This window comes from Rattus norvegicus, chromosome 4, assembly GCF_036323735.1.
Source record: "Rattus norvegicus strain BN/NHsdMcwi chromosome 4, GRCr8, whole genome shotgun sequence".
NCBI lineage: Eukaryota > Metazoa > Chordata > Mammalia > Rodentia > Muridae > Rattus > Rattus norvegicus.
Genome location: NC_086022.1, coordinates 100,774,075 through 100,846,163, shown reverse-complemented (window position 1 = coordinate 100,846,163; position 72,089 = coordinate 100,774,075). Strand labels below are relative to the sequence as shown.

Genomic DNA, 72,089 nt, shown 5'->3' with positions numbered 1-72,089 from the left:
TTTGGGAAGGGTCCTCTCTTTCCATGCTTAACTATGTGGTAATTTATTATGTCTCCACTCCTAGGTGCCAGATGTGACATCCAGATGACCCAGTCTCCATCCTCCCTGCCTGCATCTCTGGGAGAGAGAGTCACCATCAGTTGCAGAGCAAGTCAGGGTATTAGCAATAATTTAAACTGGTATCAGCAGAAACCAGATGGAACGATTAAACCCCTGATCTACTACACATCCAATTTACAATCTGGTGTCCCATCAAGGTTCAGTGGCAGTGGGTCTGGGACAGATTATTCTCTCACCATCAGCAGCCTTGAGCCTGAAGATTTTGCAATGTATTACTGCCAACAGGATGCTAGTTTTCCTCCCACAGTGATATAAGTCATAACATAAACTCCATGAAAGCAGAACTGAGAGGTTTGGCTGGCCCAGATGTTCCTTATGGTGAGTCACCCACTGAAACTGTACCTCAGACATAACAGGAGATTTAGCTAAGCACATGAAGAGTCATTTGTTTTGGTAAGACAGACTAAACAGTCCTCTCTATACCTTTCTTCCTTCCTCTTCATTTTTAGCAATACAGAGCACCAATGTCTTTCCTGACTTAACTTAGGACACAGTTGCTTCTTTTGAGATGTCTGAGTTGTTGCATAAGTAACAGAGAATAGCCTTCTTGGGGAACCAGTGGAAGGGTAAGCCCTTGATCCTGCCAAGGTTGGACCCACAGGGGTAGGGGAAGATGGGGGCAGTAAGGGGAATATATGGGGGGAATATCCATATGGGGGAGGGGGAAGGAATAGGGACTTATGGACAGGAAACCGGAAATAATGGGAAATAACATTTGAAATGTCAGTAAAGAAATATATCTGAGTTGTATCAAAAATAAAGACTAAGGGGTTGGGGATTTAGCTCAGTGGTAGAGCGCTTGCCTAGCAAGCGCAAAGCCCTGGGTTCGGTCCCCAGCTCCAAAAAATAAATAAATAAATAAATAAATAAATAAATAAATAAATAAATAAATAAATACTAATAGAAAAGAACAGATGCTACTGTGAAAATTCCAGCACACATTATTTAGATGTAGAAAATTAGCCTAAAATACCAGAATTTAAAAGTCAGAGAAATATTAATGAGAAAATGGACAGTACATAGAATTCCTGGTTTTCTTACAAGATCTAGATCACATGTGTCTGAGAAAATGAAGGTGGCCTAAGAATAACTCTGCTATGTCTTGAAATTGTAGCAAAGGATTTTGATGCTTTCGCTGGTCTTCAACACTTCATATGGTATTCCCCTGGATTCAAATTCACTGTTCTGTTCATAAGAATAAAATTATACTAAACCACACTAATATAACTTTTTTTTTCTTTTTTGGTTCTTTTTTTTCGGAGCTTGGGACTGAACCCAGGGCCTTGCGCTTGCTAGGCAAGCGCTCTACCACTGAGCTAAATCCCCAACCCCCTAATATAACGTTTAATCCCACTCTGTGACATGGAATACAGATTTGAAGATATGAAATCATAGAAGACAAACACATGTTTACAAAATGCTTCCAGAAGAGATATTACTGAAAAATTCATATTTAAGAGCATAATTTTAGAAAAAAACAAAACGACAAAAGAACAAAAGTGATCTATACTTTATTCTCAATCTCTCTTTCCTTCTCTCCTCCACCTTCATTTTCTTTCTTAGAAAAAGTCTATTATGTGTGGATACATCGACTTTTTGTTTCTTCATCATGTCCCATTCACCTATTAGTTCAGTTGTGTACCTAGTATTCATATGAATTTAATTATTGGGGTTTTACACAAAGAAAACAATTAAATCAGAAGTTATAATACTTCATTTCTAAAATCTTAGTTATTCTATTAATTGATATACATTCTAGAATGAGTTTATCAATTTAGAAATTCCTTCAGGAATATTAGTTACATTACACTGAGTTCATGTACCCATATGGAAAACACATATTTAAAAGTGGTTCATTAAGATGGAGAGAATGGCTCCTGGATAAGAGCAATTGTTTAAGTTGAAGGGTTTTATTCTCATCATCCACACGATGAAGCAGTTATTTTTACCTTCAGTTCCAGAGGATCCAGCACCCTTCTGTGACTTCTGAGGGTTCTGTTCATGGACACAAGCAGGTAAGATTACACATTTCAAATATTATCTGCTTTGCTACTTCTCTATAACTGCTCCCCCTACTTCCATGAGGATGCTCCCACTCCCACCCACCCACTTTCACTCACTCACTTCCATCCAGCAACTCCCACCTCAACAACCTGGCATTCTCCTACATTGGGAAAAGGAACACTCACAGGACCAAGGGCTTTTCCTCCTATTGATAATAGAATCATCAGTATGATTCCTCTGGTACATATGTGGATGGAGCCATGGGTCACTCCACAAGTACTCATTGGTTGGTGGTTAAGTCCCTGGGAGCTAAGGTGGGTTCTGGTTGGTTGTTATTTTTGTTCTTCCTATGGGGTTGCAAACCCCTTCATCTTCTTCAGTTCTTTCTCTAACTCCTCCATTGAGGTCCCCTGTGCTCAGTCCAGTGGTTACCTTCAAGCATCCTCATCTGTATCATTAAGGCCCCGACAGAGCCTCTCAGGAGACATCTGTATCTGCTTCCTATGAGCAAGGCCTTCTTGGCATCAGCAACTGGGTTTAGTGGTTGCATATGGAATGGACCCCCAGGTGGAGCAATCTCAGGATGACCTTTCCTTAAGTCCCTCTCAATTCTTTGTGCCTGTATTTCCTCCTGAGAATATTTTGTTCTTCCTTTAAGAAGGACCGAAGCCTCCACATTTTGCTCTATTTTCTTCTTGAGCTTCATATGATCTAAGAATAGTTTCTTGAGTATTCCAAACTTTTGAGCTAATATCCACTTTATAGTGAGTAAATACACGTGTGATCTTTTGTGACTTGGTTACCTCACTCAAGATGATATTTTCAAGTTCCATCTATATGCCTGAGAATTTCATGTAGTCATTGTTTTTAACAGCTGTGCAGTACTTCATTGTGTAGATGTACCACATTTTATGTATCCATTTCTCTGTTGAAGGTCATCTAGGTTCTTTCCAGCTTCTGGCTATTATAAGTAAAGCTGCTATGAACATAGTGAAACAGGAGTCCTTGTTATGTGTTGGAGCATCTTTTGGGTGAATCCAGACTAACAGACTGGATAGGAAAACAGGACCCAGAATTTTGTTGCACACAAGAAACATACCTCATTGACAAAGACAGATACTACCAAAGAATAAAAGTCTGGAATTTTTTTTCTGAGCAAGTGATCCCCAGAAAAAAACTAGATGAGCCATTCTAATATTGAATAAAGTCAAATTTCAACTAAAACTTTTTGAAAAAGATAAGGATGGGCACTTCATACCCATCAATGAAAAATTAAGCAAGATGAATTTTCAATTCTGAACATTGTTCCAAATCCAAAGGCACCCACATTCATAAATGAAACTTTACTAAAGCTCAAAGCATACATTGCCCTTCATGCTATAATACCTCCCTCTCATCAATGGACAGATCATAGAAACAGTAACTAAATATAGACACAGTGAAACTAGCAGAAATTAACAGCTATCTATAGAACATTTCATCCTAAAACAAAATAATATGCCTTCTTCTCAGCACCTCATGGTAGCATTCCCCAAAATTGACCATATAAATGGTCACAAAACAGGCCTTAACAGATACAAGAAAATTGAAATAATCCCATGCATCCTATCAGATCACCACAGACTAAGGCCTGACTTCAATAACAATAAGAATAATGGAAATCCCACATATACATGGATCCGGAACAACATTCTACTCAATAAAAAATTTGTCAGGGAAGAAAAAAAGAAATTAGAGACTTTTTAGAATTAAATGAAAATGAAGGCACAACATACCCAAGTTTAATGAGATACAACGAATGAAATGCTAAAAGAAAAACTCATTGTTCTTAGTGCCCCCACAAAGAAACTAGAGCATATATTAACAGCTTGACAGCACAGCGGAAATCTCTAGAACAAAAAGAAGCAAATATACTAAAGAGAAGTAAAGGGCGGGAAATAATCAAACTCAGAGCTGAAATCAATAGAAACCAAAACAAATTGCAAAAAGAATGAACAAAATGGTGAGTTGTGTTAAGGGTCTAATTTCAGATCTATGTTGGCTTGTACCTGAAGTTAATGAACAGTGAAGACTTGGATTATAAGAAAAATTACCACAGAGATTTCTAATCATTAATAGAAAATGTAAAATGCTATTTTTAAAAATTGTTTTTAAAATACCTGAAGTCCAGACAATATAATATAAAGAACTATTTAATGATTTTATGTGACATTAAAATAACAATTTTTTTCTCAATCTATACTGATTTTTTCCATCTTTATGAAATTGGGTATTTCTTATTTACATTTCAAATGTTATTCACTTTCCTGGTTTCCATGCTAACATACCTCTAGCCCTACCCCTCCCCTTCTATATGGGGGTTCCCCTACCAACCCTCCACCCATTGCCGCCCTCCACCCAAGTATCCCGTTCACTGAGGGTCCAGCCTTGGCAGGACCAAGGATTTCCCCTTCCACTGGTGCACTTACTAGGCTATTCATTGCTACCAATGTAGTTGGAGCCCAGGGTCAGTCCACGTACATAGTCTTTGGGTACTGGCTTAGTCTCTGGGATTTCTGGTTGGTTGGCATTGTCATTCATACAGGTTCTCAGGCCCCTTCAGCTCTTTCAGTCCTTTCTCTGATTCCTTCAACGGAGGTCCCATTCTCAGTTCAGTAGTTTGCTGCTGGAATTCGCCTAAGTATTTGAAGAATTCTGGCTGTGTCTCTCAGGAGAGGTCTACATCCACTTCCTGTCAGCCTGCACTACTTTGTTTCATCCATCTTATCTAGTTTGGTGGCTGTATATGTATGGGCCACATGTGAGGCAGGCTCTGAATGTGCATTCCTTCAGACTCTAAATTATGCCTCCCTATCCCCTCCCAAGGGTATTTTAGTTCCCCTTTTAAAGAAGGAGTGAAACATTTGCATTTTGGTCATCCTTCCTGAGTTTCATGTATTCTGTACATCTAGGGTAATTTGAGCATTTGGGCTAATATCCACTTATCAATGAGTGCATACCACATGTGTTTTTTTGTAATTGGGTTACTCACTCAAGATGATATTTTCCAGTTCCATCCATTTGCCTATGAATTTCACAAAGTCATTGGTTTTGATAGCTGAGTAGTATTCCATTTTCTGTACCCATTCCTCTGTTGAAGGGCATCTGGGTTCTTTCCAGCTTCTGGCTATTATAAATAAGGCTGCGATGAACATAGCAGAGCATGTGTCTTTGTTATATGTTGTGGTATATCTTGGGTATATGCCCAAGAGAGGTATAGCTGGGTCCATAGGTAGTTCAATGTCCAATTCTCTGAGGAAACCCCAGACTGATTTCCAGAATGGTTGCACCAGTCTGTAATCCCACCAACAATGGAAGGGTGTTCCTCTTTCTCCACATCCTCGCCAGCATCTGCTGTCACCTGACTTTTTGATCTTGGCCATTCTCACTGGTGTGAGGTGAAATCTCAGGGTTATTTTGATTTGCACTTCCCTTATGACTAAAGATGTTGAACATTTCTTTAGGTGCTCCTCAGCCATTCAACATTTCTCAGCTGTGAATTCTTTGTTTAGCACTGAACCCCCTTTTATTTATAGGATTATTTGTCTCCTTGCAGTCTAAACTCGTCAGTTCTTTGTATATTTTGGATATAAGCCCTCTATCAGTTGTAGGATTGGTAAAGATCTGTTCCCAATATTTTGGTTGCTATTTTGTCCTAAAATCAATGTCCTTTGCCTTACAGAAGCTTTGTAGTTTTATGAGATCCCATTTGTCAATTCTTGATCTGAGAGCATAAGCCATTGGTGTTTTGTTCAGGAAATTTTCTGCAGTGACCATGTGTTCGAGATTCCTCCCCATTTTGCTGCTATTAGTTTGAGTGTATCTGGTTGGATGTGGAAGTCCTTGATCCACTTGACTTCAGCTTTGTACCAGGCGATTAGAATGGATCAATCTGCATTGTTTTACATGTTGTCCTCCAGTTGAACCAGCATCATTTGCTGAAAGGACTATCTTTTTTCCATTGGATGGTTTTGGATCCTTTGTCAAAAATCATATGACCGTAGGTGTGTGGGTTCATTTCTCAGTCTTCAATTCCATTGTACTGGTCTACCTGCCTGTCTCTGTAGCAATACCATACATATTTTTTATCACTATTGCTCTGTAATATTGCTTGAGTTCAGGGATAGTGATTCCCCAGAAGTCCTTTTATTATTGAGGATAGTTTCAGCTATCTTGGGTTTTTTGTCATTCCAGATGAATTTGCATTTTTTTTCTGTCTAACTCTCTGAAGAATTGAATTGGAATTATGGTGTGGATTGTATTGAATCTGTAGACACTTTTGTTAAAATGACCATTTTTACTATATTAATTCTGCTAATCCATGGGAGATCTTTCCATCTTCTGAGATCTTGTTTAATTTCTTTCGTGAGTGTCTTGAAGTTCTAATCATACAGATTTTTAACTGGTTGGTTAAAGTCACACCAAAGTATTTTATATTATTTAGGAGTATTATGAAGGGTGTCATTTCCCTAATTTATTTCTCAGCTTGTTTCTCTTTTGTGTACAGGAAGATTTATTGGAGTTAATTTTATACCCAGCTACTTTGCTGAAGGTGTTTATCAGGTTTAGTAGTTCACTGGTGGAACTTCTTTGATCACATAAATATACTATCATATCATCTGCAAATAGTGATATTTTGACTTCTTCCTTTCTATTCTTTTGTAATGACTTTGATCTCCACTCACTGATTACTCTGGCTAGGACATCAAGAACTATACTGAATAAGTAGGGAGATAGTGGGCAGCCTTGTGTAGTCCCTGATTTTAGTGGGATTGCTTCAAGTTTCTCTCCATTTTGTTTAATGTTAGTTTTGTTAATACTTGACTGCTATATATGGCTTTTACTATGTTTAGGTATGGACCTTGAATTCCTGTTCTTTCCGGGACTGTTATCATGAAGGGGTGTTGAATTTTGTCAAATGCTTTCTCAGCATCTAATGAAATAATGATGTGGTTTTTATCTTTCAGTTTGCTTATACAGAGGATTACGTTGATGGTTTTCCTTATATTAAACCATCCCAGCATACCTGGGATGAAGCCTACTTGATCATAATGGGTGATTATTTTGATGTTCTCTTGAATTTGGTTTTGTAAGAATTTTATTGAGTATTTTTCCGTTGATATTCATAAGGGAAATTGTTCTGAAGTTCTCTTTCTTTGTTGGGTCTGTGAGTAGTTGAGGTTTAAGAGTAATTGTGGCTTCGTAGAAGGAATTTGGTAGCACTCTGTCTGTTTAAATTTTGTGTAATAGTTTGGATAGTATTGGTATAAGATTTTCTTTGAAGGTCTGACAGAATTCTACACTGAACTCATCTGAACCTGGGCTCTTGTTGTTTGCGAGACTTAATAATGACTGCTTCTAGTTCTTTAGGAGTTATGGGGATGTTTGAATGGTTTATCTATTCCAGAATTAACTTTGGTGCCTGGTGTCTATGTAGGAAATTGTCCATTTCCTCCAGGTTTTCGAGTTTTGGTGAATATAAGTTTTTGTAATAGAATCTGATGATTTTTTTTAATTTTCTCTGATTCTGCTGTTATGTCTCCGTTTTCATATCTGATTTAGTTAATTTGTACACACTCTCTGTGTCTTCTGGTTAGTCTCATTAAGGGTTTATCTATCTTGTTGATTTCCTCAAAGAACCAGCTTTTGGTTCTTTTGATTCTTTGTACAGTCCTTTTTGTTTCTACTTGGTTGATTTTAGCTCTGAGTTTGACTATTTCCTGACTTCTACTCACCTTGGGTGTATTTGCTTTTTTTGTTCTAGAGCTGTTAGGTGTGCTGTCAAGCTGGTGACATATGCTCTCTCCTGTTTCTTCTGCAGGCACTCAAAGCCATGAGTTTTCCTCTTAGCACAGCTTTCATTGTGTCCCAAACTTTGGGTATGTTGTGCCTTCATTTTCATTAAATTCTAAGAAATCTTTAATTTCTTTCTTGACCAAGTTATCATTCAGTAGAGCATTGTTCAACTTCCATGTGTATGTGGACATTTTTTCCTTATTGTTATTAAAGAACAGCTTTAGCCTATGGTGGTCTGATAGGACACATGTGATTATTTCTATCTTTCTGTTGATGCCTGACCAGTCATATGGTCACTTTTGGAGAAAGTACCATGAGGTGGTGAGAAGAAGGTATATCCTTTTGTTTTAGGATAGAATGTTCTCTAAATATGTTAAGTCCATTTGGTTCATGACTTCTGTTAGTCTGTCTATGTCTCTGTTTAATTTCTGTTTCCATGATCTGTCTATTGATGAGAGTGGGGTGTTAACGTCTCCTATTATTATTATTGTGAGGTCCAATGTGTGCTTTGATATTTAGTAAGGTTTCTGTTATATATGTGGGTGCCCTTGTATTTGCAGCATAGATATTTAGGATGAGAGTTCATCTTGGTGGATTTTTCCTTTGGTGAATATGAAGTGTCCTTCCTTATCTTTTTTGATGACTTTTGGTTGAAAGTCGATTTTATTCCATATTAGAATGGCTACTCCAGCTTGCTTCTTCATACCATTTGCTTGGAAAGTTGTTTTCCAGCCTTTCACTCTGAGGTAATATCTGTCTTTGTCTTGGAGGTGTGTTTCTTCGAGACAGCAAAATGCTGGGTTCTCATTGCTCATCCAGTTTGTTAATCTGTGTCATTTTATTGGGGAATTGAGTGCATTGATGTTGAGAGATATTAAGGAATAGTGATCTTTGCTTCCTGTAATCTTCATATGTGGAGGGAAGATTATGTTTGTGTGCTATTCTCTTTGTTTTGTTGCAAAACGATTAGTTTCTTGCTTTATCTATGGTGTAGCTTGCCTCGTCGTTTTGGGTTTTACCATTTATTATCTTTGTAGGGCTGGCTTTCTAGAAAGATATTGTGTAAATTTGGTTTTGTCATGGAATACCTTGGTTTCTCCATGTATATTAATTGAGAATTTTGCTGGATATTGTAACCTGGGCTGACATTTTTTTTCTCTTAGGGTCTGTATGACATCTTTCCAGTAACTTCTGGCTTTCATAGTCTCTGGTGAGAAGTCTGGTGTAATTCTGATAGGTCTGACTTTATATGTCACTTGTACTTTTTCCCTTACTGCTTTTAATATTCTTTAATATTCTTTGTTTTGTGCATTTGATGTTTTGACTATTATATGATAGGAGGAGTTTCTTTTCTGGTCCAATATATTTGGAGTTCTGTCGGCTTCTTGTATGTTTATGGGCATCTCTTTCTTTAGGATAGGGAAGTTTTCTTCTATGATTTTGTTGAAGATATTTACTGGTCCTATGAGTTGGAAGTCTTCACTCTCTTCTATACCTATTATCCGTAGGTTTGGTCTTTTCATTGTGTCTTGGATTTCTTCTATGTTTTGGGCCAGTAACTCTCTCCATTTTACATTATTTTTGAGAGTTGTGTCCGTGATTTCTATGGAATCTTCTGCTTCTGAGATCCTCTCTTCTGTCTCTTGTATTCTGTTTGGTGATGCTCATATCTATGGATTCTTGTCTCTTCCTTTGGTTTTCTATATCCAGAATTGTCTCACTTTGTGTTTTCTTTATTGTTTCTATTTCCATTTTCATTTCCTTCACCTGTTTGATTCTGTTTTCCTGTAATTTGTTCATGGATTTTTTTGTTTCCTCTCTAAGGGCTTCTACATGTTTACTTGTGTTTTCCTGCATTTCTCTAAGGCAGTTCTTTATATCTTTCTTGAAGTCCTCCATCATCATGATCAAATGGGTTTTTAAATCTAGATCTTGGTTTTCTGGTGTGTTTGGATATTCGGTGTTTGTTTGTTGTGAGAAATGGGTTTCAATGGTGCCATGTAGTCTTGGTTTCTGTTGCTTGGGTTCCTGTGCTTGCCTCTTGCCATCACATTGTCTCTGGTGTTACCTTGTTCTGCTATTTCTGACAGTGGCTTGACTGTACTTTAGGTCTGTGTGTCAGGAGTGCTATAGACATGTTTTCCTGTTTTCTTTCAGCCAGTTATAGGAACAGAGTGTTCTGCTTTCAGGCATGTAGTCGTTCCTGTCTACTTGCTTTCAGCTGTTCCTGTGGTTGTGTGTCCTGAGTTCAACAGGCTTGTTACTTGGAGCAGAAAAGTTGGTCTTAATTCTGGTCTCTGGTCTGAATTTCTTCCTCGGGGCTAGGTTTCAGCTCTTTGTGAGGGCAGTAACCAGAAGCAAAATAACACTTTTAAGTCTTTATATCTAATCTACTTCATGACAGTTTCTGAGTACACTTTCCCTGAAATATTGAAGTCTGCAATGTATCATAAATTACTCATGATCCAAAATAATGATTTTTTTTATTTTCTAATATTGTATTTATACATAAAGTACCACAATCTTTATTCTGAAGATAGTCTTTTGCTTATTGAGTAATGGGCTGTGGTATGGCCAGGATAACACACTGATCCAGAGTTGCCTGTGCAAAAAGCTCATTGGACAATAAGTGTTTCAAAAAGTAGTGCAAGACTATGTACTTTCTGAGTAAAAGTAGGAAATAGCATTGACTCACCTGAAGGTAGAGATGTTCAAATTCTTCATTATATCCACCAAAGGGGAATTGTTAGGAGCAGATATGTCTCAACAAAAGATAAATAATTTTAAATTTCAAAATTTGTGGATTTCTGACATTTTTGAAAACCAACTATCTATATAAGGTAATTTTCACTGTTGTCTCCATATCCTAAATATTATCTTGAAAGTACTTGCACAAAGTCAGAGCCATGAATTTGCTATTTGGCCCTTAAATCACATGTGTAATCAACTCAGAAGTTGTAATAACATCAGTAGAAGTGTATCATATGTTTTATAAACTGTAGAATGGTAATAATTGTACTCAATTTATATATAAGTGAAAAGACCTTTTAACTGGACAAAAAGGGAGAGATGTTGTGGTTTGTCCTGGAGTTATCTGTATTTTGATCCTAATTTCACTGTCCCAAGGACAGCTGCCTAGTCACGTACTCAGGACTCAGGTGACTTCACCAGAACTTTCTCCCCATTGAATTTGTAAAATACAGTGAGGGGCAGGTACAGGATAGAGAGAGGCTTGTCTTTGGAGGACAAGGAAGGATGGGCAGGAGAAAAGTTTGAAGGAAGAGGAGGAGACTGGAAGAGAAAAAGGAAGAGACAGGAAGGAGAGAGAGAGAAGCCATGGCAGGTGATGTTAAGATTCCAATCTGTGTATTAACAGTTTGTTATTAATATTCTTAAGGGATGGATGGTACTAGGCTTAGTATTTTTAGGTGGGCTATTATATCTTACCAATTGGGTCAAAGAAAAAAAAACGTAGGAAATAGGAGTCTCTAGGATGTTTCTCTAATTTTGACCATGGCCAAGTGTGAAGATGAAGTCAAGCAGGAAACCTGCACTACAACTCTTCTATAATATCATATGCTGCTTAATTAGGGACTATCAAACTGTCAGGCTTCAATAATTTATACAATTTGGACACCTGGCTTAGATATGTATATCATCAAATAGAATCACATATTTAGTATACTGTACTGTAAACTCTATCAACTCATAACTTTCCAAAATAGTATGGCACAGAATATGACATGAGACACATTAAGGTTTATTCATACCCAAGGATATAGTCGATGTTCTTCCTTAAGAGAGGGTTTCCTAGGATGACGAAGTCAAACTGACCCCTTTCCAGAAATTCTTCAGGTTCAGGTTGATGGGAGAAGAATCCTAACTCAGGGGCATATAGAAGCTAAGTTGACAGCTTGATGCAGCAATTAATTTTGAAAACTGACATCACTATCTTGTTATAAACTACAGGTATTGTTTCGCTTTAATGTCATAAAATGTCATATGTTCTTCATGAATCTCAAAGAGAAGTTTTCACTCCATTTCTGTATATGTAGCTGTAATTTTTTTCTGAAGGAAAACTACAAAACAGTATTTTTCATTTCTAGATGCAGTAAATTCCCATGCAAGTTTTTGGCCATTCTGCACCTCTAGGGGATTATGACTGTTTTAATAATATATATTGGCTTCTATACAGGGAATATCAACGAACAAAAATTACATGGTGATAGTAAATGAAGGTCAAGAGGTTTGCAGGTATTTGAGCAGGTGTTTACTCGTCAATAATAACACTTCTGAGGACACAAATGAGCACTAACACCATCTTCCTACAGCTCCTCTTTACAGAGAAATGTTGAAAATGGCATACATATGTACACATACCTCTAACATCTTCAATAAAAGGATCAATTACAAAACATAGACAAGCAAAAACGTTTGAAGTATTAATAGTGCCAAGATAAATGTCTGTCAGTGAAAACTCAATAGTGTAATTTAATGTTAAAATGTTATTAAATGACAATGAACAAACATAAGTTACAATAAAACTTTAGATGACTACAATGTCAATGCACTGAGCACAATTATGAGTATCCAGAAGAAGTTATATTTTGAAACACTTTAAAGATTCAAACCAGCATTCAAAAGCCATTGGAGAAATAGCAGGGTTGATGAGGGCTTTGAGGAACCTTGCTTCTGGTAGCCTCCTGCAGAGAAGAGAGTTGTTCCTGTCATTCAGCTCCATGAAAAAGAACATTATACATCAGGTACCAAACAACTGCTCTCTGTGCCAGCAACTCTTTGTTTTGTTGCACATCTTCCCTTTTTCAGTTTCTCCAGTATTTATCTGTTCATGTATGTGGTAACTTTGAAATATGCAAGTGTATAGCAACCTGAAACTTAGCAACCTGAAACTCCACTTTGGTTTATGCACAAACATGAGTGCACTTAGTACTCTGAGAAACTTTCCTGAATATATCCCACACCAAAAAAATGCAACTAATGAACTGCTAGCAACCGGGTGCAATTGACTTCATATCCAATTATGAACAGTGAGATATATTTATTATTGACTTAATGACCTTCAAACTTGGAAATATTTATACAGTGCTGCTCTGAGTATGTCAGTAAGAGTTTGCTGCCTGAATTGTTTAGAAATGAAAGTATAATAAAAGAATCTGTGTCTAGGAATTAGTAAATGTTTTAATATTTTCCCTTGTATTTTTATCACTGGGATACACAATTACTTTACCTATGTTGAGTGAGATTCTTTGTACAAAGTCAACATCAAGACAGAGCTTGTTTTAGTAACTAAGGAATGGTATGTTGTTGCCATAAATTATTTAAATATGTTTGTTTCATTTCAAATAATTCTATGCTTCTAAATTACCAGCAATGGCAAGTAGAGAAGTTTAGAAAATGATTTTCTAGTAAAGTTGAGACAAATTAGGACATTAAGCAAAAAATGTATTAAAAGCTAAAAATTTCTAGTGAAAATTTTAGCTTAATTACAGAAATATGATCTGCGTATACTGAAACCTCACAGAATTTCAAGCCTTCGGCTATGGGTTAAAGACCTAGAATGAATTTAAAAGAAAGAAGTAATGTATTTAACTGTTCATAATGGATATGAAGTAAGTTCCATTCAGTTACTAGCAGTTCATTAGTTGCATTTTTCAGTTAAAAGTTTCAGTAGAAAGAATGCATTTTGCATAAACAGAAAACAAAAGGGAGCTGCATTTAACATTTATATTGCGTACACACTGTTTAAAACTGAAAAAGAGACCAATAAGGCCAACAAATAACAGCAAAAGAATGAATTTAATCAGGGCATATTTCTCAATTAGTTCACTATGCTGTTGAAAAACTTTGAGGATATGAGACACATTGGATTGGGCATGTGTGTCTGTGTCTTTCTCTTCATGTCTCCCAAACACAAAATACCCACCCACACTCCTCCTCATACACCCCTTTCCCCAACACACACAGAATACACAGGTTGGGAAGAGAGCGATAGAGAGATAGAGATAGAGATAGAGAGATAGAGAGATAGAGAGATAGAGATAGAGATAGAGAGAGAGAGAGAGAGAGAGAGAGAGAGAGAGATTGAGAAACTCCTCCTGGAGGACAGGAATTTCCGTTTACATGAGGAAAGACAACACTGGTGTCATCTCCGTCTCCATCCCACAAAAAGGAGAGACACCATGGCGTTCTTCTCAAAGCAGTTTATTCAGGAACCTTTCTTTCTGCATGCAAGCAGCAATCTCTTACCCCCAAGCACACTCCCTACTAAAAACACCCATAACCACGCCCCATGAGTCCAGTCTACATAGTCTCAGTTCATAGGTCCATGCCAAATGGCCTGATCTTGTGTCATGATGCGCCTGCGCAGCTCTCACGATGGGCGTGGCTTACTTTTGGATGTATGAGAAAGTCAGGTGCTAGTCATAAGACTTGGTAGCAATCTCGGGTGCCATCTTGGGATTGCCACCACACCTGCTCCCCACACACTGGTTTGCAGAGGAAATTAAGAATGTGAAATACTGACACTCAGCTATCTTCTCTGATAGCTGAAAGAATTGGTTTCACTATGAGTACAAAGTGAATATAATACTAGGAAGGGACATCCTATATATTTACCACAAGGGCATAAAAGTGAAAATTAAAACTCATGGTATAGCTAACCTGAATCTGATCAAAATTTGGAAGTGATGGAGAGGTATATTTTGTTTGGTGACAGGAATAATTCATGCTCAACAAGTGTCTTGTATTTGAAGTCATTATTCCTCAGTTAGTTTATTTTACTATCAATTTTTGACAGAGAAGAGGAGAAAAATATCTCCATATTAGAGAAAACAGTTCTGTGTAAATAAAAGAAGAAAGGGAAATTCTTTTATAACTCAGAATATGAACATGAAACACTATATAACTCTTTTGCAATTCAGTGAATATATTCACTGTTACAACACGATAAATAGTTCCAATTAGTAGGTATAATTTTTTAACTTTGTAGAATTTCACTTTTTTGCTGTTGATGATAACTTCTAATTTCATATTATTTGTAAAATTTTAATTTATGAATACTTTACTTATTTGACAACATACTACTATGTAAGTGTGTGCTTCTAATAAAGGTATTTGACTTTCATATAGATATTATATTACATTTTAATAAATATTAATGAAAATCAATAATTTGTGAGTATTACAAAGTAACACATTTGGGGACACTAATTAGCTATGCTCATCATTAACCAAGAAAAAATTCTGAAATGTCACATTGAGATGTGTGGCAGAGTAGACAAACTGAAAGATGAATAAAATAATGTATTGGTTATTATGTTATAGATCACTAGAATGGTGGGCTAATTAGTGAAGCCTAAACTATTACATAACCAGAGAAAACTATGTATGTTTAAGAATGCTAATGTATCTCTTTCAAATATGAAGGAAATATTATAATCTACTATTTTTTCAGGAAGTGAGAGATATTTAGGAAGCAGAATTGTCTTATCAAATTTTATAAGAAAATAGGCAAGAATTGGTCATTGGCTGTGACAGCAGGAAGAAATCTAGGTTTTCCAAAGCTAGGATAGAGGGTCATTAATAACAAGCTGATTGATTGTTAAGTTCTTTCCTTTCCTTCTGTCTTTCTTTTTTAGTTTACATAGACTGATTTTAAGGGTCAGAGTGTTATGTGTAAGAGAGCAATTAAAATACAACAATAGGACTGGAGAGATGGCTTAGCAGTTAAGAGCTCTGCCTGCTCTTCCAGAGGTCCTGAGGAGGTCCTGAGTTCAATTGCCAGCAACCACATGGTGGCTCACAACCACGTGTAAAGAGATCTGATGCCCTCTTCTGGTGTATCTGAAGACAGCTACAGTGTATTCCTATACAATAAATAAATAAATCTTTTAAAAAACACAAAAATATATCTAAATTGGACAAATAATGTATAACATGCTTACATACAAAAATATTGCTATAGGCCAAAAGGGAGACATTGTATATTGTGGGATTATCTTCCCACATAAAATTATTTCTGTGACTTCTCATTTTTTTCTTGTATTTCATTGAATGTTTTCTTCATTTACATTTCAAATGTTACCCCTTTTCCCAGTTACCCCTCTGGTAACCCCCCATCCCATACCCTTACCCTTGCCTCCATGAGGGTGCTCCCCCACCTACCCACCTGCTTCTCTCTGCCACCATACCCTGGCATTCCCCTACCCTGGGACATAGAGCCTTCACAGGAACAAGGGCCTCTCCTCCCATTGATGCTGCACAATATGCATCCTCTGCTATGTATGCTGCTGGAGTCCTGTACTCTTTGGTTGTGGTTTAGTCCCTGGGACCTCTGGGCTATCTGGTTGGTTGATATTGTTGTTCTTCAAATGGAAAGCCCTTCACCTCCATTAGTCCTTTCTTTAACTCCTCCATTGGATACTCTGTTCTCAGTCCAATGGATGGCTTCAAGAATCTGACTATGTATTTGTCAGGCTCTGGCAGAGTTTCGCAGGAGACAGCTACATCAGGTTCCTGTCAACATGCACCTCTTGGCAACCCCAATAGTGACTGGGTTTGGTGACTACATGTGGGATAGATCCCCATGTGGTATGGCCTTTCCTTCAGTCCCTGCTTCACACTTTGTTTTCATCTTTCACCCTTTGAGTCTTTTTCCCCCTTTAATGAAGTACTGAAGCATCCACAATTTTGTCTTTCTTCTTCTTGAGCTTCAGGTGGTATGTATATTGTATTTTGAGCTTTTGGGCTCATATCCACTTATCGGAGTGTACATATCATGTGTATTCTTTTCTTATTGGGTTACCTAACTCAGTATGATGTTTTCTAGTTCCATCTACTTGCATAAGAATTTCATGAAGTCATTTTTTAAAACATGAGTAATACTCTACTGTGTAAATGTACCACATTTTCTGTATCCATTCCTCTGTTGAAGGACATGTGGGTGCTTTCCAGCTTTTGACTATAATAAATAAGGCTGCTATGAACATAGTGGAGCATGTGCCCTCGTTATATGTTGCAGTATCTTTTGAATATATGCCCAGGAAGAGTATAGCTGGGTCATCAGGTAGAAGTATATCTAATTTTTTGAGGAATCTCTAGACTGATTTACAGAGTGATTGTACCTGCTTGCAACCCTACAGACAATGGAGGAGTGTTCCTATTTTTCCACATTCTGGTCAGCATCTGCTGTCATCTAAGTTTTTGATCTTAGCCATTCTAACTTGTGTGAAGGGGAATCTCAGGATTGTTTTGATTTGAATTTCCCAAATGAAGGAGGATGTTGAACATATCTTTAGGTGTTTCTTGGTCATTCCATATCCCTCAGTTGAGAATTCATGTTTTAGTTCTGTACCATATTTTTAATACGGTTATTTGATTCTCTAAATTCTAACTTCTTGACTTCTTTGTAAACATTGGATATTACCCTGCTATCTGATGTAGGATTGATAAAGATCTTCCAAGAACACATCAAAACTATCATCCATCATGACAAAATAGGCTTCATTGCAGGGATACAGTGATGGTTCAATATACGGAAATACACCAATATAATTCACTACATAAAAAAAAGACATGATCATCTTGGTAGATGCTGAGAAAGCATTTGACAAAATTAAACACTTTTCATGATAAAAATCTTGGATAGATCACAAATTCAAGGCCCATAACTAAACATAATAAGAGCAATATACAGCAAACCAGTAGCCATCATCAAACTAAATGTAGACAAACTTGAAACAATCCCACTAAAATCAGGGACTAGACAAGGCTGCCCACTCTCTCCCTATCTATTCAATATAGGACTCAAATTCCTAGCCAGAGCAATTGGAAAACAAAAGGAGGTCAAGGGGATACAAATTGGAAAGGAAGAAGTCAAAATATCACTATTTACAGATGATATGATACTATACTTAAGTGACCTCAAAAACTCAACCAGAGAACTCCTAAACCTAGTAAACAACTTCAGCAAAGTGACTGGATATAAATCTAACTCAAACAAATCAGTAGCCTTCCTCTAGTCAAAGGATAAACATGCTGAGAACGAAATTTTGGAAATGATGCCCTTCAAAATAGTCACAAACAATATAAAACACCTTGATGTGACTTTAACTAAGTGAAATATCTGTATGACAAGAACTTCAAGTCTCTGAAGAAAGAATTTGAAGATCTCAGAAGATGGAAAGACCTCCCATGTTCATGAATTGTCAGGATTGATATAGTAAAAATGGCTATTTTGCCAAAAGCAATCTACAGATTCAAAACAATACTCAATCCTCATCAAAATTCAAGCTTAATTATCCTTAGATTTAGAAAAAAGCAATTTGGAAATTCATTTGGGATAACAAAAAACCCAGGATAGCGAAAACTATCCACAACAATAAAAAATAAATTAAATTAAATAAATAAATAAATAAATAAATAAATAAATAAATAAATAAATAAACGAACAAACAAACAGAACCTCAGGTAGGAATCACCACCCCTCAGTGTAGGGAGCGGCACATATAGATAAGATGGCGCTGACATCTAGTGGTCGTTTGCAGTATACAACCATTAAAGCCGTGTCCTTGGCATTCCTCTGGCATCTACAAGGCCAGGGTGATATTCATGCTAATAAGGTATTTCATGCTCCACTAATCCCCAGAGGACAAGTTTACAGCCACAGGCTGTCTTGTATATAAGGCTGGTGCCTTTGTTCCTCAGGGTCCCCCGTATCAACAATGAGGTGTTCCTGCAATAAAGGCTGTTGAGAAGAATCCAACGGTGTTGCGTCTTCCTTGATGGTCGAGATGGGTGCTTCACCTCAGATCAAGCTGAATTATAGAGCAAGAGTGATTAAAACTATTTGGTATTAGTATAGAGGCAGCCAGGTAGATCAATAGACTAGAATTGAAGACCCAGAAATGAACCCATACACCTATGCTCACATGTTGTTTGACAAAGCAGCTAAAGCCAGCCAGTTGAAAAAAAGATAGCTTTTTCTATAAATGGTGCTGGTTCAACTGAAGAATAATGCAAATTAACCCATTCTTATCACCTTGTACAAAGCTCAAGTCCAAGTGGATCAAGGACCTCCACATAAAACCAGATACACTCAAACTAATAGACAACAAAATGGAAAAATGCCTCCAACACGTGGACAGAGTGAAAAACTTCCTGGACCAATGGCTTATGCTTAAGATCAAGAATTGACAAATGGGACCTCATAAAAAACTTGCAAAGTTTGTGCAAGGCAAAGGACTTTGTCAATTGGACAAAATGGCCACCAACAGATGTTGACTTCTCATCTTAGCTTAAATGATCCTGAGTTCATTTGTTTTAAATACTGCAATCTCAATCAATAGCCTGCCTCTTTTCTTCTCTAAGCTTATTTTAGACCCTCTGCTGGTCACTTGATAAAATATTAATGGTTAGTAGACATGGTGATGATTTCCATATACAGGATTGAGCAGTGTGAACAACATCAAGTAATTCTTTGATAAAGTTGCAGGTTTCTGAAAGCATGGTGTTTTATGTATCTTTTCTTGTTGTAGGGGTATGTGGAATTTCTTGATGTTTCTCACAATATGTGCCTATTATTCTTTCATACTCTGAGAATTCCATAAAGCATCCTATCATGTATCATGGTAGTGAAATTATGTATTTTAAAATGAAGTATTAAAATATTATATGTATTTTATGGTATATGTGTGTATTTACATGCGATTCAAAGACTAATTTCTCATTTTTACTACAAATAGAAGTCTCCAATTTAAAGGAGTATGAGCATATTCCAAATATGTAGAGCTAGAGCATGGCTAGCTGTTTTTCCATTTATTTGGCCTTTACACTGCACCCCTGAGCTTGGGCAGTTTTCCAGTTGAAAGTCCAACTGAAGTTGTCTAGGCTAGAATGAAGGAGGTTCTTCAGAGTCAGCTGACTACAAGCATGGGACAGTTCTGAGTAACAGATGTTCTGATGGAGGCACTCCCTCCTAGGCCATGCACTCTGATCGTTTGAGTATGTGATAAATGAGTAAATGCTGGGGGAAACAAATTTCAGCGAAACCAATGCCTGTTTGCTCTCACATTTCAAGGGCTTCTGAGTAAAATTGCCCTCTCCCGTGAAGACAGCACAGTGGTGAGCTGCATCAGGAAGGTGTGGCAGGGATCTGCAGATGCTTTTGACAATGACACTGAAGATAACTAACCAGCAGGAAAAGCTGCTCTTCTTACCCCAGATTGTACGGATGAACTCACGCGGTAAATCTAATTTTGTATTAAAATATTGTAAATTGAACTTTTATCTCCTCCAATTTGTCCACATAAGAAAAAACTAAGTAAGAAAAAAAATGAGATACTGACATTTCTAAGTAAAATTGAGAGGAGAGAATTCAGCACTTGTGGCCTAGAAATGTTTACATCCAGTGCAGTTCCAGCTTGAGGAAGTCATCTTTGAGGTTCCTTGGGCTCATGCTGTCACAGCACGTGTTATAAAAATACTCCTTACAACTCATGTCTCTTTCATACTCACTGTAGATTCCTGCTCTGCTGAAGTGACGTAAGTATTAACGATATAAATACTTTAGGAAAAAAAACACAAAAGAGCACAACTGCAAGTGTTGACTGTTGTAGGATAAAGGTGTGAAGGAAACTAATGTGGTTTTGGCTTTGGCCATGGGCACTGTCTCCTGTTCATACTCAATTTCCACATAGACACATTTTTTTTCCAAAAAGGTCCTTTCATGGGTGTTTGGTCTTAATAGCCTCTTCTTCATTGGAGGATTCATCATCTTGGTCTTCCTCATTGTCAGTGTTCAGTTTATCCATATCCTCAAAGTCACTCAGGTCACTCTCCTCTACATCATCATCTTCTGCAAACTCTTTTTCCCACATCCTCTTCCTCATCTTCCTTCTCATCTTCTTCTTCATCTTCAGAGTTACTTCCTGTTTTCTGTTTCTCTAGGACCTTGTTGAAGGTATGGACTGGGAAGTTGTAGATTGTCCCCGCCAGCAGGGACCCAGTTATTCAGGGTCCCGAAGAGGCTTTCTACCTGTGGGCCAAAATGGGGGTGAAGAGAAGAAGGAGACCAAGCAAAAGTTCTGTTGTCAAGGTCTCGTTTATTGGAGTGAAGGTTACAACTTTTAAGGCTTTCAGGTAGGGGGAGTGTCCTTTGTGAAACACACAGGAGGGGGAGATGAAGATATAGACAGTGATAGCTGGAGGCAAAGAGGTCAGGCGGTAGACAATGATGAGGTCAGGCGATGGAGACACCGGGTGTTGACTCAGGAGATAACTGGTATCTGCTCGAGCTGAGGCATCCCTTGAATGTTATCTTCCTGTGCCGTAAATTCATGGGAGAGGCTTTGTCCAACAATCTTAGGATTTATGGCAGTCATCTTAGGGGTGAATATCTGTGGCCAAACAGCCCAGAGTCACCTAGTCACTTTGAGCCATGCAGTCAAAAAGCGGCTAGGCCCAAATCCAATATGGCTCCTTACAGTAGATGTCGCCATACATATCTCCTTTCAATCTCTCCAGTAATTCCTTTCCAATAGCATTGTCCATCTCAGCAGCTATTAATGCTTTTTTCTTCTCTTCATTTTTTTTTCCCTTTCGCTCAACCTTCTTACTCAAGGAACAAGTTTCTTTCTTCACTTCAATGTAAGTTTTCTAATTAGAATCAGGTACTGGGTTATCTTGGTAAACCTCTACTTACATTTTTGCCAGATAAAGCAGGGCCAGTAAATCAAATTTGTCATTTGTTGTGCAAAGGCTTCCTCATAGTTTTTACTAAGTCAGACTGTGCCCAGAGACACTGAGGGAATGATGCTCGCTTTATGAGCTTCATGTGCAGGTAGCATTGTCCTTTCTCTTCTTTAATGGTAGCATACTGTCTATTTGCCAGGGGACAGGACAACTGATTGCACTGATCAGTCAGAATATATTCATTTCTGCAAAAGCCCTGAGTGTTGTTACTTATTTTAAAAAACAAAACTCTTTGTCATATCCCATCCAGGCAGAAGAAGTTCAGAGTCTGGATGGCAAAATGTCCTTTTATCTATTTCCAGATTTATATATATGTGTGTGTTGGTGTGCATGTAAGTATAATTATCATTTAACATATTATATATATGCATATTTGTAATAATATATAATATAGCATGTATAACAGTATATAAATACATGTATACATTACACATTTTGTATACAATGTACATAATATTATATAAATATATTATGAATGCATATATATGTATAAATTATATAATATAAATGTAATATATTATTATATGTAACATATAAATACATTATATTTATAATATATGATAATATATAATATAATATGTAATAAATATAATATAAATATATAATATATGTGTAACATACATTATATAGTATGCCACATAGTATGTCACCTAATTCTGCCTCAGTCTAAATCTGGAGCAGACAATTCAATAGTTTAGAAAAATTAGCTTTTCACTTGGAGCACTAACACATTTGTTAAACAAAGATAATATCTTAACTAAGTCTAGACTTTGTAAAATTCTGTAATCCAGTGTCAGAATACCAACAGTCACAAAAGAACACACATGGTATGCACTCAGGTATAAGTGGATATTAGCCCAAAAGCTCAGAATACCCAAGAAATTATTCATAGATCATATGACACTCAAGAAGAAGGAAGACCAAAATGTTGGTGCTTCACTCCTTCTTAGATAGGAGAGCAAAATATTCATGGGAGTAAATACAGGGACAAAGAGTGGAGGAGGGACTGAAGAAAAGTCATCCAGAAACTGCCCCACCTCGGGATCCATTCCATATACAGACACCAAACCCAGTCACTATTGCTAATGTCAAGATGTGCTTGCTGACAGGAGCCAGATGTGGATGTCTCATGAGAGACTCTGGCAGAGCCTTCTGATACAGATGAGGATGCTTTCAACTAAATGTTGGACAGAGCACAGGGTTCCCAGTGGAGGAATTAGAGAAAAGACTGAAGGATCTGAAGGGGATTGCAACCCCATAGGAAGAACAACAATACCACCAGAGCTCCCAGGGTTTATACCACCAATGAATGAGTATACATGGAGGGACCCATGGCTCCAGCTTCATATGTAGCACAGCATGGCATTCTCTAGCATCAATAGGAGGAAAAGCCCTTGGTCCTGTGAAGTCCTGGTTTCCCCAATGTAGGGGAATGCCAGAACATTGAGGTGGGATTGGGTGGGTAGAAATGGGAGCATCCTCATAGAAGCAAGTGGAGGAGAAGGGGGTATGGGAGAAGGGGAAAAGAGGATAACATTTGAAATGTAAATACATAAAATATCCAAGAAAAATAAAATTAAAAAAGAATCATCTAAATTGAATTGGTGCACAGAACACTGAATGGATTTTGTTCATTGGGCATTTAGGAGTGCACATATGTGCCTAAGCTGCCATCTAGATACAATCTCTGCCAAAACAAAAATAAATAACACAGCAAGGAAGTTGAAGATACATAAATGTAATGTAAGGTTAGATCACAAGAATGGATAGAGTATTAAAATTCTTTCTGATATATGTAAGGTCATTAAAAAGGAATGTCAAGACAAAAAATCTCGCAGAGTACATAATGGAGTGAAGCTGGATAAGAGAACAATTGAAAAAGAGTTGGAATGAGAGTGAAGGGAGAGACTAGCAAAGCTGTATACAAAAGCAGTAGATAGATCAAATATTGAATCCAGGCCTGGAAGCAAAGTAACTTGGATTCCTTCTGCCTGCATATAGAGAAAGAATAGCAGCAGAAGAAAGATGATTAACATTCAGGGAAATTAGGACAGGGATCTAAGTCACAAGTGCTAGCATTCCTTCTTGGTTGCACCCCACAGTTACCTGGCAATAGCCAGGTATGCCTGGCTTACTTAAAAGGGAATGTTTGCCCTTTCCCTTCTCTCTTACTCTCTGACTCTCTATGCCTTCTCTCCCTGACCTCTTTCTTCCCTTCCCACTATCACCTCTGTCAGTGTGTTCCTGTCCAGCCTCTCTCTCTTTCTCTCTTTCTCTCTCTCCTCCCTTCTCAATACCCCTCCCCTCCCAATGCCCAGGTAATTCAGAAGGAAGGGATGTCTCATCATGGGCTGACCCTAAGGCACCCCTCTCATTTCCCAATACCTGACTCTACCAACTTATCCTTCTTTTACATTTTTATAAAACACAAGAAAAAAATACAAAATAGGAGAGACACAGTTTAGGGAACCCCTTTTCATTTTCGACTGAACTAGAGAAAAGTTGCCACTCATTGTGGTTGTTATTGTACTTCTGCCCCATATGAAGTATTAAAGAAAACAGAATAAAAAAGGCAAACAGCTGTCAACAATTCTACCAAGCACCAATGAAAAGAACCTGTGAATTTCCCTTCACTTCTGAGATTGCTATGGTCGAGGACCCTGTTCTAAATGGGACACTATGAAGGGAAAGCATGCGCATTAAACCTGAATCTGGAGATAGTCAAAACACCAGTTACTACTCAGTTCCTTTCGTAGAAAAGTGTTCATCATCGTTCTAGCCTGGGATAACTGCAGATGCTGGTACAAGATGAACTGATGAGGTAAGTCACCCTCAGAGCTGTAACCATTCCTTACAAGCCGCTGGTGATTTATATGGACCAGAGCCCAGTCTTCAGCTGTAGGACTTGTTTATGGGCTGGTCACAGTCTGAGGAGTTCCTGCTGTTCTGTCTCCTTGTTCAATCACAAAAACATATGAATTTGTTTATTCATTACTGTTAAGGATGCCTGGTAGCTCAAATAATCTCTCACTTAACAAGTTTAATACTATGGATATTTGATTTATATCTTTAATGTCAGTTTACAGATGTGACATTCAGATATCCCACACACCAACCTTTTTGTCTATGAATCTAGGAAACAAACTAAGCATTTCTTGCTGTTCACTTTATATCAGAAAAAAAAAAAAACAAAAACAGGAAATTCTCCTAAGCTCCCAATATAGCACATTCAATTTGGAAGATTGGGCCTCATCAATGTTCACTACAAGTGGACAGGTTGCACTTCCACTACCCCAAAGCCTAGAGTCTGAATTAGTAACTTATGGTTGTCTGCACTATTGGAATAACCTCCATCAGTGGGGAAAGTCATAATATAAACTGTTCAGAGACATAGGAAAAAGCAGAACTGCTGCAGTTGCTCCTGGACTGCTTGCTGTAGCCTATACTGGTTGCAAACATTTTCAGATGCATCCTGGTTAAAGAGGAAACTCTAGGGTTTTAGCAAAAGCAACTTAACAACTCTGTGTCTTTTTCTTCTGCTTCAGTAGCACAGGGGTGTTAGTGGTAATTTTATAATCCTTACATCTATCCATGCATCTGCTTCAGCAGTTATTAATATTGTATTCTCCAATTTTTAATATCAAATCTCAATAATAGACAATAATTTATTGGTCAAAAGTAGTATATAAGTCAAAAGCTTTTAATATTTTAACCAGCTAGTTTCTTATAAATAGCATTTACCCTTTTCCTTCTAGATTATTTGAGTATATTTGCATAGTAAAGATGAAAATAAATTTAAAGTACTGCCATGGATTAATGGTCTCCTGGTCAGTATGCAACTTAATAAAGATCCTTGACTTGTTAAAAACACTCACCTATTCTCAACTCTCCTTTCTACTAGTACTTCCAATTTCCCCATACTCTGTTTTCTAAAACATTTTCAGTTTACAGACTAGCTGTGCAACATGAATGTGTTAAGCACTTGCATAAAGCTATGTGATAATAGTGTAGGAGCAGGAAATTTACAAGTATTTTTTTTTCAGGGCACAAGGAGTATCATGATCCTATCCTTATGTTTCCTTGACATGTCTGGAGCAGCATGATGTGGACTTATGTACTGTGGATGAGCACAAATAATTTTATAATTTAATAATTTAAATCACTCTGTTAATTCCATGGTGGGTTCAAAAGCATGATTTAGGGTATATACACAGAGATAATAAATATGCAAGGATAGCAGCTTCCAGCACTAAAATAGTCTTTCATGAATTATCTTTAGAGGTATCTTTATGCTGCATGAATCACAAGGATCTCACATCTAAGATTACTCAAACAGAAGAGACTGTTCTTAAGCAAAGTTTAGATGTTTTGTCATATCTGTGCTGTTGGGCAAAAGAGGAGAGTTAGAAGCAGAGAGGCCACATTTACTATTCTCCGCAAAAGTCACAGAGACCTTCAAAGTCCAGAGCAACTGAAAATAAAATATTAGTGGGTAAGATACTAGGAGGAGAAGCTGGTGCTACTCAGTCTTACTCCCTGAACCATGGAGAAGTTTTTGTTATGACTTGTATCACTATGTCAATAGCTATGATACTGCAGACAAAAGTAAATGGCAGTGTCTTCAGACTGCAGGTTGCTAATGGTGAGAGTAAAATCTGTCCCATATCCACTGCCACTAAATCTCAATGGGATTCCTGTTTGAAGGTTGGATGATTGATAGATCAATTATTTAGGAGCACTCCCTGGTTTCTGCTGGTACCAGGCTAACCAACCATTGATGTTCTGACTGGCGGGGCAAGTGACGGTGACTATCTCCCCAAGAGATGCAGACAGACTGGAAGGAGACTGGGTTATCTGGATATCACATTTCACACCTGAGGTTGGAAACACACAACAACCATACAGTGTTGAGCATAGTGTAAGATAACATCCATTAAAGCCAAGCAGCACTCACTACACTACTTATAAAGTTCTCTACTTCTCTTTCTTACCTGAAAACCAGAAGAGCAGTAGTCCCAGAAACTCAGGAAAAACTCTCATGTTGATGCTGTAACCTCACTGAGAGTGAATTCTACACATGATGTCAACACCCTCTGAAGATATTCTCAGAGCAGAGACCTATGCAAATTAGCAGAGGTGTGAAGAGTTGAGGTCAGTTGCAGAATTGGATGGATTTATCTCAGAGACTTCTCATAAACACCAGAGTCCCCGCATATTGAAGACAGGGATGTACTAGATATTTGTTTCAGAAAACATGTTCTTTTCTATGAGTCAAAGATCAGTAACAGAGTAGGAATGTGTAAGAGGTGACTTGTTTTTTTTTTTAATCATCCCCTGTACTTCTTCATGTCTTTCTGAGGTATTTGCTTTTAAGGATGTTGAACTTCTGAAATAATCCCAGAAGCTTAAAGGAACCATATTCATTCATTTTGTTTTGCTTTTTGAAAAAGAAAATTATAAACTTTTTAAGACAAATCTTTCAGATCAATAACAGCTTCAAAAACCAAAATTAACAGTTAAGGTGTAAGTCTGTACACATTAATGAAATTCTATACATATAGAATGGAAGCTGTGGGGCTTCACATCAAATTTTATACTTTCAAATGTATTTTATCCACTTTTTCATAGCTCAAACCAAATTATCCATGTCAAAATTAAAAAAAAAACAGTTCTAATTCCTCTTTCATAACCTCTAGGTCACTCATTTTATTTGTGGCTATTTATATGACTGATCAGAAAAATACTGTTTGCATTCAACCTTGATAACCTTTAACTGAACATAAAAGAACATTAAAATAATTGTTATGTCACACCTTTGTTAAGGGATACATCTTTCATCTCCTTGTAAGAAATCTTGTATTGCTCCATCTATCAGTGTTCTTGGATGTTCTTATTGGCTTTGTTTTGTTTTAGCACTGTTTGTTTGTTTGTTTATTTATTTATTCATTTGTTTACTTACTTTCCAAATATGGCCTCCCTCATGATCTCCCCCTCATAGATTCTCTCTCACCACTACCCTTTGTTTCTTTTCTGCGAGGGTGGGTCTCCCCTGAATACTCGCTAATCCTGGCACATCAAATCTCTGCATGCTTAGGGGCATCCTCTTCCACTGAGGCCAAACACAGAATCCTTGTTGGAGAAATGATATCACATTCAGGGTACAAATATAAGAACAGCTTCCTCTCCAGTCGTTGGAGAACCCACATGGAGACTGATCTGTACGTCTGCTACATATGTGCCAGGGGAATTGGTCAAGCCCATGTATTCTCTCTCATAGCCCAAACTCTGAAATCTTCCAGAGGTTCAGGTTAGTCAGCTCTGCTGATCCTCCTATGGGGTTCCCATCCTCTTCAGGGCCTTCAATCCTTCTCCAAACTCTTCCATAAGAGTCCCGGGTCTTCATCCAATACTTGGCTGGGGTAATTGCATCTGTTTTAGTCAGCTGCTAGGTAGAGCATCTCAGAAGACAGTTATGCAGGCTCCAGTCTGCAAGCATAACAGAATATCATTAATAAGGTCAGGGATTTGTTTTTGCCCATGGGATGGGTCACAAGTTTGGCCTGTTATTTGTTGGCCATTCCTTTGGTCTCTGCTCCATCTTTCTTCCTGAATTTTTTTAAGACAGAGGTTAAGTTTTGTGTGTTCTTTGGTGTCTTTATCCCTCCACGTGGATCCTGCCTGGCCACACAAGTTAGCCTCTTCAGTTCCATGTCCATACTGTTAGACATCTCGGCTAAGGTCACCTGTATTGACTTCTGAAAAGTTTCCCCATTCCAGTTCTCAGACTTCTTATGTTCTCCCCTTTAGCTGCACCCCACAGCAGCTGCAGATTTCTATTCATTCTCCAGTCCCTCTGGGCCTTTCTCCCTTCTTTCCCCACACCTGTTTCTGACTGCCCAGCCCCTCTTCTTCTCCACTCTTGCACTCAGTTCCCTCTCTCCTTCTGTCTTCTATGACAATTTTATTTCCCACTAGCTATGTTTGCATAAATCTGTGTCTGATCCTCACTGCATGCTCAGGTTACTGGTGTTCTTCTGCCTCATCCTTACTGTGCAGCTCTGCTCAGAAAGAAAGATCTTCTCCCTGCCATTGACTATTCTGCACCACACAATCTAGCATAGTAGCATTTTACATTTTATTTCTACTCTGATGATGTCATATATACGTCCAATGCATCTTGATCCTATATGCAATGTACCTTGGTCCTATTCACTTTAATTATAACCCCTCTGTGATTATTCTTTGGGCCAACTGTCATTAAGGTTTTTTGAAACTACTTCCTGCAAATCTTAGACTACATCATCCAAGACCCTTGTCTCAAAGAACATTCACTGCCTCCAAACACACAACAACTCCCTGTGCACTTAACGTGTCTTCTGCATTCACTCCATCCAGTTAGTGCTTCCTCCTAGAATGTTGGCTGATCTTGTTTGATTGGTCCTGTATAGATCATATACAGGTATCATGACTTATCTGAGTTCCAGAGTGCAACAGCCATGTCATATCAAGAATACAGCATTTCAATGTACTCTTCCCAGGCATCTGGCTTTACAGTAATTCGGTCCCCACCTCTGTAATAAATAGCTCTTAACTTGCAGATCCTATCATCACAAGTCTTACACATTTCTCAAGCCTTCAATAGCTGTCCTTAGAAGAGTGTATAAATATGTAGTTATTGTGGATGGAATTTTTCATTCAATCTAACTTTTCAATAGACTTGTGAAAGTTATTTTACATGATATTATAAGACAATACCAGAATACTCCTCTTTGCGGATTATGTGTTATATGATAAAAAGCAATGGACTTTATATGTTTTAAAGTTTATAATATTGAGTTATAAGTTGTGTACATAAGTTGTAAGTTTGCCTACTGTTCACAAACTTGTCCATATCACTTCACTGCAGATTCGAAATCCAGCAGAGGGAAGAGTACTAAGTAAGGAGAGAAAACACAAAGCTAAGTAAGGACTTTGATATTCCCAGACATATTTAGTAATAGAAATAATTGTGAAGATGTGATATTTTCCCCTAATTGGCTTAACTCTTAACTTTTTATTTGACTGTCACATTTTCCCTGAGTTCATTCCTTTTGACTTTCAGTGAAGTTTGCCAAATAAGCCCCAAGTTCACATTCCCTATAGATTTGTAGAATATAAGAAATTATTATTTATATTAGTTTTACAGCAGTTACTCATTTATTAATAACTATTCTCATTCCCTGTCATATGAAACAGAAAATGCTTGATACATTTAAGCTTAAAATGTGTATCTTGATGGCCACATTTTTTGCAAACAGATATACACTTTTTCTCAATTTCCTGTGAGACTTTTTACAATGGTTCAACTAAATTTTTTCTCTATAATTTCTCAATATCTGCAATCTTAATAGAAACCTTATTTCAATTTGTATTTGTTCATCACCTTTCTACCAAGCAGGAGCAGTGGCATTAATCCACAGCTCAGAGCACATTACTGTTGTGGATTGCCTTGGTGCTGTTTGTATTTTGATGCTGATCCTGCCCTTGATGAAGAGTGGATCACATACTCAAGTGATTCCATGTGAACCTGCTTCCCATTTTATATGGTCGAATAAAGGCTAGAGCCTTTGATTAGACAGTAAAAGAATAGGTGGCAAAGGAAATTTTAGAGAAAGAGAGAAAGAGAGAGAGAGTGTGTGTGAGAGAGAGAGAGAGAGAGAGAGAGAGAGAGATTGAGAGAGGTGGGGGAGGAGGGGGAGAGAGAGATTGAGAGAGAGAGGAGAAGGGAAGAGAAGAAGAGATTATAAAGGAAGAAGATTGAGGAAGAAGATGGAGCATAGCCATGTGTCCTGAAGGAGCTGCAAGGAGTTGGGATCTCATAGCTGGGGAACAGAGTGGTATAGTATTATATTTGCCCACTATAGGTATGCAGCTTATAAATATTATTCCGGAGCTGTTTGTTCTCTGCCTGGGCATATTGGGGTTGGAGATTTACTGATACAAATATGGCGGTATAAATATAAGTCTCTAGCGTTTTCCTTTTATGGGGCTAAAGGGTGCTAAGTCAGACCAGAATGGTCCTTGGCATTCTGCATACCAGCCACAAGGATATTTGTCCTGAGGAACTTGGGCAGTAGCTCCAGGTGTTTTCAGGAAAATATGGTTTGGTTGGCTTAGTAAACCAGCCTCGGGAAACAGGGCCAGCAGCAAGGGGAGAAAAGGAAAGCTACCCTGGGAGCAGAATGAGACCAGGGTAGATGCAGGTCCCAGAACCTAGCTGAACCAGGTATGGATTTTTCTTTTTTTAAAATTATATGCTACACAATACATTGTACTGTATATAATAAACTGCATGGGATATTTAATAATATGTTATTAAACTGATTTATATTAGATGATACCTTATCACTGTATATCACTGTAAAGGCCTATACTCATTTCAGTGTTTGGTAGGATATATGTGTCAAATGAAATTTTGATTTACAATATGTTTTTACATCATGTATTACCAGTGTAATATATAATACCTCTGAATAGGGACAGAATGTGTTTATGAGAATTCACATAACTTTCACACTTTTGCATGTATGTTTAATGCCTACTAATCAACATTTTCTTTGTACTTGTTTGAAAGATATGGGGTGTGTTTGTAAGTTTATACATTTATGGCTGACTGTATATACATAATTATTCAATTTTCTCTGACCAAGCATATTGACCTGTGGTTTGAATACAAAATGGCCCCCATAGATGCATATTTTATGCTTAAGGAATAGCATTAAGAGGAATTACCTCATTAAAAGAAGTGTGTTACTTGAGGTGTCCTTTGAGGTTTCAAATGTCCAGCTGGACCCTGTTGTGTTCTCTCTCTCTGTCTCTCTGTCTCTCTGTCTCTCTGTCTCTCTGTCTCTCTGTCTCTCTGTCTCTCTCTCTGTCTGTCTCTCTGTCTGTCTCTCTCTGTCTCTCTGTCTCTGTCTCTCCCTGTCTCTCTGTCTCCGTCTCTTTCTGTCTCTCTGTCTCTCTGTCTCTCTGTCTCTCTCTCTCTCTCTCTCTCTGTCTCTGTCTCTCCCTCTCCCTCTCCCTCTCCCTTTCCCTCTCTCCCTGCTGCCTGCCAGTACAGATGTAATACTCTCATCTACAGCTTCAGTACCATGTCCACACATATGCCACAAGGCTTCTTGCCACGATAATAATGGATTAGACCTCTAAACTGTAAACAAGACTCAATTAAAAGGTTTTTTTTCTTTTATAAAAGTTGTCATGGTCACAGTGTCTATATACCCCAACAGAATATTGACTACAACACCGAGAAACTCCTCAGGATTTTGTTTCCAATGAATATTTTCTCCTATGAACACCGGAATTTGCACTGATCACCATCCTTGCATGTTTTCTTTAAGTTCTGACTTGCCCTATTGCCCATATTTCCAGCAGGGGGCAATACTAATACACACTTTTTTTAAAATTTTTATTAGATATATTTCTTTACTTACATTTCAAATGTTATTCCCCTTCCCAGTTTCCAGTCCATAAGCCCCCATTCCCTTCCCTACCCCTCCCCCATCCAGGTATTCCCCCTATACATCCCCCTTATTTCCCACCACCCAATATTTCCCTGCACTGTGGGAGCAACCTTGGCAGGACCAAGGGCTTCCCCTTTCACTGGTGACCCAACAAGGCTATTCTCTGCTACATATGTAGTTGGAGCCCTGGGTTAGTCCATGTATACTCTTTCAGTACTGGCTTAGTTCCTGAAAACTCTGGTTGGTTGGCATTGTTATTTTTATGGGGATGCAAGCTCCTTAACTTCTTTCCATACTTCCTCTAATTACCCACAGGGGTCCTATTTTAAGTTCGGTGGTTTGCTGCTAGCAGTGACCTCTGTATTGGACATGCTCTGGATGTGTCTCTCAGGAGAGATTTATATCCGGTCCATTTCAGCATGCGTTTTTTAGCTTCTGAAATCTTATCTAGTTTTGATGGCTGTATATAAATGGGCCACATGTGGGGCAAGCTGTGAATGGCCATTCCTTGAGTACCTGTTCTAAAGTTTGCTTCCATATCCCCTCCTATGGATATTTCTTCCCCTTTTAAGAAGGAGTGGGAGCATCAATATTTTGGACATCCTTCTTCTTGAGCTTCCTGTGCTCTCTGGATTGCATCTTGTGTAATTAAAGCTTTTTGGCTAATATCCACTCATCAATGAGTCCATACCAAATGTGTTGATCTGTGATTGAATAACGTCACTCAGGATGATATTTTCCTTTTATTTTTTCTTTAGGGGCTCATTAAGAATCATTTATTATTTCAAAAGTAATTGTTGTATGCATAATTTAGATATAGGTAATGACATTTTTTTCCTTTTTTCCATCTTTATTAAATTCGGAATTTCTTATTCACATTCAAATGTTCTTCCCTTACCCGATTTCCAGGCCAACATCACCCTAGCCTCTCCCCCTTCCCTCCTATATACATGCCCCCCCATCCTCCCCATATTACCACGCTCCCTCCAACAATCACATTCACAGGGGTTCCAGCCTTGGCAGGACCAAGGGCTTCCCCTTCTACTGATGCCCTTACTAGGCTATTCATTGCTATCTATGCACTTGGAGCCCAGGGTCCGTCCATATGTAGTCTTTGGGTAGTTGCTTAGTCCCTGGAAGCTCTGGTTGTTTGGCATTGTTGTTCGCATGGGGTCTCAAGCCCCTTCAAGCTCTTTCAGTCCTTTCTCTGATTCCTTTTATGGGGCCCGTTCTCAGTAAAGTGGTTTTTACAGGCATTTGCCTATGTATTTGCCATATTCTGGCTGTGTCTCTCAAGAGAGATATATATCCGGTTACTGTCAGTCTGCATCTCTTTGCTTCATCCATTTATCTAGTTTGGTGGCTCTGTATGTATGGGAAACATGTGGGGCATGCTCTGAATGGTCGTCCCTACAGTCTCTTTTCTAAACTTTGACTCCCTATCCCCTCCTAAGGGTATTCTTGTTCCCCTTTTAAAGAAGGGGAAACATTTGCGTTTTGGTCATCCTTCTTGAGTTTGTGTTCTGTATATCTTGGTAATTTGAGCATTTGGGCTAATATCCACTTATCAATGGGTGCATACCATGTGTGTTTTTCTGTAATTGGGTTACTTCACTCAGGATGATATTTTCCAGTTCCATCCATTTGCCTATGAATTTCACAAAGTCATTGGTTTTGATAGCTGAGTAGTATTCCATTTATGTACATTTTCTGTACCCATTCCTCTGTTGAAGGGCATCTGGGTTCTTTCCAGCTTCTGGCTATTATAAATAAGGCTGATATGAACATAGGGGAGCATGTGTCTTTGTTATATGTTGGGGCATCTTTTGGGTATATGCCCAAGAGAAGTATAGCTGGGTCCTCAGGTAGTTCAATGTCCAATTTCTGAAGAACCACCAGAATGATTTCCAGAATGGTTGTACCAGTCTGAAATTCCACCAATAATGGAGGAGTGTTCCTCTTTCTCCATGTCCTTGCCAGCATCTGCTATCACAGGAGTTTCTGATCTTAGCCATTCTGACTGGTGTGAGGTGGAATCTCAGGGTTGTATTGATTTGCATTTCCCTTATGACTATAGATGTTGAACATTCTCAGCCCTACAACATTCCTTAGCTGTGAATTCTTTTTTTTTTATTAACTTGAGTATTTCTAATATACATTTCGAGTGTTATTCCCTTTCCTGGATTCCGGGCAAACATCCCCCTCCCCCCTCCCCTTCCTTATGGGTGTTCCCCTCCCCATCCTCCCCCCATTGCCGCCCTCCCCCCAACAGTCTAGTTCACTGGTGGTTCAGTCTTAGCAGAACCCATGTCTTCCCCTTCCACTGGTGCTCTTACTAGGATATTCATTGCTACCTATGAGGTCAGAGTCCAAGGTCAGTCCATGTATAGTCTTTAGGTAGTGACTTAGTCCCTGGAAGCTCTGGTTGCTTGGTATTGTTGTACATATGGGGTCTCGAGCCCCTTCAAGCTCTTCCAGTTCTTTCTCTGATTCCTTCTACGGGGGTCCTATTCTCAGTTCAGTGGTTTGCTGCTGGCATTCACCTCTGTATTTGCTGTATTCTGGCTGTGTCTCTCAGGAGCGATCTACATCCGGCTCCTGTAGGCCTGCACTTCTTTGCTTCATCCATCTTGTCTAATTGGGTGTCAGCTGTGAATTCTTTGTTTATCTCTGAACCCCATTTTTAATAGGGTTATTTGTCTCCTTGCCGTCTATCTTCATGATTTCTTTGTATATTTTGGATATGAGCCCTCTATCCCTTGAAGGAGTGGTAAAGATTTTTTTCCCAATCTGTTGGTTGCCGTTTTGTCCTAACCACAGTGTCCTATGCCTTACAGAAACATTTTTAGTTTTTTGGGACCCCATTTGTCAATTCCTGATCTTAGAGCTTAAGGCATTTGTGTTTTGTTCAGGAAATTTTCTCCAGTGCCTACGTGTTTGAGACACTTCCCCAATTTTTCTTCTATTAGTTTGAGTGTATCTAGTTTGATGTGAAGGTACTTGATCCACATGGACTTAAGCTTAGTAGAGGGTGATAAGAATGGATTGATCTGCATTCTTCTACATGCTGACCTCCAGTTGAACCAGCATCATTTGCTGAAAATTACCTAGACATAGTCAATTACTCTTAGTGCTGACAAGTACTGGGCCAGAAAGAATAAGAGAAAGAAGTTCTCTGGTAATTGATCCTCTTGGGATTCATAAATGCCTCCAGACCTTTGAACACTTCAGTTAGACTGGTTTATTTCATTGACACATCATTTGGAGGATGGTGACCAGAAAATGCACTGTTTTAGTGAGGGAAAACAGCTTCTCCCAGATGCTCACTTCTGTTTATAACAATAGCCATGGATCAGGAATGTTAGAAGCCCAAGGTCCTCTTAAAATGAGCGTGAGTCTGACTATTAGATTTATAATGGCAGTACAAAATTAATATCTACTTTCTCTTCTGTTTTACGAGTTTTACAATGTGCCATCAGTGAAAAAAAAAACCTTGAAAATACCTGAGTTCTAAATCAGATACTTGCACAATTATGTTCTCAGTCCATTGTGGATTCAAATGCCATTTGAATACACTGAGATTAATGAGCAAAGCCTTACCTGAGCAGTTACTAGATTTAGAGGAATATCTGGAAACTTAGGTGCTCAAATATTCATGCTACCTCTCCTTAGGTAAGGAATGAAAAAATAAGTCACACATGCATCAGAGGAGAACTTCTCTATGTAGGTCATAGTAAGGCTAGTTGAAAAAAAAAGGAGAAAGCAAAAACATGTACATTCCAAGAGGATACAACACTGTAGAAAACAAGAAAATAATAAGAAATTATTATTTATATTAGTTTTTACAGAAGTTACTCATTTATTAATAACGATTCTCATTCCCTATCATATGAAACAGAAAATGCTTGATACATTTTAACTTAAAATTTGCAACAACAAAACAAAACAACAACAAACAAACAAAACAACCTCAACCCGAGATTTGGGGTTTTATCAAATTAAATACTGTATGTATGTGAAATGGCCACATGTGTTTATGAGTTAAAAACATCATAGCCTATACTCTGTTCTTTGCATATTTACTCCTGAGGAAGCACAGATAACTCAGTCTTGCATTTAAGAGAATAAACTTAGAAAATATTTTTGTAGTCAGAGATAGATATCAGAAAACAACATGGGTTTGCTTGTGCAAACTGTTAATTTGCTGCTACAAAGTGTTGTGTCTGACAAAGAGGGGATGCTCCAAGCTCAAACCTAGCACCCTGTTCTTCAAAGATTCAACATGACTTCTAGAATGCCAGCTCTCCTCAGTGACAGTGAGTGGAAACTCTTAGACTCTTACAGTCAGCAGCTTGGATACTGAAGATGTGTTTTACTACTGTCAGCAGGCAAACAGAATTGCATTCACACAGTTCTACAAAACTGAACAAAAACACTTTGAGCTTCTCAGGACCTAGTTGTTTCACCTTCATGGTGTATGAAGTGGTCAAAAGTTTGATTGAAATGTGATAGAATCTCCCAATCTGTCTGCAATGAAAACAGGGCTGAATTTCACTCAAGCCCTTAAGGAGTCCCTTTCTGCAAAAACAACAGGATATTTGTAGATGGAAATAATAGAATAAGGGAAGTAGATGCTGTCTTTGTGTCATTCTGTGCATAGGAATATTTGAGAGATGTGACACTGATTTCCTGACTCAGGTATTGATCTTGAGGACAATGTCACTGGGAGTTTGAGAATATATTCCAGGATTTAGGAATTCACATTTTCATGAAAGTTTCCAAATTAGGGAGGAAAAGAACTGTGTTGCAAAATGGTTGTAATCAGAGACTCTCTGTGTCTCTGAAGGAGCAAGGAGTGACTAAACAATGAAAGTAGACTTCTCTGTCATATCTACTTGGAAAAGGGAATATTGAGAGAGTCTTAACTAAAAGCTATTAATAGAAGTGCGATTAAATTGTTTTTTATAGTTAGAAGGAAAGAATACAGATTTTGTTTGAGTTATGTTGGAAATTCTATCCACAGTTCAAAACTATTACAGAGAAAATTGCAATGGCTCCAAGCAGAGAGCATAATAGATTAAAAAGAAACTGCCTACTTCTTATAGACAGGTATTAGTAGAAGTTTACTCTAAAGATGGTATATTAGGGTCTACAGAAAGTTCATATTCTCTAATGTGGGTTCAATGGGAATCTTGGGTTGATTTCCTGGCATGATAGATTGGAGAAGCCTAAGAATAGGACCATACAATATTTTAGTTTAGATTTCATTTGCTTTTATATTGTTTCAATTTTCAAAATGGGTGTGGTTTTGAGTTTTGTGAAAATATTATTTCTCTGGGAAAGAATACAAGACACAAGCTTTTATGGTTGCCAACTAAAGGATATGCTGACTTGGGGAAAAGGTTTTATATTTGTGTTTTTAAAAAATGAGCCCTGGATCCAATCCTTAACACCATAAGAAAAACTACTTTGTTAAATGTCATTTAACCACAATTACTAAATATAAACTTAGTTTTTGAAATACAAAAGATAAAGAAAAAGAAAGGTGATTAGGATCTAGAGATCTCCCTGAGCTATATGGATTATATTTGATAGAGGGCTACTACTGGAATAACTAGATTCAAAGGAATAAAACAACAAAAAGAATTTAATCCTAACCAGTCTGAACACACTTTGCAGACTGATAAAATCCATACAGATAATCTTGATGATACTAAAATTTTGTTTTGAGATTCATATATTAGAGAATGTACAGCTTTGGTGAGTTTCATCATCAGACATGCTGAACTGACCTGCTTGAGCTCCAGATCTTAAAGACTTTCAGCCAGATTCAGTCAGGATAAACACAGAGACTACAGTGATCGGTGGTGTGGACTTCTTAAGGCCTGACCAGCTTCCTAATTTTTCCTACCCCTACCCGCCAAGATATCTCAATGTCCATACCCAGCCTGAAGAAGTTGTGAAGTGTTGTCAGCCCAATGTCCTTGACTTGAGGGTCTTGGGAGTGGTTGTTTTGAGTTTGTTATTCTGGGGAATTTAGAAATTGTCTTATTTTAACAGAGATAACTAATCTAGGAATGACTGTTTAGCCATAATGTCATTTGGTAGAAATCCTTTTATTTATTACTAAATCGAAGTTATAATCTCTGACATTGGTACAGAATTTATTTAATACAAATTTAAGGATTCCATTGATATTAATTTCATATTGATATAAAATTGTGATTTATATTGTTACTCTCATACAGACATTATGCCTATACAATATATTTAAATATACAAGACTTAGACCCTGTTCTATAACTGCTACTGTAAATTGTTTATAAATGATTAAGTAGTATGACTTAAGGGCCAGATATTAAATTCATGGCTCTGAGTTTACTCTTGGGGTATTTTCAAGATAATTTTTAGAAATGGCTAGGAGTAGTTAATGGATAACAATCTAGATTACTTTACATGAATAGATGGTTTACAGAAATGTCAGAAATTAATAAAATGTGACATTTAATGTTGTCTATTCTTTTGTTGTTGAGACATATCTGCTCCTAGAAACAGATCCCCTATTTGGATTTAAAAAAATGAGTGTCTCTACCCACAGGTGAGGTAATACATTGTGGCTAGGTAGCCAGTGGGCAGAAATTGCCTATTTCATCTGCAGACAAATTACTGTCCAAGAAATGACACACTACACAAAAGAGTTGACTGATAAACTCTGCCAAGCCAGAATAATCAGTCCTTCAAAATTCTGTTACAAAGGTCTGTCAGATGATCCTGGGCCAGAAGACTGAAGCCTGATGTTTGTATATTTTGCTAACAAGGGAATGGACAGGTTGGCCGTTGTCTCTTCAACTTGTCCCAGTTTGGTAAGCCGAGTTAAGCTTCCTTTATTTTCAGATAGTATTGGTCGTTCTTAGATTTCTGATGGGTTGAACACTAAATACACAAATTAATTCAACATTAGATAATTAGATAATTAATTAGATAATTTCAGATAGTATACAAGATAGCCAAGATATAACACATGGATTTGAAGCCTTTCTTAGGGAGAGTTAGGATAGGATAAATAGGTAGATTACCGAGTATTCCACTGAACTGACAAAAATGATGACTTGGGTATTAGATATCTTTTATACTTTATAAATCATAGAATGGTAATTGTTGTGCTCAGCTTACATCTGAGAGAAAAGTTCTTTTTTAAAATTATACAGAAAGGGTAAAATGTGGATTGGTGTCTACATGCAGGCGAAGGCAGGCACAAGATACAGCAATGGCTGTATTGGGTGGTGAAAAAGTAAGGTGGGCACACAATTTTGGAGAAAGGAGACAGGAGGGGAAGAAGAGAAGAACCAAGATGGAGGCAAAGAAGGACGACCCAGATCTGTGTGGCCTTAAAGTACCACAGTAGTTATGAATATTTCATAAGGGAGGGATTTTATAGGACAGTTTGTCTTATCTACATGCATAGTTTATATCAATATTAATTGGCTTTTAGTTTATTGTGTGGATATTTTGTAGAATGAGAATTTATTGATATAAATCTGATTGACAAATTACAATCTTATTGAGTTTTGATTTTAATGGGTTACTGAGAGTTGTGACAATAACTACATGGGCAGACGCTGAGAAAATGAGCAGACTCTACACCAAAAGATGCATGAGATAGTCAGTCTCAGTATGGAACTGGCATGGCATCGAGCGGTGGGAACTAGAGGGATGGTGAGATCGCTGCAGAGCCCAGAGAGTACCTGGCAGCAACAGGGAATGGAAATGGGGAACTTAATGAGTCCGGTGGAGACCTTTTCCTGTTTCAGATGAAAATACCCAGTAGACAACATGAGGCCCTACGGTGCCATCACCAGCGTGGGATGGTGTCTTGCTTTTTATTTATATTATTTAGTACTACATATAATTAAGATACAACCCAGAATAGTGTTTTCTTACTTCCTAGTATTAAGATGTGAACTGCTCAGGTGTGTGTTTCTCCACATATTTATCTATGATAGGCTATGCAGAATGTTCATTAAAGCTGCTGATCATTTTCAAGAAGAAACAGTCTCAAGTGTAACCCATCAGGTTTTTTTGTTTGCTTGCTTGTTTTTGGTTTTTTTGTTTTGTTTTGTTTTTTGCTTTTTGTTTTTTGCTTTATGTTTGGTTTTTTTTGTTTTGTTTTTTTTTTTTGCACATAATACAATTTGCCCTTAATCATTTTCTGCTTATTTCTTGAGTTCTTTTTGAACAAAGATCCAACTCTACCATAATTTTAATAATCTTTCCAGCAGTGGGAACCAATGACACTTGTTTATCATTTGATTTTAGACTGTCAAATCACTGAAATAGTAGGAATTGGAGAAAAAAGAAATTTTTGTTTCTCTTGCACTTGGCATTCAATTCTTTTATTCCTTTCAGGATCAGGGGGACACTTGTTTACTTTCCTATAAACCCATTCTTCCCCACTTCAAAGAAAATACTGATGCCGGATTGCATAACTATACTGAAATCCAAAATCTACATCCTGATCTCAAAACCTCAGTATAGGCAGTGAAAAGATCACCAAAGTGTGACATTTCTTTGGATTTTGAGAAGTCTCTTTTTTTTTCTTTGATTTTTTTTGTTTGTTTGTTTGTTTTTTTCGGAGCTGGGGACCAAACCCAGGGCCTTGTGCTTGCTAGGCAAGTGCTCTACCACTGACCTAAATCCCCAACCCCGAGAAGTCTCTTTTGCCCATTATTTTTGTGCTGAATATGGCTAATGGTACGAACTTATGAAAATGAACTATTGAGACACTAGACCTTATCATCTCTATATTTGGGACCATATATATGGCTATAAAACTAATTGAGTGGGAATTTCATATCTACTGTGCCCCTTGTCTCGTTTGTGGAAAAGACCCTTGTGCTGTCTTCAGACTAAATGAATAACACCTTAGTGTGTGGTTACCCTTTATCCTTCAGGAGTGAATACATTTAACACATCAAAAACATTGATCACTGTATTATAATTAAACATTCTTATTGACAGTGTGTTTTTTCTTTTTTCTTTTATTTTTAATTGGTTATTTTATTTATTGGCACTTCAAATGTTATCCCCCTCTGCAGTTTCACCACCAACCCCACCCATACCCTGCTGCCTTCCTCTTGCCTTTATGAGGGTTCTCCTCCACCTGCCTACCCACTCCTGTCTCAAGGCCTGAGCATTATCCTGTCCTGGGTCATCAAACCCCCACAGGACAAAGGGGATCCTATCACATTGATGCGAAATAAAGTCATCCTCTGCTACACATGCTATGGGCCCCCAATATGTTCTCTTTCTTTAGTGGTTTTGATCCTGGGAGTTTTGGGTGGTCTGGTTGGTTGATACTGTTGTTCTTCCTGAGTGGTTGAAAACACCTTCAGCTCCTTCAGTCCTTCCCTTAAGTTATCCACTGGGGTCCTGATACTCACTCCAATGTTTGGCTGTGTGCATTCACATCTGTATTGTTCAGGCTCTGGCAGGCCCTCTCAGGGCACAGCTATATCAGGCTCCTGTCAGCAAGTACTTCGTGGCATCAGCAATAGTGTCTTGGTTTGGTATCTGAAGATGGGACAGATTCCTAGGAATAGAATCCCTAGATAACCTTTCATACCTTTCTCTTCAACTATTTATCCCTGCATTTCCTAGAGTATTTTCTTCCCCTTCACAGTAGGACTGTAGCATCCACACATTGGTGTGGTCTTCTGTCTTCTTCCATTTCATATGTTCTGTGATTAACAATATTCCGACCTTCTTTTTGGCTATTATTCACTTATCAGTGAGTACATACCATGTGTGTTCCTTTGTGATTGAGTTACCTCACTCAAGAGGAAATATTCTACTTTCATCATTCACCTAAGAATTTCATTAAGACATTGTTTTTAAAAGCTGAGTAGTACTCTTTTGTGTAAATGTACCACATTTTCTGTATCCATTCCTCTGACGAGGAACACCTGGGTTGTTTCCAGCTTCTGGCTCTTATAAGGAAGGGTGCTATAAATATGGTAGATCATGACTCCTTGTTATATGTTGGAGCATCTTTTGAGTACATGCCCAGGAATGATGTAGCTAGGTCCACAGTAAAAATTCTTTCCAATTTATTGAGGAACCAAAAAACGGATTCCCAGATTGGTTGGACCAGCTTGTAGTCCCACCAGCAAAGGAGGAATGTTCCTCTGTCTCCACATCCTTGCCAGAATATGTTGTCACCAGAGTTTTTGATCTTAGCCTTTCTGACTAATGTAAGGTGCAATCTCAGGATCGTTGTTATTTACACTTCCCTAATGATTAAGGTTGTTGATGATTTCTGTAATTGCTCCTCAGTCATTTGAGATTCCTCTGTTGTAAAATATCTGTTTAGATAAGTACCCCATTCATTAATATTGTTATTTGGTTCTCTGGAGTTTAACTTCTTGAGTTCTTTGTATACACTGGGTACTTACTCTCTATCAGATGTAGGATTGATAAAGATCTGCTGTGACAAATGTATATTCTTTTTTATTTTTTTTACAGTGAAATGTGCTATAGATATCTGTTAAGTTCATTAGGTTCATAACATTTGTCTATTTCACTGCCTCTCTGTTTAGTTTCTGTTTCCATGTCTCCTAAAGTCTCCTAAAATTAGTATAAGGTTCAATGTGTACTTTGAGATTTAGTAATATTTCTTTTACAAATGTGGGTGCCCTTGCATTTGAGGCTTAGCTGTTCAGAATTAGGAGTTCATCTTTGTGGATTATTTCTTTGATGAGTATATAGTGTTCTTCTCCATTTTTTGACAATGTTTGGTTGAAATTCTATTTTTATTAGATAGTAGAATTGCTACCCTTGCTTATTTCTTGGGAGCATTCGCCTGGGAAATTTTTGCCTTTGACTTTGTGGCAGTATCTGTCTTTATCACTGAGATATGTTTTGAGTATCCAGCAAAATGCTTGGTCCTCTTTATGTATCCAGCCTGTTAGTCTATGTCTTTTTGTTTGTGAATTGAGTCCATTGATGTTGAGAGATATTAAGGAACAAAGATTATTGTTATTTTGTTGTTAGAGGTGGAATTATGATTGTGTGGTTCTCTTCCTTTGGGTTTGTTTTGAGATTCTTTTCTTGTATTTATTGGCTGTAGTTTTTCTCCTTGTTTTAGTGTTTTCGTTCTATTATTCTCGTAGGAATGGATTGGTAGAAAGATATTGTGTAAGTTTGGTTTTGTCATGGAATATCTTGGTTTTTCCCTTTATGGTAATTGAGAGTTTTGCTGGGTATAGTAGCCTGGGCTCACAATTTTGTTCTCCTGGTGTCTGTATGACATCTGCGAAGATCTTCTTGCTTTTAGAGACTATGGTGAGAAGTCTTGTGTACTTCTGATAGGTCTGCCCTTATATGTTATTTGAACTTTCTCCCTTACTGCTTTCAATACCTTTTCTTTGTTCTATGCATTTGGTGTTTTAATTATTGTGTGACAGGAAGAATTATTTTCTGGTCCCATCTGTTGGGTGTTCTGTGGTTTTCTTGTATGTTTAAGCGCATCTCTTTATTTAGGGTAGGGAAGTTGTCTAAACATATGGAATGCTTCATGAATCTGTGTGTCATACTTGAGTAGGAGCCATGCTAATTCTCTGAATTGTTACAATTTTAGCATATGTGATGCCAAAGTGAGCACCAGTGCGATTTTCTTTTGAGAAATCTCATTATTTCACATATTTCTATAGATAATACATTATGGATGCAAGGAAGTTTTAACCTGCAGTCCAAAAATTAGATTATAGATTGAATGTAGTATCATTAGATTTAAGACAATGGAATGTACTCGAAGATGGGACTCCACCATAGTGCAAGGGGACTGATTTAGTGTGTCCAGAGACTGACACAGGGAACTAAGCAACAGAAACCAAGTCTACTTGGCATCATCAGAGCCCAGTTCTCCAACCAAAGCAAATATTGGGTATCGACACACACTTGAAAAACAAGATTTGAACTTAAAATCATATTTCATAATGATGATGGAGGACTTTAAGAAAGACATAAATAATATCCTTAGAAAAATATGGTACAACCCAAGTAAACCATTAGAAGCCCTTAAAGAGCAAACACAAAAATACCATAAAGAATTACAGGAAAACACAACCAAACAGGTGAAGGAATTGAACAAACCCATCCAAAATTTAAAAATGGATATATAAACAACAAGGAAAGAACAAAGGGAAACAAACCTGGAGAAAGAAAACCTAGGGAAGAGATCAGGAGTCATAGATGCAAGCATCACCAAGAGAGTAGAAGAGATATAGAAGAGGGAATATCAGAGGTAGATAACAACAACAACCATCAAAGATAATGTAAAAGACAAAAAGACCATAGCCCAAAACATGCAGGAAATGCAGGACACGATGAGGAGAGCAAACCTAAGGATAATATGTATAGAAGAGAGTGAAGACTCCTAATTAAAGACCCAGGACACATCTTCAACAAAATTATTGAAGAAAACTTCACTAACCTAAAGAAAGAGATGCCCATAAACATAAAAGAAGCCTATCGAACTGCAAATAGATTGGACAAGAAAAGAAATTCCTCCTGTCACATAAGAGTCAAAACACCAAATGCACAAAACAGAAAAAAAGAATTGTAAAAGCAGTAAGGGAAAAAGGTCTAGCAACATATAAAAGCAGACCTATAAGAACTAGAGCAGACCTTTCACCAGAGACTATGAAAGATAGAAGATCCTGGAGGGCAGATGTCATACAAACCCTAAGAGAACACAAATGCCAGTCCAGGTTACTATGCCAGCAAAACTCTTAATTAATAAAGATGGAGAAACCAAGATATTTTATGACAAACCAAATTTACACAATGTCTTTCTACAAATCCAGCACTGCAAAGGATAATAGATGTAAATGCCCGACACATGGAGGGAAACTACACCCAAGCAAAAGCAAGAGAATAAACTCCTTGCAACAAAACCAAAGTAAGAGACAAACATAATTCCACTTCTAGCAACAAAAATAACAAGAAGCAACAATCAATATTCCTTAATACAACTTAAAATCAATGGACTCAATTCCCTAATAAAAAGACATAGACTGACAAACTGGATACACAAAGAGGATTCAGCATTTTGTTGCACACAAGAAACACACCTCAGGACAAAGACAGACACTGCCTTATAGTAAAAGTCTGAAAAACACGTTTCCAAGGAAGTGGTCCAAAGAAATAAGCTGGAATAGCCATTCTAATATCAAGTCAAATTGACTTTCAACCAAACTTCATCAACTTCATATGTATCAAAGAAAAAGTCCACCAAGATGAACTCTCAATCCTATTTATCTATGCTGCAAATGCAAGGGCAACTACATTCATAAAAGAAACCTTATTAAAGCTCAAATCACACATTGTACCTCACACAAAAAGAGTAGAAGATTTCATCACCCCACTCTCATCAATGGACAGATCATGGCAACAGAAATTAAACAGAGGCATAGAAAAATAACAGAAGTTATGAACCAAATGGATTTAATAAATATTTATAGAACATTTCATTCAAAAACAAATGGATATGCCTTCTTCTTCTTAGCAACTCATGCTACTTTCCCAAAATTGACCAAAAAATTGGTCTCAACACAGGCCTAGACAGATATAAGAAGGTTGAAATAATTTTTTGCATCCTTTCAGATCATCACAGACTAAGGCTGGTCCTCAGTAACAACAATAGCAACAGGAATTCCACATGTTATTGGAGTTCAACAAAACTCTACTCAATAATAACTTGGTCAAGGAAGAAATAAAGAAAGAAATTAAAGATTTTTTAGAATTTAATGGAAATGAAGGAACAACAAACCCAAACTTATGGGGGGAAATGAAAGCAGAGCTAAGAGGAAAACTCATACCTCTGAGTGCCTCCAAAAAGAACCAGGAGAGAGCATACAATAGCATCTTGGTAGCACACATGAAATCTCTAAAACAAGAAAAGCAAATATGCACAAGGGGAGTAGAAGCCAGGAAATAATCAAACTCAAAGCTGAAATAAACCAAGTAGAAACAAAGATAACTTACAAAACATCAACAAAACCAGGAGCTGGTTCTTTAAGAAAATCAATAATAATGATAAACCATTAAGCAGATTAAGAAGAGGGCACAGAATGTGTATCCAAATTAAGAAAATCAGAAGTAAAAAGTGAGACATAACAACAGAATCTGAGGGGCTGGGGATTTAGCTCAGTGGTAGAGCGCTTACCTAGGAAGCGCAAGGCCCTGGGTTCGGTCCCCAGCTCCAAAAAAAAAAAAAAAAAAAAAAAAAAAAAAAAAAAAAAACAGAATCTGAGATAATTGCAAAAAAAAATCATCAGACCTACTACAAAAGCCTATATTCAACAAAACTTAAATATCAGGAGGAAATGGACAATTCCCATGAAAAATACCAGGTATCAAAATTAAATCAAGATCAGATGAAACATCTAAACCACCCTATAAATCCTAAAGAAATACAAGCAATTATTAAAAATCTCACAAAACAATAGAAGCAACAAGAACAAAAAGAGCCCAGGAACAGATGGGTTTAGTGCTGAATTCTATCAAACCTTCCTAGAAGACCTCATAAGGATACTGTCCAAACTATTCTGCAAAATAGAAACAGACAGAAAACTACCTAATTTCTTTTTTATTTCCGGAGCTGGGGACCAAACCCAGGGCCTTGCGGTTGCTAGGCAAGCGCTCTACCACTGAGCTAAATCCCCAACCCCTACCTAATTTCTTCTATGAAGCCAGAATTACACTTATAAATGAACCACCCAAAGATCCAACAAAGAAAGAGAACTTCAGACCAATTTTCCTTATGAACATCAACGCAAAAATACTCAATAAAATTCTTGCAAAGTGAATCTCAGAAAACATCAAAACGGTCATCCATCATGATCAATTAGGCTTAATCCCAGGGATGCAGGGATGGTTTAATAAACAGAAATCTTTCAAGGTAATTCACAATATGAAGAAATTCTAGGAAAAAAGAAACACATGATCATTGCATTAGATACTGAAAAAGCATTTGACAAAATTCAACTCACCTTCATGATAAAAGTCCTGGAAAGATCAGGAATTCAAAGCCCATAACTCTACATATAAACGCCATATATAGGAACCAAGTACCTAACTTCAAACTAAATGGGGAAAAACTTGAAGCAATCCCACTAAAATCAGGGAGTAGACAAGGCTGCCCACTTATAAAATATAGTACTCAAAATCCTAGCCAGAGCAATAAGACAAAGAAAGGAGGTCAATTGGTAGGGTAAGATGTAAATGGGAAGGTTGGGATATTATTAAATGTAAAATTCTTTGATAAGACTTTGGAAAGTTAAACTGTAATATAGTGAGAATCTCTAAAACATTAATTAAAAAAAGTAAGAAAGGATTCTCTGTTGACTCTCTCAGTCTTTAGGCAGATTTAGCACACATACTCATTGTATTTCTCCTGAAGCATTTCTGGTCCTGGGATGTGTGTAACGATAAAATCAATTCTAAGCATCTGTAGAAAATAAATACACTTCACATGTGAATGTTTTGTACCATGCTTACATAAAAAACATAACAGAAGGTTTGTTTTAAGGACACAATGCGAAGTGCAGAAATTATAAACATGAATGTACATAACCTACATAAAGTTGTAACTTTCAGAGAATGGTTTTAAGATATCTCAGCAACTAAGAGGATTTACTGTTCTTGAAGAGGACCTAGATTCATTATCAGTATCCACATGATGGCTTGAAAACACTCTAGTTCCACGGAATCCAAATAATTAACCTGAAAATGTACGTGTGAATAAGTGTATAGGGAATTATTAACATTTGATATCTTGGAATATTCATGTAGTCAGAAATGCATATTTGCATTAAATAAAAAAGTAATGAAAAAAGAGGCCATGAATTTAAAAAGGAGTAAATAGGAATATTTGTGAAGAATTGGAGAGAAGAAAGGACGAAATGTCATAATTAAAATGCAATCTCACAAATACAAATTCAAAAAAGTAGTAGCTGCATCATCTCAATAACATCTGCAAATACCTTTGAGCAGACTGTATAACTATTTATTTATTTCCCAGAATTAGTTCGTATCTTAGAGCCTAGGCCATGAAAGGAAACATAATAAGGAAATCCTGCATTGAACCAGGCAGAAATCAAAATAAGTGCAACTCATAGACTGGAGCTGTTCTTTTTTTTTTTTTTTTTTTTTTTTTTTTAACTTGAGTATTTCTTATATACATTTCGAGTGTTATTCCCTTTCCCGGTTTCCGGGCAAACATCCCCCTCCCCCCTCCCCTTCCTCATCGGTGTTCCCCTCCCAACCCTCCCCCCATTGCCGCCCTCCCCCCATAGACTAGTTCACTGGGGGTTCAGTCTTAGCAGGACCCAGGGTTTCCCCTTCCACTGGTGCTCTTACTAGGATATTCATTGCTACCTATGGGGTCAGAGTCCAGGGTCAGTCCATGTATAGTATTTAGGTAGTGGCTTAGTCCCTGGAAGCTCTGATTGCTTGGCATTGTTGTACTTTTGGGGTCTCGAGCCCCTTCAAGCTCTTCCAGTTCTTTCTCTGATTCCTTCAATAGGGGACCTATTCTCAGTTCAGTGGTTTGCTGCTGGCATTCGCCTCTGTATTTGCTGTATTCTGGCTGTGTCTCTCAGGAGAGATCTACATCCGGCTCCTGTCGGGGAGCTGTTCTTTTTAAGATGAGCATACTCTCTACAAACATACACATATTGTCTCTCTGATCTCACCCATCAGAGGATGATGGCTTCTTAATGCATCACTGACCTGGCTGCAGCTGTTCCTAACCTTGGAAGATTTGCATAGACCCAGAGCATAGACCACTGATGTGAGGACTTCTCTATGGCCAGGCCATACCCTGTGCTAGAGTCAGCCTCACTCATGTCACACACAGGCATGAGTGCTCCTAGTCAGATCCTGGGGTTGATGCTGCTCTGGCTTACAGGTGAAGAGGACTGAATAAGATGCAATGTTATACATATGGCTGTTGATAGTGCTCCACGGTCTCCATAAACGTTGTCTTATATATGACATAATAAATTTTGTGTGAATTTGTTTTCAATTTCCAATATCAGGTGCAAGATGTGATATCAAGATGACTCAGTCTCCTGCTTCTCTATCTGCATCCCTGGGAGAAACTGTCACAATTACACGCCAGACAAGTAACGATATCAGCAGGTAATTATCATGGTATCAGCAGAAACCAGGAGAAATCTCCTAAGCTCCTGATCTATGGTGCAGATGTTTTGGAAGATGATGTTCCATCAAGGTTCAATGGCAGTGGATCTGGCACACAGTTTTCTCTCAAAATCAGCAGCCCACATCCTGAAGATGCTGCAATGTATTACTGCCAACAGGGTTACAGTGATCCTCCCACAGTGATTCAAGCCACGGCATAAACCACCCAGGGAAGAAGAAGAGAGAGCACAAGCTTCCACAATTCTCCTTCTGTGGTCCCCAGCTGCTGAAACTGTTCCCTCTTGCTAAGACATAAAGGTCATTGTTATGTTTTTGTACAGAGTTCAGGTGAACTTTTATATGTCCAAATTTTATTTCCCACCCTAAGAGGAATCATCCTCACACAAGTTACACACAGACATGAGTGCTCCCACTGGGATAATGGAGTTGCTGCTGCTCTGGCAGTCAGCCACACTGAGAATAGATTATTCTTTGAATCTATAGTCCAGTTTTTACTGAAAGAAAGGCTTCCTGATCACATGATTCTCAGCTGTGGGGTCAACTCTTATATGCATGGAAGGGATGAGGTTTTCCCACATTACCTGTTTGTTCATTTCTGTCCTTATTAGGAAGGCAAATGTCTCAACTGTTTTTCCATTGCTGTGACAGCAATGTATGTATGTATGACCGAGGTAATTCATAAAAGATAGTATTTAATCTTTGAATGTTTGTTTTAAGAGAATTCACCCATTTTCTACATGGTAGTAAATGTGGCACCGGGCAGGGAGACATGGTTTTGGGGCACAAGGATGTGGCTATACACCTAAATCTTCACCATATGAGCACAATTTTAGAGGCATTAAGAAGAACAGAAGTCTATATACCTAATTTTATAGGTATCAGCATCAGTTGGAATGCATATAGAAAAAAAATAAAAGCCACCTAAGTGAAGTAAGTGTTTTAATATAAGGAATTAGAGCATGAGCAGCATATACAGCCACCAAACTAAATAAGATGGATGAAGCAAAGAAGTGCAGGCTGACAGGAACTGGATGTAGATCTCTCCTGAGAGACACACCAAAATATGGCAAATACCTAGGGGAATGCCAGTAGCAAACCACTGAACTGACACCTGGACTCCCTTTCAAAGAATCGGAGAAAGGACTGAAAGAGCAGGAAGGGACTTGAGACTCCATATAAACAACAATGCCAACCAAGCAGAGCTTCCAGGAACTAAGCCACTACCCAAAGACTATACATGGACTGATACTGGGTTCCCACCTCATAGCTAGCAATTAATAGCCTAGTAAGGGCACCAGTTGAAGGGGAAGCCCTTGGACCTGCCAAAGCTGTACCCCTAGTGAATGGATTCTTGGGTGGAGGGCAGTAATGCGGGGCGGATGGGGAGGGAAACACCCGTATAAAAGAAGAAGGGGAAGAGTTAGGGGGATGTTGGCCTGGAAACCAGGAAAGGGAACAAAAAATCGAAATGTAAATAAGAAATACCCAAGTTAACAAAAATGGGGGGAAAAAGCACAAAAAAGGTCCCATAGTTAATGTATTCAGGGTCTTAATGAGACTCATCAAGATACAAAGAACACATTCCTCAGCTGTATTCATATTGAGCCTTCTTCCCTCCTAGCACAATGTGAAATACCTGCCAAATTCTTAGATGGTGGTACCAAGGACAAAGGAATCTTTCTATCTCCCTATCTCCCTCTCTGCCCCACTCCCAGTGTGTGTGTGTGTGAGTGTGTGCGTGCGTGTGTGTGTGTGTGTGTGTGTGTGTGTGTGTGTGTGTGTGTGTGTGTAAAGTTATTTTTTTCTAGGGAACTATGAGAAGCATGCCCTGTTTCAATGCTCTCTTTAGGAAGAAAAAATTAGGATATGAAAGTTACCCTGATCTTCATGCTAAAGCATCACATTGACCTTTGAATTTACTCTAAGCAAAACAGTCTCAGCAGCCAGAGACACATGTAGAAGCAGTGGCAGTAGAGTGGGCTCTCACTTCTGCTTCCCTGGGTGGTTTATGTCATGGCCTGATTCACTGTGGGATGAGTACTATAATGCTGTGGACAGTAATAGCTTCCAATATCTTCAACCTGTAGTCTGCTGATCTTAAGAGAAAACTGTGTGCCAGATCTACTGCCTCTGAACCTTGATGGGACGCCATCTGCCAAGCTGGTTGCATCATAGATCAGGAGCTGAGATTTCCCTGGTTTCTGCTGATACCTTGATAACGAATTACCAATGCCCTGGCTTGCCTGGCATGTGATGTTGACAATTTCTTCCAGAGATCCAGACAGGGAGGCAGGAGACTGTGTCATATGGATGTCACATTTACCACCTGAGATTGAAAATTGAAAAAGAATTCCAATACAATTTATCTTGGTATTAGACAACATTTTTTTTTCAGAGCTGGGGACCGAACCCAGGGCCTTGCGCTTCCTAGGTAAGCGCTCTACCACTGAGCTAAATCCCCAGCCCCGGTATTAGACAACATTTATGGAGACCATCCATGGAGTACTTACCAAGTGTGGATCTATATATATTTTCAGTTGATTCAGTCTTCCTTACCTGTAAGCCAGAGTAGCAGCAACCCAAGGAGTTGAGTGAGCACGTTCATATTTCTGTGTAACATGTGTGAAGTTGACTCCAGCACGGGGTGAGAACTGACTATAAAGAAGTCAACTGAGCAGTGGGCTGGGCTCTGGGCATATGCAAATCAGCAAACTGTAGGAATTGTCATGGCACTTGTCAGGTCACTGACTCATTAGAGGCCTGTGGTCCTCTTAGGCTTTTGGTAAGAGAGCCAGTACAGGTTTGTTTGGGTTTATTTGTAAAGAATGTGCTCTTCTTTGGATAGCAGCAACAACAGCAGCAGAAGCAACAACAACAACGAATCACCAGTCTATGAGATGCATATTGTTTGATTTTTGTCATATTCATTATATGACTTTCTGTTTTATTTCTCTTATATCAGGGCCTGGAACCTACAGAAAATTTTAAACAGTATATAAAGGCTTATAGTGCAAATTCATATTTACCTGTGAAGGTTATTGAGGTGGTGTAGATTCAACTTCTTTTCTGGTTATATATGAGATTGAATTTTAATAATAAATTTTGCCTCTTTTATTTCTTCCCTCTAAAATCTCCCAAATATCCATTCTCCCTCTACTTGTAATTCATCACCTCTTTTTCCATTATCTGTTACTGCATAAATGAATGTACACACACACACACACACACACACACACACACACACACACACACATATATATATATATATATATATATATATATATATATATATCTTACAGTCCGTTATCTTACAGTCAATCAATTGGTTATGCTCTCCCCTGAGTGGAAGGCCTCTCCTGCTCCTATCTTTTCCAGTTGTGTATACTTATTTTTGTAGAACTGAGACCACATGGGGTTTATCCCATCCAGTATGGCAAGTTCAGTGGAGTCCTACTTTTTTCAGCTCACCTTTGAGCAGGTATTTAGGTGAGATTTTGCAGGAATATCTTCTGATATTCATAGGAGATACAATCTCAGAGCAAACTCCCCAATCTTTTGGTTCTTACAGTGTTTCAACTCTACTCTTCCAAAAAATTCCCAAGCCTTGTGTATGGAAAAGGTTGTAGATGTATCCACATGATTGATCTACACAACTCCCCATGGAACTCAGCAAGAATCATTTTAGTAACAATGATTCCCAGAAGAATAATACAATTTTACTGGAAGACATGGTTTGTGGAGAAGGGCAGGAGCTTTCATAACATTAATTTTTCAGGTAAACAATCTTATTTTACTATATTTTTGACAGAGAAGCTACCCAAGAACTACTGACATTAAGACCAGAGAAATTCATGGGGGTCTCTCCTTCCATCTATGCCTATGAGCTCTTTGCCTAGATTAGGCTGGAATTATATCTAAGCCTTATATTTCTGTGAGACTTCACATTATTGTACCTGAGTTATTGCATATTAATACAATTTAATGTCTCTAAAGAATATTAGTTTTCTATCAGTAAAATCATCCATGCCTTTGAATGTACAATTGTTCTACTTGCATATGCTATGGGCATCACGCCTTCTCCAGAAACTAAGAAGAGATGAATCTTAATTTAATTTAAGAACAAAGGAATTGAATCTCTTTGGTGAGAGAAGCATGTACAGAAGTGAAGATAGAAGCTAAGCACAGGGAGATACCATAATGGGTACAAAGTAGATACTATTTGGGAGTAAAGCTATGGTGACTTTAGTGTGAGTTTCCATGATCCTTTGAATGGAAAGAGTTTGCATGTATATGTAATCATTCTGTAGGATGTAAAAATCTTCCAGTGTGATGATACCCGTGAGGGGCCTGAAAATTATACTGGGGACAAATTAAAGTCAAGAAGAATTGTTAGAATATATTTTAAAAATAATTAACCTGATAGTTGATGAAAAGTGTGACTGAAGTATGTTTTATACTGCTTCCTAAAAGCAGTACATCCAAGAGTCTTCAGTAGAGACAAATTATGACCCATACCCTGATTCTACCCATTATTATACATCTATTCACACATGTATATTTTCATTAAACAATTACATCACACTCTCAAATATATGGAATCCATCAAATTGGTAACTTTATTTCACTGTTGGTAGAATGTCATTTGAAAAAGGTGAAGGAAAGAGATCATTTCCATAGACTAATACCATTAGCAATAATGAAGACAAAAAAGCCCACCAAAAATGGAAAAAACACTGCTCAATAACCTTGCTTGTCTTTTCATATCCTTTAATGATCTGTTGAGGTCAGAGTGGAAGTCAAAGTCCATGACTGTGGTTCAGGGGGATTTTTTTCTGCCATATTTGCTGATGTGATTTCATCACATGGTCTTTATATTTTTAACTTTGAAAATTACTAGATGTCAACAAGCAACTTCTCTCCAGGTTCCCTGGGTTCATTAAAAAACAAAAGGATATACCTTCTTCTTAGTAACTCACGTTACTTTCCCCAAAATTGACCATAAAATTGGTCACAAAACAGGCCTAAACAGGTACAAGAAGTTGGAAATAATTTTGTGCATCCTATCGGATCACCACAGACTAAGGCTGGTCTTCAATAACAACAATAACAACAGAAATACCACATGTAATTGGAGTTCAACAAAACTCTATTCAATAATAACTTGGTCAAGGAAGAAATAAAGAAGAAATTAAAGACTTTTTAGAATTTAATGGAAACGAAGGAACAACAAACCCAAACTTATGGGGGAAAAAATGAAAGCAGAGCTAAGAGGGAAACTCATAGCTCTGAGTGTCTCCTAAAAGAACCAGGAGAGAGCATACATTAGCATCTTGATAGCACACATGAAAGCTCTGAAACCAAAAGAAGCAAATATATGCAAGGGGAGTAGAAGGCAGGAAATAATCAAACTCAAGGCTGAAATCAACCAAGTAGAAACAAAGCTAACTATACATAGAATCAACAAAACCTGGTTCTTTAAGAAAATGAACAAGAATGATAAACCATTAAGCAGATTAACCAGAGGGCACAGAATGTATACTCAAATTAAGAAGATAAGAAGTGAAAAAGGAGACATAACAACAGAATCTGAGACAATTCCAAGGGAAAAAAATCATCAGACTTACTACAAAAGCCTATATTCAACAAAACTTAAAAATCAGAAGGAAGTGGACAATTCCCTCGAAAAAATACCAGGTATCAAAGTTAAATCACGATCAGGTGAAACATCTAAACAGCCGTATAACTCCTAAAGAAATACATACAGTTAAAAAAATCTCAAAAAAAAAAAATAGTAACAACAACAACAACAACAACAAGAGGAGCCCAGGAACAGATGGGTTTAGTGCTGAATTCTATCAGACCTTCCTAGAAGACCTCATAGGGATACTGTTCAAACTATTCCAGAAAAAAGAAAGAGACAGAGAACTACCTAATTTCTTCTATGAAGCCAGAATTACACTTATACGTGAACCACCCAAAGATCTAAAAAGGAAGAGAACGTCAGACCAATTTTCCTTATGAACATTGACCCAAAAATACTCAATAAATTTCTTCCAAATTGAATCCAAGGAAACATCAAAACGATCATCCATCACGATCAATTAGGCTTTATCCCAGGGATGCAGGGATGGTTCAATATACAGAAATCTTTCAAGGTAATCCACTGTATGAAGAAATTCCAGGAAAAAAGAAACACATGATCATTTCATTAGATACTGAAAAAGCATTTGACAAAATTCAACACACCTTCATGATAACAGTCATGGAAAGATCTGGAATTCAAGGCCCTTAACTAAAAGCAACCAAGTACCTAACTTCAAACTAAATGGAGAAAAGCTTGAAGTAATCCCACTAAAATCAGGGACTAGACAAGGCTGCCCACTCTCTCCCTACTTATTCAATATAGTACTCAAAATACTAGCCAGAGCAATAAGAAAATGAAAGAAGGTAAATTGGTAGGGCAAGATATAAATGGGAAGTTTTGGCATAAAATTAAATGTAAAATTCTTTGATAAGTATAATATAGGGAGAATCTCTAAAACATTAATTAAAAAATAAGAAAGGATTCTCTGTTGACTCTCTCAGTTAGGCAGATTTAGCACACATACTCATTGTCTTCCTCCTGAAGCATTTCTGGTCCTGGGATGTTTGTAACAATAAATTCAAGTCTAAGCATCTCTAGAAAATAAATACACTTCGTATGATTGCTGTGCATGTGAATGTTTTGTACCATGCTTCCATAAAACACATCACAGAAGGTGAGTTTTAAGGACACAATGAGAAGTGCAGAAATTATAAACATGAATGTGCTTTTAAAAAGTCCATAACCTACATAAAGTTGTAATTTTCAGGGAATGGTTTTGAGATGTTTCAGCAACTAAGAGGATTTACTGTTCTTGAAGAGGAACTAGGTTCATTATTAATATTCACATGGTGGCTTGAAATCCCTCTAGTTCCACATTGTCCAAATAATTAACCTGAAAATGTACATGTGAGTACGTGTATATGGAATTATTAAATGTTGATATCTTGGAATATTCATGTAGTCAGAAATACATATTTGCATTAAATAAAAAAGTAATGAAAAATGAAGCATGAATTTAAAAGGGAGTAAATAGGAATATTTGTGAAGATTTTGAGGGAAGACATGAAAAAATGTCATAATTAAAATGGAATCTCACAAGAAAATTAGAAAAAGTAGTAGCTGCATCATCTATATAACATCTGCAAATACCTATGAGAGTACTATATAATTACTTATTTATTTCCCAGAATTAGTTCATATCTTAGAGCCTAGGAAACATAATAAGGACATAATAAGGAAATTCTACATTGAACTAGGCATAAATCAAAATAAGTGCGACTCACAGACTGGAGCTGTTCTTTTTAAGGAGAGCATACTCGCTACAAATATACCCATATTGTCTCTCTAATCTTACCATCATAGGATCATGGCCTCTTCATGGATCACAAACGTGGCTTCAGCTGTTCCTAGCCTTTGATGATTTGCACATACCCAGAGCACAGCCCACTGATGTGAGGACTTCTTTATTGCCAGATCATACCCTGTGCTGGAATCAGCCTCACACATTTCACACCCAGACATGAGTACTCCTAGTCAGATCCTGGGGTTGCTGCTGCTCTGGCTTACAGGTAACGAAGACAGAATAAAAAAGAATGTTATATATATGGCTGTTGTTAGTGCTCCATGGTCTCCATAAACGTCTTATATATGACAGAATAAATTGTGTGGGAATTTCATTTCAATTTCCAATATCAGGTGCAAGATGTGATATCATGATGACTCAGTCTCCTGCCTCTCTATCTGCATCTCTGGGAGAAACTGTCACAATTACATGAAATAAAGTCATGATATCAGCAGGTAATTATCACGGTATCAGCAGAAACCAGGGAAATCTCCTAAGCTCGTGATCTATGGTGCAGAAGATGTTTTGGAAGATGATGTCCCATCAACGTTCAGTGGCAGTGCATCTGGCACACAGTTTTCTCTCAAAATCAGCAGCCTACATCCCGATGATACTGCAATGTATTACTGCCAACAGGGTTACAGTGATCCTCCCACAGTGATTCAAGTCATGGCATAAACCACCCAGGGAAGAAGAAGAGAGAGCACGAGCTTCCACAATTCTCCTTCTGTGGTCTCCAGATGCTGCAACTGTTTCCTGTTGCTAAGACATAAAGGCCAATGTGATGTTTTTGTACAGAGTTCAGGTGAACTTTTATATGTCCAAATTTTATTTCACGCCCTAAGAGGAATCATCCTCACACAAGTTACACACAGACATGAGTGCTTCCACTCAGATAATGGAGTTGCTGCTGCTCTGGCCGTCAGCACACTGAGAACAGATTATTCTTTGAATCTCAAGTACATTTTTTACTGAAAGAAAGGCTTCCTGATCACATGATTCTCAGCTGTGGGGTCAACTCTCATATGCATGGAAGGGATGAGATTTTCCTCTATTACCTCTTTGTTCATTTCTGTCCTCATTAGGAAGGCAATGTCTCAACTGCTTTTCTATTGGTGGGACAGCATTGTTTTCATGGATAACCAAGGTAATTCATAAAATAAAATATTTAATCTTTGATTGATTGTTTTAAGAGAATTAACCCATTTTCTACATGGTTGTAAATGGGGCAGCAGACAGGGCTATGTGGTTTTGGGGGCACAAGGAGGTGCCTATACTTCTTTTTTTTTTTTTTATGGTTGAATCCATTCTACAGAATGAGAGTTGTGTTTACTCCGACGGTTCAAGGAGGGCAAGTCTAAGGCAAACTCTGGATATTGGTAATTGGCTACAGTTTTTCAGCAAGGGAAATGTGATATCTTGTTCAGCTTCTATCTTCTTAGATCATTAGTTGTTTGTGACCCGGCTTTTCAGCCTGGTCATCTTTTTGGAATTGACAAGTTTCTGTATCTATCCTTTAATATTTCAGAAAAGTTCTGGGACTCCGAGTCTTCTTAAAATGCACATTTGATTGAGTTTTCTGTTTAAGCATTTAGCACACTCCTTGGCAAATAGAAGTCCTTCTGTTCCACTGGAGTCCTCATCAGTCATAGTTTATAGCTTTAACTATCCCTGACCCTATTTGCATAGCTCCTTGCAAAGTTCCATACTGCAGCTTCTTCTTCTTTTTTTTTTTTTATTAACTTGAGTATTTCTTATCTACATTTCGAGTGTTATTCCCTTTCCCGGTTTCCGGGCAAACATCCCCCTCCCCCCTCCCCTTCCTTATGGGTGTTCCCCTCCCAACCCTCCCCCCATTGCCGCCCTCCCCCCATAGACTAGTTCACTGGGGGTTCAGTCTTAGCAGGACCCAGGGCTTCCCCTTCCACTGGTGCTCTTACTAGGATATTCATTGCTACCTATGGGGTCAGAGTCCAGGGTCAGTCCATGTATAGTCTTTAGGTAGTGGCTTAGTCCCTGGAAGCTCTGGTTGCTTGGCATTGTTGTACTTTTGGGGTCTCGAGCCCCTTCAAGCTCTTCCAGTTCTTTCTCTGATTCCTTCAATAGGGGACCTATTCTCAGTTCAGTGGTTTGCTGCTGGCATTCGCCTCTGTATTTGCTGTATTCTGGCTGTGTCTCTCAGGAGCGATCTACATCCGGCTCCTGTCAGTCTGCACTTCTTTGCTTCATCCATCTTGTCTAATTGGGTGGCTGTATATGTATGGGCCAAATGTGGGACAGGCTCTGAATGGGTGTTCCTTCAGTCTCTGTTTTAATCTTTGCCTCTCCCTTCCCTGCCAAGGGTATTCTTTTTCCTCATTTAAAGAAGGAGTGAAGCATTCACATTTTGATCATCCGTCTTGAGTTTCGTTTGTTCTAGGGATCTAGGGTAATTCAAGCATTTGGGCTAATAGCCACTTATCAATGAGTGCATACCATGTATGTCTTTCTGTGATTGGGTGAGCTCACTCAGGATGATATTTTCCAGTTCCAACCATTTGCCTACGAATTTCATAAACTCGTTGTTTTTGATAGCTGAGTAATATTCCATTGTGTAGATGTACCACATTTTCTGTATCCATTCCTCTGTTGAAGGGCATCTGGGTTCTTTCTATTTTCTGGCTATTATAAATAAGGCTGCGATGAACATAGTGGAGCACGTGTCTCTTTTATATGTTGAGGCATCTTTTGGGTATATGCCCAAGAGAGGCATAGCTGGATCCTCAGGCAGTTCAATGTCCAATTTTCTGAGGAACCTCCAGACTGATTTCCAGAATGGTTTTACCAGTCTGCAATCCCACCAACAATGGAGGAGTGTTCCTCTTTCTCCACATCCTCGCCAGCATCTGCTGTCACCTGAGTTTTTGATCTTAGCCAATCGCACTGGTGTGAGGTGAAATCTCAGGGTTGTTTTGATTTGCATTTCCCTTATGACTAAAGATGTTGAACATTTCTTTAGGTGTTTCTCAGCCATTCAGCATTCCTCAGCTGTGAATTCTTTGTTTAGCTCTGAACCCCATTTTTTAATAGGGTTATTTGTTTCCCTGCGGTCTAACTTCTTGAGTTCTTTGTATATTTTGGATATAAGGCCTCTATCTGTTGTAGGATTGGTAAAGATCTTTTCCCAATCTGTTGGTTGCCGTTTTGTCCTAACCACAGTGTCCTTTGCCTTACAGAAGCTTTGCAGTTTTATGAGATCCCATTTGTCGATTCTTGATCTTAGAGCATAAGCCATTGGTGTTTTGTTCAGGAAATTTTTTCCAGTGCCCATGTGTTCCAGATGCTTCCCTAGTTTTTCTTCTATTAGTTTGAGTGTGTCTGGTTTGATGTGGAGGTCCTTGATCCACTTGGACTTAAGCTTTGTACAGGGTGATAAGCATGGATCGATCTGCATTCTTCTACATGTTGCCCTCCAGTTGAACCAGCACCATTTGCTGAAAATGCTATCTTTTTTCCATTGGATGGTTTTGGCTACTTTGTCAAAAATCAAGTGACCATAGGTGTGTGGGTTCATTTCTGGGTCTTCAATTCTATTCCATTGGTCTATCTGTCTGTCTCTGTACCAATACCATGCAGTTTTTATCACTATTGCTGTGTAATACTGCTTGAGTTCAGGGATAGTGATTCCCCCTGAAGTCCTTTTATTGTTGAGGATAGCTTTAGCTATCCTGGGTTTTTTGTTATTCCAGATGAATTTGCAAATTGTTCTGTCTAACTCTTTGAAGAATTGGATTGGTATTTTGATGGGGATTGCATTGAATCTGTAGATTGCTTTTGGTAAAATGGCCATTTTTACTATATTAATCCTGCCAATCCATGAGCATGGGAGATCTTTCCATCTTCTGAGGTCTTCTTCAATTTCTTTCCTCAGTGTCTTGAAGTTCTTATTGTACAGATCTTTTACTTGCTTGGTTAAAGTCACACCGAGGTACTTTATATTATTTGGGTCTATTATGAAGGGTGTCGTTTCCCTAATTTCTTTCTCGGCTTGTTTCTCTTTTGTATAGAGGAAGGCAACTGATTTATTTGAGTTAATTTTATACCCAGCCACTTTGCTGAAGTTGTTTATCAGGTTTAGTAGTTCTCTGGTGGAACTTTTGGGATCACTTAAATATACTATCATGTCATCTGCAAATAGTGATATTTTGACCTCTTCTTTTCCGATCTGTATCCCTTTGATCTCCTTTTGTTGTCTGATTGCTCTGGCTAGATCTTCAAGAACTATATTGAATAAGTAGGGAGAGAGTGGGCAGCCTTGTCTAGTCCCTGATTTTAGTGGGATTGCTTCAAGTTTCTCTCCATTTAGTTTAATGTTAGCAACTGGTTTGCTGTATATGGCTTTTACTATGTTTAGGTATGGGCCTCGAATTCCTATTCTTTCCAGGACTTTTATCATGAAGGGGTGTTGAATTTTGTCAAATGCTTTCTCGGCATCTAATGAAATGATCATGTGGTTCTGTTCTTTCAGTTTGTTTATATAATGGATCACGTTGATGGTTTTCCGTATATTAAACCATCCCTGCATGCCTGGGATGAAGCCTACTTGATCATGGTGGATGATTGTTTTGATGTGCTCTTGAATTCGGTTTGCCAGAATTTTATTGAGTATTTTTGCGTCGATATTCATGAGGGAAATTGGTCTGAAGTTCTCTTTCTTTGTTGTGTCTTTGTGTGGTTTAGGTATAAGAGTAATTGTGGCTTCGTAGAAGGAATTCGGTAGGGCTCCATCTGTTTCAATTTTGTGGAATAATTTGGATAATATTGGTATGAGGTCTTCTATGAAGGTTTGATAGAATTCTGCACTAAACCCGTCTGGACCTGGGCTCTTTTTGGTTGGGAGACCTTTAATGACTGCTTCTATTTCCTTAGGAGTTATGGGGTTGTTTAACTGGTTTATCTGTTCCTGATTTAACTTCGATACCTGGTATCTGTCTAGGAAATTGTCCATTTCCTGAAGATTTTCAAATTTTGTTGAATATAGGTTTTTATAGTAAGATCTGATGATTTTTTGATTTTCCTCTGAATCTGTAGTTATGTCTCCCTTTTCATTTCTGATTTTGTTAATTTGGACGCACTCTCTGTGTCCTCTCGTTAGTCTGGCTAAGGGTTTATCTATCTTGTTGATTTTCTCAAAGAACCAACTTTTGGTTCTGTTGATTCTTTCTATGGTCCTTTTTGTTTCTACTTGGTTGATTTCAGCTCTGAGTTTGATTATTTCCTGCCTTCTACTCCTCCTGGGTGTATTTGCTTCTTTTTGTTCTAGAGCTTTTAGGTGTGCTGTCAAGCTGCTGACATATGCTCTTTCCTGTTTCTTTCTGCAGGCACTCAGCGCTATGAGTTTTCCTCTTAGCACAGCTTTCATTGTGTCCCATAAGTTTGAATATGTTGTATCTTCATTTTCATTAAATTCTAAAAAGTTTTTAATTTCTTTATTTCTTCCTTGACCAGGTTATCATTGAGTAGAGCATTGTTCAATTTCCACGTATATGTGGGCATTCTTCCCTTATTGTTATTGAAGACCAGTTTTAGGCCGTGGTGGTCCGATAGCACGCATGGGATTATTTCTATCTTTCTGTACCTGTTGAGGCCCGGTTTTTGACCAATTATATGGTCAATTTTGGAGAAAGTACCATGAGGAGCTGAGAAGAAGGTATATCCTTTTGCTTTAGGATAGAATGTTCTATAAATATCCGTTAAGTCCATTTGGCTCATGACTTCTCTTAGTCTGTCGACATCACTGTTTAATTTCTGTTTCCATGATCTGTCCATTGATGAGAGTGGGGTGTTGAAATCTCCCACTATTATTGTGTGAGGTGCAATGTGTGTTTTGAGCTTTAGTAAGGTTTCTTTTACGTATGTAAGTGCCCTTGTATTTGGGGCATAGATATTTAGGATTGAGAGTTCATCTTGGTTGATTTTTCCTTTGATGAATATGAAGTGTCCTTCCTTATCTTTTTTGATGTCTTTTAGTTGGAAATTGATTTTATTTGATATTAGAATGGCTACTCCAGCTTGCTTCTTCTGACCATTTGCTTGGAAAGTTGTTTTCCAGCCTTTCACTCTGAGGTAGTGTCTGTCTTTTTCTCTGAGGTGTGTTTCCTGTAGGCAGCAGAATGCAGGGTCCTCGTTGCATATCCAGTTTGTTAATCTATGTCTTTTTATTGGGGAGTTGAGGCCATTGATATTGAGAGATATTAAGGAATAGTGATTATTGTTTCCCTTTATATTCATATTTGGATGTGAGGTTATGTTTGTGTGCTTTCATTCTCTTTGTTTTGTTGCCAAGACGATTAGTTTCTTGCTTCTTCTAGGGTATAGCTTGCCTCCTTATGTTGGGCTTTACCATTTATTATCCTTTGTAGTGCTGGATTTGTAGAAAGATATTGTGTAAATTTGGTTTTGTCATGGAATATCTTGGTTTCTCCATCAATGTTAATTGAGAGTTTTGCTGGATACAGTAACCTGGGCTGGCATTTGTGTTCTCTTAGGGTCTGTATGACATCAGTCCAGGATCTTCTGGCCTTCATAGTTTCTGGCGAGAAGTCTGGTGTGATTCTGATAGGTCTCCCTTTATATTTTACTTGACCTTTTTCCCTTACTGCTTTTAATATTCTTTCTTTATTTTGTGCGTTTGGTGTTTTGACAATTATGTGACAGCAGGTGTTTCTTTTCTGGTCCAATCTATTTGGAGTTCTGTAGGCTTCTTGTATGTCTATGGGTATCTCTTTTTTTAGGTTAGGGAAGTTTTCTTCTATGATTTTGTTGAAGATATTTACTGGTCCTTTGAGCTGGGAGTCTTCACTCTCTTCTATACCTATTATCCTTAGGTTTGATCTTCTCATTGAGTCCTGGATTTCCTGTATGTTTTGGACCAGTAGCTTTTTCCGCTTTACATTATCTTTGACAGTTGAGTCAATGATTTCTATGGAATCTTCTGCTCCTGAGATTCTCTCTTCCATCTCTTGTGTTCTGTTGGTGAAGCTTGTATCTACAGCTCCTTGTCTCTTCTTTTGGTTTTCTATATCCAGGGTTGTTTCCATGTGTTCTTTCTTGATTGCTTCTATTTCCATTTTTAATTCCTTCAACTGTTTAATTGTGTTTTCCTGGAATTCTTTCAGGGATTTTTGCGATTCCTCTCTGTAGGCTTCTACTTGTTTATTAATGTTTTCCTGTGTTTCCCTAAGTGTGTTCATGTCTTTCTTGAAGTCCTCCAGCATCATGATCAAATATGATTTTGAAACTAGATCTTGCTTTTCTGGTGTGTTTGGATATTCCATGTTTGTTTTGGTGGGAGAATTGGGCTCCGATGATGGCATGTAGTCTTAGTTTCTGTTGCTTGGGTTCCTGCGCTTGCCTCTCGCCATCAGATTATCTCTAGTGTTACTTTGTTCTGCTATTTCTGACAGTGGCTAGACTGTCCTATAAGCCTGTGTGTCAGGAGTGCTGTAGACCTGTTTTCCTCTCTTTCAGTCAGTTATGGGGACAGTGTGTTCTGCTTTCGGGCGTGTAGTTTTTCCTCTCTACAGGTCTTCAGCTGTTCCTGTGGGCCTGTGACTTGAGTTCACCAGGCAGCTTTCTTGCAGCAGAAAATTTGGTCTTACCTGTGGTCCCGAGGCTCAGGTTCGCTCGTGGGGTGCTGCCCAGGGGCTCTCTGCAGCGGCAGCAACCAGGAAGACCTGTGCTGCCCCTTCCGGGAGCTTCAGTGCACCAGGGTTCCAGATGGTCTTTGGCTTTTTCCTCTGGCGTCCGAGATGTGTGTGCAGGGAGCAGTCTCTTCTGGTTTCCCAGGCTTGTCTGCCTCTCTGAAGGTTTAGCTCTCCCTCCCACGGGATTTGGGTGCAGAGAACTGTTTATCCGGTCTGTTTCCTTCAGGGTCCGGCGGTGTCTCAGGCAGGTGTCCTGCAGCTCCTGGGCCCTCCCCCACGGGAGCCCAAAGGCCTTATACAGTTTCCTCTTGTGCCAGGGATGTGGGCAGGGGTGAGCAGTGTTGGTGGTCTCTTCCGCTCTGCAGCCTCAGGAGTGCCCACCTGACCAGGCGGTTGGGTCTCTCTCTCACCGGGTCTGGGAGCAGAGAGTTGCTGCGGGCCGGGATCCGCGGGTGTGGGACTTCCGGTAAACACAGAACGTGCCTGGTCCTAGAGAAATTCTGCTTCCGTGTGTCCCAAGCTCACCAGGCAGCTTTCTTGCAGCAGAAAATTTGGTCTTACCTGTGGTCCCGAGGCTCAGGTTCGCTCGTGGGGTGCTGCCCACGGGCTCTCTGCAGCGGCAGCAACCAGGAAGCTACTTCTTTTTTTTTTTTTTTTTTTTTTTTTTTTTTTTTTTTTTATTAACTTGAGTACTTCTTATTTACATTTTGACTGTTATTCCCTTTCCCGTTTTACGGGCCAACATTCCCCTAACCCCTTCCCCTCCCCTTCTTTATGGGTGTTCCCCTCCCCATCCTCCCCCCCATTGCCACAATCACGTTCACTGGGGGTTCAGTCTTAGCAGGACCCAGGGCTTCCCCTTACACTGGTGATCTTACTAGGATATTCAATGCTACCTACGAGGTCAGAGTCCAGGGTCAGTCCATGTATAGTCTTTAGGTAGTGGCTTAGTTCCTGGAAGCCTCTGGTTGCTTGACATTGTTGTTCATATGGGGGTCTCGAGCCCCTTCAAGCTCCTCCAGTTCTTTCTCTGATTCCTTCAACAGGGATCCTGTTGAACTTCACCATATAAGCACAATTTCAGAGGCATTAATAAGAACCGAAGTCTATATTCCTGATTTTATTGTCATCAGAATCAGTTGAAATGCATATAGTAAAAGAAAAAAACCACCTAAATGAAGTAATCGTTTTAGTATAGTGAATTAGAACATGATTAATAGCCACTAACTTGTTTGGGTGCTCTTTTGACACTAAAGTAGGTAGGAAATAGTATTCTCAGCTTCTCCCTTGCAATACAGAGTTCTCTGCCCAGAATATCTGTGTGATCTGTCCATGCTGTGCTCATAAATGTTCCGAAGGTTAAACTCTCATTATATCTTCACAACAGAAAAGTATAGTGTAGTTACTATTACTGTCTTTCAAAGAACTACAGACACTGGGTGGACTTATAATATGTGTATGTGTTCTTTGAAATATTATCAGTAAGTGTAGCATACTAGTAAAAACAAAAAATACAACAGCCTTAATTAAATCATACAAGAAACAAAAACTCCATGAAATATTTTTGGATTGCAAATAAACAGAATAACTAAGGATAACCAAATACAGATATAACTCTAATATTATTCATTATTACCTCAAAATAATTTTCTCAATTTAGTCAATATGCCACTAATCTAATTCAGAGGTACATACACAGAATATGGTCAGTCCTGAGGCATAAACAAAGTAGTCAACATGGAATAAACAGAGTAGTTAAGGAACAAACAAAGAACAAAGGCCCAAAGGTTACTGTTTTCAGAATCTTAAGGAGACTCATCAAGATTCAAAGAACACATTCCTCAGCTGTACTCATATTGAGACTTCTTCTCTCCTATACCAAAGTCAAATACCTGTCAAATTCTTAGATGGTGGTACCATGGAATCTTTCTATATCTCTCCCTCTCTTCCTTTCTGCCACATCTCTATGTGTGTGTGTGTGTGTTTGTGTGTGTGTGTGTCTGTGTGTGTGTGTGTGTGTGTGTGTGTAAAATTATTTTTTTCTTGGGAATTATGAGAAGCATGCCCTGTTTTAATGCTCTTTTTTGGAAGAAAAAAATAGGATATGAAAGTTACTCTGATCCTCATGCAAAAGCATCACATTGACCTTTGAATTTAGCCCAAGCGAAACAGTCTCAGCATCCAGAGACACCAGAAGAAGCAGTGGCAGTAGAGTGGGCTCTCACTTCTGCTTCCCTGGGTCGTTTATGTCATGGCCTGAATCACTATGGGAGGAGCACTAGAAGCCTGTTGACAGTAATAGATTCCAATATCTTCAACCTGTAGTCTGCTGATCTTAAGGGAATACTGTGTGCCAGATCTACTGCCGCTGAAACTTGATGGGACCCCATCTGCCAAGCTGGTTGCACCATAGATCAGGAACTGCGGAGATTTCCCCGGTTTCTGCTGATACCATGCTAACCAATTACCAATGTTCTGGCTTGCCTGCATTTGATGGTGACAATTTCTTCCAGAGATGCAGACAGGGAGGCAGGAGACTGTGTCATCTGGATGTCACATTTGCCACCTGAGATTGAAAATTGAAAAGGAATTCCAATACAATTTATCTTGTTAGAGACAACATTTATGGACACCATGCATGGAGCACTTACCACACTGATCTGTATAAATTTTCAGTTTATTCAGTCTTCCTTACCTGTAAGCCAGAGTAGCAGCAACCTAAGGAGTTGAGTGGGCAAGTTCATGTTTCTGTGTAACATGTGTGAATTTCTGATGTTTCTAAAAACCATCTATTCATGTAATCTAGATAGTTATCCATTCACTACTCTTACCTATTTCTAAAAATTATCTTGACAATAACCTACGAGTAAACTCAAAGCCATGCATTTATTATCTGGCCCTTAACTCATACTGCTTAATCATTTAGAAGCAGTTTATATAACCAGTTATAGGACTGGGTCTAAGTCATATATATTTAAATTATTTGTATAGTCATAATGTCATATAGAGTAACAATATCAATCACAATTTTATATCAATAAGAAGTTGGTATCAATGAAATAGTTAAATTTGTTTTAAATAAATTCTGTACCAAATTAAGAGATTATATCTTCTATTTAGTAATGAATAAGAGGATTTCTACAAAAGGTAATTATGACTAAACAGTCATTTCTAGATTAGTTATCTCTGTTAATATATGACCATTTCTAAATTCCCCAGAATAACAAACTCAGAACAACCACCCCCAGACCCCCAAGTCGAGGACACTGGGTCGACAACATTTCACAACTTCTTCAGGCTCTGTATGAACATTTAGATATATTGCGGGGTGTGTGGGGGTAGGAAAAATGAGGAACCTGGTCAGGCCTTAAGAAGTCCACACCACCGATCACTGTAGTCTCTGTGTTTGTCCTGACTGGATCTGGCCGAAAGTCTTTAAGGTCTGGAGCTCCAGCAGGTCAGTTCAGCATGTCTGATGATGAGACTAACAAAGCTATACATTCTGTAATATATAAATCTCAAAACAAAATTTTAGTATCATCAAGATATCTGTATGGATTGTATCAGTTCGTGTAGTGTATACAGACTGGTTAAGATGCAATTTTTTTTGTTGTTTTATTCCTTTGAATCTATTTATTCCAGGGGTATCCCTCTATAAAATATAATCCGTATAGCTCAAGAAGATATCCAGATCCTAATCACCTATCCTTTTCTTTTTATTTTGTATTTCAAAAACTAAGTTTATATTTAGTTACTGTGGTTAAGTGACATTTAACAAAGTAGTTTTTCTTGTGGTGCTAAGGATTTCATCCAGGGTACATTATCTAAAAACACAAAGAAAAAACCTTTCCCCCAAGTCAGCATATCCTTTAGTTGGCAATCAGAAAAGCTTGTATCTTTTATTCTCTCCCATATAAATAATATTTTCATAAAACTCAAAATCACACCCATTTTGAAAATGAAACAATATAAAAGCAAATGAAGTATAAACTAAAATATTATATGATCCTATTCTTAGGCTTGTCCAATCTATCATGCCACAAAATCAACCCAGAATTCCCATTGAACCCACATTACAGAATATGAACTTTCTGTAGACACTAATATACCATCTTTAAAGTAAACTTCTACTCACACCTGCCTATAGGAAGTAGGCAGTTTCTTTACCTATTATGTTCTCTGCTTGGAACCGTTGCATTTTTCTCTGTACGAGTTGAGAACTGTGGATAGAATTTCCACATAACTCAATCAAAATCTGTATTCTTTCCTACTAACTATAACAGTTAAGATATATATATATACATAGTTAGTATATATATAAATGTTTATTTATATATGTAAATAAATATATATTTAAATATATAATTAACAGTTTAATCACACTTCTATTAATAGCTGTTAGTAAGAAGTAGACAGCTTGTCAAATCATGCTAGTAACCCAAAATTCCTGTGAAGCCCACATTAGAGAGAATGTGTATGACTTATTGGAGCATTATATCTTTATACCATCTGTTAAGCTCTCCACCTGGATGCTCAGACCTCTACTCACTTCATTAGCAACTTATATAATCTACATCTGTTATGCACTCTGCCTGGTACTGCAGACTTCTATATTTTTATCTTAGTTCAGAACTGTGAGTGAAATGTCCCATGTGATTTGGACAAATGCTTTATAAAACTCTATTCTAAAGGCAAAAAAAAGCAGTCTTTGAATTAAGCCACACTCTCTACAACCTGACCCAGTGCACATTGTTTCTTTTCACATCAGGGAACCTAGTGTCTGGGAGCAGAGATTCTCTCTCCCTGTGTTCCTTTGTTTCAAGGTTCCTGTGATTGAGTCCATGTAATCTTAAAGTTTTAGTGGATTCTTGCCTAAAACGTTGGTTCGACACCTGTAGTAGTAACTAATATAAATATAGATGTGGGGCACATGCACCAGGTCACACTAGCTCCTGCTTCTCTGTCTCCAGCAGCCTCTCCTCCTCTTTTACTAGCTCTACATTGGCACCAGCTACTCTCTGGGCCCTGTGGCAGCTACTTTCTTGCAACTCTGTGCTGTAAACTCTGTTCACAATCCCAGCATCTGCCCCCTGTTGTTATCTCCACAATTCCCAATATCCCTGCGAAATCAAAACTCTGGAAGCTGGTAATTTATTAATCAGATTTATATCAGTAAATTCTTACTCCAAATAATCATCCAGACAATAAATTTAGAGTCAAGTAATATTGATATAAACTACCCACCTAGATAAGACAAATTGTCCTATAAAATCCATCCGTTATAAAATATTCATAACTACCTGTGATACTTTGAGGCCACACACATCCAGGTCATTCTTCTCTGCCTCCATCTTGGTTCTTCTTCCTCTCCTCCTCCTCCTCTCTCTCCTCTCTCCAAAACTTAGTTTTTCACTGCCCAGTCACAGGCCTTGCTTTATCTTGTGTCTTCCATCACCTGCATATAGACATCAATCTGCAATTACAAACTTCTTTCCTCCTTTGACCAAAAAACAAAACAAAAAAAAAAAAAAACCCTAGAATACACCCACAAGCATTGCAGTACTTAGGTAGTTTTGGCAAGGTTGAAGTCTGAGCTCTTGAGAGTGGTGTCAGAAATTCAATATCATCTTCTATTACACGTTTGAGAACAGTCAGAGCTGTGTGACACCCACAAGTTTTCAGGAAAAAAGCTACCCTGTGTCTTTAAACCAGTTAGGAAATATCGATACAATGTATTAGACATAATTGTAAGTGTTAATGATGAAAATTCATGAAGTTCCATAATAAATTAGGTTTTTGAAATAACCTAAAATTTATTATTTAATAATGAAGTATTCTAAGAGTTAGTTATATTAGTTTTATTTTTGGCTAGTACTTTTTCGAGTCTACATGGTTTTATTTGAACAAACTCAAATGCAGATTGAAAGTTTCCATAAGGAATAAGCAATAAGAGCTCAAATAGATTAACTTTTGAATCTATGTTTAATATATTACCATCTTTGTATCTTAACTGACTCCAAAAATTACTTTTTTCTGATCAAATCCAGGGGTCATGTAGAACTGTATGACCTTAAACTTGTATTAGAGGATGACACTGAAGTTCTAGAGTTACTGCTTCCTACTTTCAAGAACTGGAATTACAGGAGTCATCACCAGGCCCTGTTCCCACAATGCTCTTAAATATTTTTTAATACTAGGAAAAAAGTCTATCAATTAAGCTAAATCCAAGCATATTTTCTTCTTCCTTAGTAGCAAGAATTAGACTGCATATATATAGATGTGTATGTGTGTGTATGTGTGTGTGAGTGTGTGTGTGTGTGTTTTGAATGTATTTATGTTTGATAGCCTGCACATTATTCTTTTTAATGGTTTTGTTGTATATTCCCAGGAAGAAACAGGCTTAGATTCACTTCATTATTTTTCCTGAGCACATTAAAATTACAATTTACCGTTGTTCAGCTTTTTCCTGGGCCCAACAAGAACAAAGACTCTTACTATGTCTTCATTTTTGCAATCTCTCCAGCAGAGGGAGGACATAATACAGGTCTATCAAACAAAGATCACCAGACTGTGGGCTGGTATCTAGTATCAATCACTGTAACACTAGGAGCAAGAGAAGTTTCTAGTTAGTTTCCTGTTCACTTGTTATCCAGCATTTTCTCCTTGTCTTTACTTACTTCTGTGAGAATGGTCTGGGCAAAATTCATACCTACATTTAGTCATGGGAGAATGGAAATCCTAGCAATTCTTTGTGTTGTAAATGTAAAAACACCTGTCTTAGAACAATGGCCCTGAATAATTACCTTCCTTGGCAGAAGGGTAAGTGTAACACCTCTTTCAATTTCCATTCATCCATCATAATCCACTACAGTGTTGCTGAAGGAGCTGGATTGTTTATCATTATAACCTGGAGTGAAGTTGCTTATTGATATCTAGTAATTTTCAAAGATAAAAATGTAAAGGCCATGGGATGAAATCACATCAGCAAACATGTCAGAAAAATTTTCTCCTGAACAACAGACATGGAGTTAGACTTCCACTCTGATCTCAACAGATCATTAAAGGATGTGAAAAGACAGGCAAGGTTATTGAGAAGTCCTTTTTTCCACTTTTGGTGGGTTTTTTGTCTTGATTATTGCTAATGGTATTAATCTATTGAAATGATCTTTTTCCCTCTACTTTTTCAAATTATTTACTACCACCAGTGATATAAGTTACAATTTTGTTGGATTCCATATATTTGAGAGTGTGATGTAATTGCTTAATGAAAACATACATGTGTGAATAGATGCATAATAATCGGTAGAATCAGGGTATGGGTCATAATTTGTCTCTACAGAAGACTCTTGGATGAACCACTTTTAGCAAGCAGTATACAACACACTATCATCGCACTTTTCATCAATTTTCAGGTCACTGATTTTTAAAATATATTCCAACAATTCTTCTTGAAACTAGTTTTTTCCCAAGTATCATTTTCAGGCCCCTCATGTGTTTCATCATCCTAGAAGATTTTTACATCC

The 72,089-nt window shown here is 38.0% G+C and overlaps 1 non-coding gene, 4 pseudogenes and 2 gene segments (V, D, J or C); 2 read left to right on the top strand and 5 right to left on the bottom strand.

Moving 5' to 3' along the window:
* Positions 1 to 375, top strand: part of Igkvl3 (immunoglobulin kappa variable like 3) — a 546-nt gene extending 171 nt beyond the window's left edge. The window contains 1 exon segment of the V gene segment in view: positions 65 to 375. Coding sequence covers positions 65 to 375 — 311 coding nt within the window.
* A 20,152-nt stretch (positions 376 to 20,527) lies between these two features.
* On the bottom strand, positions 20,528 to 25,648 carry Mak16-ps1 (MAK16 homolog, pseudogene 1; annotated as a pseudogene).
* Positions 25,649 to 26,307: 659 nt separating this feature from the next.
* Positions 26,308 to 26,769, bottom strand: Igkvl-ps4 (immunoglobulin kappa variable like, pseudogene 4; annotated as a pseudogene).
* A 17,016-nt stretch (positions 26,770 to 43,785) lies between these two features.
* LOC120102590 (U6 spliceosomal RNA) lies at positions 43,786 to 43,890 on the bottom strand. Its single transcript, XR_005504225.1, has one exon. It is a non-coding gene; the product is annotated as a U6 spliceosomal RNA (small nuclear RNA).
* A 5,261-nt stretch (positions 43,891 to 49,151) lies between these two features.
* Igkvl-ps3 (immunoglobulin kappa variable like, pseudogene 3) lies at positions 49,152 to 49,654 on the top strand (annotated as a pseudogene).
* A 1,806-nt stretch (positions 49,655 to 51,460) lies between these two features.
* On the bottom strand, positions 51,461 to 52,059 carry LOC134486882 (immunoglobulin kappa chain variable 12-41-like). The segment is given in 2 exon segments: positions 51,461 to 51,780; positions 52,011 to 52,059. Coding segments are annotated over 2 exon segments (369 nt in total).
* A 14,751-nt stretch (positions 52,060 to 66,810) lies between these two features.
* Igkvl-ps15 (immunoglobulin kappa variable like, pseudogene 15) lies at positions 66,811 to 67,310 on the bottom strand (annotated as a pseudogene).
* Positions 67,311 to 72,089: the final 4,779 nt, after the last annotated feature.